Here is a 72089-nt window from a genome sequence, read left to right on the forward strand (position 1 = left end):
TTCATCTCTTCATCGTAAGGAATATACGGCATCATGCTTACAACTCAAGAAAAACCTATACTTGAAAAAAAAAAGCTTGAAAACGAGAAGTGCGAAGTGACTCGCTGAGAAACATGAGTACACGCGCGGGTATGAGATGCCCAAACAATGCTGTTCCTAAAAAACCGTTGCACCTGTCACCTTAGGAATTTCCCGCATTTAAGTATGTGGCCTTGAACTCAGCTACACCAAGTTTCGTCCTTTTATGAAAGAATAAGTGATAAATATACAAAAAGAAAAATGCCCATGGGTATGACATACCCATTGCGTGTGCTCGCGGGTTAAGAAAATAAACCATAGAATATTCTTAATTTTATTATAAACTTTCATTACATCACATGAATCTGTAAACACTGAACTAATCGTTTTCAATTTAAATCACAAATGTATTCTTCATATTGATTTATTGACAGTATGAATAATGACCAAAACTTAATATTATCTGTATATAATAAGAAATCATTGATACATAGGGTAAAAATAAGCATGAAGTTAGACTATATTAGCATGCTAATGGATCAACTAATGGCAAAAGACTTAAAAAACTTTACCTAATCATTTGTACAAGATTATTTAATGAACACAAAATGTATAGGAGTTACTCCAACCCTTTTTTGACCGCAGACACATTCTAACATATATTTTGAGATCTTGTACCCTTATGACTCAACATTCAAGCAGATTTCAGGCATGATAGACTTTTAAGTGCTTCTTTGTCATGAAATTATCTTATGATCATTTCATTCAACTACTACAAATCAAGGAAAGGAGAATTAATTACCAGTGTTTTATACTTTTAGCCACTTGATAACGTTACATAATATGGATTAACTCAAAGCAAATTCTACTGATTATAATCAGATAATTGCATATCTCTTCTGAGAATTTAGATTCTTCCGCATTCATTTCTTTGCAGATCTTGCTCTAAATGGATTTCAATACATATTTACCACTAATAATCGCAAATGATAATAAATAACAAATTAATTTTTATTCTAAACATGATTTGGGGTAGTTGCATAGGCGTTTTCGTGTTTTTCCTCATGTGTAATGTGTATATGAGCCAGTTTCCCTTAGAAAGTTCTCCAGGAAGCCATCCTTCCTTGTAGGCAGTTAGCTCTCGAGTGTTTTAATCAAATAAAAACATATTTTTAAACTACAATATCAAATTTTGTATTTTGTCCTTATTTATTTCACTAAATAATTAAAGTCCTCTTTAGTACATACACATATCAGGCGCTATTTTATCTTCATTTACAAAATAAAACAGTTGAAGCAGTTTTAGGACTTTTCTCTCATGGGGAAAAAATATCTGCATTTAATCCATTTGCTTTATGAAAACTGAAGTTTTCATACCAAACGAACTTCTTACAATATAACCTTCCTTACGAACTCTCTTATTTACCATATAAACCATTTCGGATCTTTGCTTTGGTAAATGGTCTAAGGCCTTTTACCAGTATATGGCTGTCATAATCCCTAAGGAAGCATATTAGAAAAACAAAACGGTCAGCTATACGCAGGGTTTAATTTCAAAAATTAGAAGTACCAGAGCCGTATAGAAGACCTTCAGGAAAGAGGAACAAGAATAAATAAGAGAATAAGATGACTAATCAAATCATTAACAATTAAAAAATTAAATAATTCATTATTAAAAAAATTAATGGGTAAAGTAATTAAATAATTAAAATTTAATAGTATGCAAAGTGATAAATTAGAATTTAATAAGCAATTTTTAATATAATTTTATTATTAAAAATAAAGTTTCCAAGACCAGATTTCTACTGAAATTATTGTTCAGTTACATAAAAGAAGTGCTAAAGCCTTCTTATTTAGGGCTCCGGCTAAAATTATGAATTTTTCCTAAAACTAAGAAGTATCGGAGCCAGCCTCCGGTGGGCTCCGACGCAATTTAAGCCCTGGCTATACGGATATCTTGGTAAAGCAAGAGAAGAACCCATCTTTGGTCATGACCAAACATGGCGCATGATGTGTTTTGATTGTAAACCACATGAGAGGCGGAGTTTAAATACGTCAAAATGACGTCACCAAAGCCAACCAATCAAAATTTCCTGCCAAGTTGAAATTTAGTCTCACCCATGAGAATCAGTTTACATTAGAAGAGACAACTCAACGCAACTTATATCATTCATTATAGTGATGATGATTAATCGGGGCAGCAATGGTGGATGATGTTGTGCATTTAGTAGAGAAATTATGTTTATGTTGTAATTAATGTTTAATTCTTAGTAAGTTTTCTTTCACGCTTGTAAGTCGGCCTAAGATTAAATACGTCTTTATTTTGTATTAGAATGGCCTAGTTTGTTCTCTTTATGTTATTGCGAAACGGGCCCTTTGAATATAGTGAATACAAATTGTTAATATGTTTATACATATATTTTTGCTTTAATGTTTGGAAGCGGATTTTATTTAAATGCAGATCAGCATGTTTTTGATGTAGCAGAATCCATTTTATGTATCATCAAATTTTGGTGATGTAATTAATTCAAATGTAAGTCATAGAGTAACATTTCCATGACGCGGAAACTTAATGTTATGTCTGAGAGAGGAGTATTGTTGATTGATAGTAATTTACACTCGGAAGTCTTAGTAACGTTTCTGTGCGTATAACTTTAATTTAAAGATATGGATACGTAATCTTATATTTAATTTTTTGTTTATATATATTTATGTATATATTCATTGAACCTGGTGGTTTAAAAATATTGAAATTTGCTAGCGTTAATGCCGGACATGTTCTCAAATGTTTCGTAAGTGTCTGAGCATTACTGGCATGTGCACTTTAAAAAGCAAAACTGCTGGAAAAAGGAATGTTAGACAAATTTTAGCTTTCTATAATCATTTGCTAATTTACTTGTGGTTGTGGGAAATTAATTGTATTGGTAGTTGCTTTTCCGTTAACGATGTGTACTTTTGAATAAAAATAGAAAAATTTGTATTTACGTTGGAATGAAAAATGTAAGATGCTAAAAGGAAATAAATTTTAATGAAAATATGTGAACTGTCATCAATATAAGCAATAATCTGTTAAAATTGTTGAAATTAAAATGAAGCAAATAAGGGAAGCGAACAACGTGGTACTTTCAAAAATATGTGGTGGAACATGTGTATTTCGAAATTGCCTTTAAGGTGATGTAAAAGTCAGGTCAGGTATTGATTGTTTTGATGTCATTTAACCAAACTAAGATCTGTTGATATTTCTTTTAGCTATGATGGTTTTTCCATTCATTCAAAAATAACTCATAAAAGAATAAATTAATACTTGAACATCTTTTTTTTAACAAAACAAGCTTCGATCAAGTAAAATACCCATGTGCAAATAATGATTTGTTTCGTAAACTTGTACACAGTCAATAGGGAATTTGGGCTGTTATTTTAGATTGTTTGTTAATTTCATTTTCTATTATCTGTGTGCACAATCTTTTAATTGCACGCAGTTGAATAGATCTAGGTGTTTTGAATAAATGTTTTTTATGTGATTTATGTAAGCATATTCTGAAATTTTTAAAATTATTTATTAAGGCTGTTTCTGTTTAAGAGAAATTATGATTTAAGTTATGGTGAAAAAAACTAAACAACTTAATTATTAAATTATTTTGTGAATAAATCAGTGTAGTTTTAGTATCTAAATGAATCAATTTGAATCTATATCAGCAAAGTGCTGATGAAGCAAATTACTTGTTATTTATTGTCCAATAGTGTGAGTGTTCTAGAATCTAAAACATTAAAATATATATGTGTGTGTGTGTGTAAGTAAAGGTAATGTGGGTAAAAGTTTACAATTGGTTGCCCCGTGTTTATTGGCGATTCTTTTTTGATGCCAAGATCGGTGCCAGGAAGGCACAATTTCAAGATGGCCGCTACACAAAATCAAAATAAGAAGTCAAGGAATTGCACAAGATCTGTGTCCGTGTACACATCGATCTGTTTTTACTTAAAAAAGAAATCCTAGAATTGCACAACCTAGGCATTGCGCACTGCTTTAAATATGTCCATGTACACATCAATCTATTTTCATTTAAATAAAATCGGGAAGCTAAAACAAAGTTAAAACTATCGTGGGAACCAGAAGTGAGGTTTCATCACCAAAATTTTTTTTAAAATGTCACCAATCGAAGGGGCATCCAATTCTACACTAGAGCATAAATGTGTGCTCATTGTCAGAAAAATCAGTCTAATTAATAACTAAAGGGATGTTGGGAAAACACATTGACTATTGTGTGCAGAGACAAAAGCCTATCTTATATTATAGATCTATTACATCACATTCTTAAACTTTCAAAAATTCTTTTCAATAATAAATTACTCAAGCTATTTTTATAAATGCTCAGTGATAAAATATGTAATTTGGTTAATCAAATATAATTTGCCTTAGTGTTAACTATCTTATACATGTACTGAATAGTATATTTTATCTGTTGCATGAGGTAGTAAACAGAAAGAACACCCATATTAAAAAATTGTAATCTTGAATTTATTAATAGTTAATATGTCAGTACTCCCATACTGATGTTTTGAAATCAACAGTAAAATTATTCCAAATTCTACTGAAACAGTGGCCTTAAGCATAATGCCATGAATGCGCAATTGTGGTTACTGTTTAATTTTACTTCAAAGACAGCCTCTCGATCATGATTTAATTTCTGCTTAATATAGTTAAAAAGGAGTAAAATACAAAATGATAAAAAGAAATATATCATTAAAACAACATGTATTACAACAGTACATGATCATTGTAGGGAAAAAGTATGGCAAAAAATATAGTTAAATCCATACCAAAAAGATGAAATGGGGAAGTGCAGAATTATCCACTGCTTCGCAAGTTTTGCAAAATCACCAACTTGAAAATAACAAGTCAAAGAATTGCACAAGCTCAGTATCTATGTACACATCGACCTATTTTCACTTAAAAAAAACATCAGAGAATTGCACAAACTTGGCATTTCACACTCCCTTGACTTTGTCCATGTACACATCAATATGTGCCATATAAGTGGGCAATTCTGCATCAACTTGAAATAACAAGTCAAAGAATTGCACAAATTCAGTATCCATGCACACATCGACCTAGTTTCCAGAGAATTGCACAGACTTGGCATTGGGCATTCCCTTTGTTCATGTACACATTGATAAGTGGGCAATTCTACACTTTAGCCGATAAAATTATATTTTAAAGATTATAGCCATTTAACAAACTATTATAAAATTTTAAACCTATGTTTGTTTTTATTTATATGATAGAATAAACAAAAATGTACACTACTTTAGCAGCATTATTCTGATCTGTGATGAGTAGTTTGCTAAATAATAATTAGTATAACGATACAGTCTTATTTTTTATCAAATAAAATTAAGTGCCAACAGCAGTCTTTTATACTGTAATCATTTAATTTGGTTACCGTTTTGAAATTCATTAGTGTCTGATCACATTTTTGAGACACATTAGAGATTAGGATGCAGTTTTTAAAAGTTTTTTTATTTTTAATTTTTTGTAAGTTTTATGGTAAGCTCTGTGTAGTTTTAGATGGTAATCTGAAATTTTTCAAATTTATTTATATATTTACTAAGCTGACTTTTATCTGTAAGATAGTTAGTCTTTTCTTCTGCACCCTTGAAAATATTTTTCAGGGAATGGTTTCATGGTACCCTTCTTTATCGGAAACAGATTCAGAAATGTACACAGATTTAGATTATTCAATATTCAGATATGCACACATACATAAATTTCTGATTCTGCTCCTAATAACAGAAGAGTACCATTTTCTTAAATTTATATTCATAGTGTTTTAGCCAAGTAAATTACACATTAAAAAAAAAAAAAAAAAAGGTCAATAATTCTGTTAATTCCTTCTCCATAGGATAAATTTTTGCCACATTTTTTTTTGGGGGGGGGTTCTTTGTGTGTGCAGCAATGCATGCTCTTTTCCTCAAAGTCTGCCCAATTAATATGATGATGCTAGTTGAGGTAGTGACCACATTGATGAAGGTGGGATCGAGTTGAGAGTAAGGCTACTCTGCTGAGTAGGACTACTTAAAATTTGTGAGTTTATAAGCCTTCTCTTGGTTAATAGCAAGAAAAGTATCTAAGCGAATATAGCTGTTTCAGAATTAATTTTTGCACATTTTAAAGCTTTATTTTTTATTTTTTCATATCTGCCAGTTTTGAGAAAATTTTCTGTAATTTTTAGGATTTTTTTGGGGGGTAGAGGTACAAATATTGTGCCAGTTTAGTGGTTTGTCGCCAGGTCTGTATTTTAATTGCATATTTTTGGCAAACATTCAGGTTATTATTTAAATTTATTTACAATAATAGTAATTATTACTTTACAAGTGTTTCCTCTCTTTTTGGAATATGAATTCTTTCATTGTGCTATGCTAAATTTGGTAAATGATAGGCATTTAGTGATTTGAGATTTTTTAACAAATATAGTAAAGATATTAATCAAAATAACAATAACACATCAAAATTATTCAACCAAATACAGTACAAAGTCTGTAATCCGGACGTCCATTATCCGGAATGATCTATAATCTGGACCTCAAAGCCACAAACTTTTTTTTATGCTTTGCACATGCGCATTTAATGTATAACAGATGGCATAAGCTAGGCTAAAATTATCTTTTCTGATTCTAAGACATTTCAGTTAATGCTGCAGATTGCTCTGTTCCTTAATCTTTTAATTGGATCCGGCTTATAAATTTTTTGCAGACTGTTAGAGCAATTTTATAAAAATTAAGCTTGAAATTTTGATTATGTCAAAAAGAGTTTCCAATTCTGGAGCTGCCAAAGGATCTACAAAGCGAAAGCATGTTTCGATGCCCATCAAACAAAAAGTGGAATTGCTGCAAAAAATGGATAATGGCATATCCGTCTCAAAATTATGCGAGGAGTACGGCATTGGAAAGTCAACCGTATATCACATAAGCAAAAAGAAAAAGGAACCTTTTGAATTTTTCTGGATTCTAACACCCCACTCGCAATGAATAACAGAAAAAGTGTTCGTTATGCTAAAAGTGATGATTGAGTGGGTCAGACAGCATCGCAGCGAGGAAGTGCCATTGTTGTGTCCAATGCTAATGGTTCAAGCCAAAATATTTCATGAAGAAATGAACTTAAACACTGAGTGCACATATTCGTCAGGTTGGTTAACCAAATTTAAAAATCGCCATGGTATAAGACAATTAAAAGCTTCAGCTGATACTGAAGCTGCTGAACAATTTGCAGATGAATTCACTGAACTCATTACTAGTGAACAATTATCTCCAGAACAAATTTACAATGCTGATGAAACTGGTCTTTTCTGGCAATATGTACAGCGAAATACCTTGCCAACCTCTACAGAAAAGGCTCCAACTGGTGTCAAAGATTCCAAAGCGAGACTAATAATTTTAGTGTGCACAAATGCTGCAGGAACACACAAGTGCAAACTTCTCATAATTGGAAAACATGCACAACCTGGAGCATCTAAAGGAGTAACAATTTTTCCTCGTTATATATCCCGTAAATAAAAGAGCATGGCTGACACAAGCGTTTATGAATGATTGGTTTGAAAATCATTTTATACCTGAGGCTCAGCGACATTTAAATTTGGTTGGTTTACCTGATGACTCAAAAATAGTCCCGATTGTTGACACCTGTTCGGCACATACTTCACTTAAAGTTTTAGTGAAAGATAATCTATCCGTATTGTTCTTTCCTCCAAATTGTACATCTATCATTCAGCCTATGGATACAGGAATAGTACACGGGGCTGAAATGCAAATATAAAGTAGCATTTTTAAAATGGCAAGACTTTTCGAAATGTTTTAGCATAAAATATGCTGTGTGGAGTATAGCAAGATTGTGGGAGGATGTGTCTCCAGATATGTTAAAAAATGCTTGGTATAATTTATGTCCAGCTACCATATTTCATGGTGAGGACGATGAAGATGATAGCCGTGAATTTGCAAGTTTTCGGACATCGCAAACTTAAAGGTGAAATTTTCCAGTTGTTGGATTTTGTAAAGAAATGTGGAGAAGTAAATCGTGGTAATAATAAATGAAGATAATATATCAGAAGTTTTTCATTGCGATGACAATGCCCCCAATCACCAATCAATTAATGGACGATGAAATCTGTAGTATGGTTCTAGATCCAGAAAATACCGCTTCCGATAGTGAAGAAATTGACAGAGATGTTATTGAAAACGAAAAAATTTCATTTAACAAGTTAGTTGGTACTCTCGACACAGCAATTACAGGACTTGGAACAGTGGAACCTTGTAACTGAACAAGAAATTATGCCTGTTTATAGAATTAAAGAGAAAGTATTAGCACAAAAAACAAAGCAACTTAAACAACTTACATGAAAGAAATGTTTAATAAAGTAAACAGATAAATATTAAGCATTTTTTTTTTTTTTTTTTTTTTTTTTTTTTGTAAATTTTGATACACTTTAGATCATAACTGCTCTTTATTTCATAAATTACGGTTTAATGTTTTTAATTTTATAATTTCTGCATGCCATCTTACCAGATTTAAATTGATGATCTATAATCTGGAAAAACCCCTAATCCGGAATCGAAGTCCTGACGAGTCTGGATTACGGATTTTGTACTGTATATAAAAAATAACATTAAAATAAAAGATTTTCATTTCCCTGTGACTTGTTTAAACATGCCTTAATCTTTTGTTTTGTTTGTTTTTGACTTGATTCTGAAAGTAAAAAAAAAGATGAATGTAACGAAGTGCAGTGTTCAAATTACTTTTAAACAAAAGCAGAAAAGCTGCCGTAATTATGTTAAAGTTAATCTTAATATCAAATTCTCCATTTTTACAGTAATATTTTTTGCCTCATAATTATACTGTGTAATTTCTCTTGTAATTCAGTAATAATCCTGTTTTTTTCATTAAAATTCAGGATACTTATATATTAATGCAACCACTTTGTTTCAGTTTGGAGAGTATTTTGCAGATGAAAGGGTAAAAATTACTTATCTGGTGCAAATTGGTTTCTACACCTTTTTAGAGGAAGATTCTTGAACTATTGTAATTTATTGTAAGTCGCAGACATTATCAACACATTAAAGGGAAACATATTTTAGCAATTTCAAATGCAGATTTTAATTATTAACTATCAGGCAAGCCCGCCACCTCAGGGGATGGATGACTTCGTGGTATTCGAAAGTTGGACCGAACACCAGCGTTCAACGGTTTTCCGATGCCTCCGCCCTTTATTCACATATTCTTCCAGAAGACAATGTCTACATGATACACATGCAGAAAATCACGAAAACACTCATGCAGCCAGCGCGCTTGGCGGAATTCGAATGTTGGACCGAACTACCAGCATTAAACGTTTTTGCGCGAGCTGCGCCCGCTTTATTCACGGATGCATCCAGAAGATACTGCATACACTATACACATGCATAAAATCAAGAAAACACTCATTCAGCCAGGCCGTTAGCCGGGATTTTAATGTTCGACCGAATTACCAGTGTTCAGCGGTTCAACGTGGGCTGCGCCCGCTTTATTCACGTATGCATCCACAATATACTTCATAAACATTACACATGCGCAAAATCACAAAAAAACCCATGGAGCCAGAAGGTACGCATGAATTCGAAATTTGGGCCGAACTACCAACGTTATCCGCCAGCTTTTTTCCCGTATGCATCCACAATATACTTCATAAAAGTTACACATGCGGAAAATCACGAAAAACCCCATCCTGCCAGCTCGCTCGCTCGGATTCGAAAGTTGGACCAAACTCCAGTGTTCAGCGGTTTTGCGCAGTCTGCGCCCGCTTTATTCACGTCTGCATGCAGAAGATACTGCATACGCATTACACATGCAGAAAATAAAGAAAACACCCATGCAGCCAGTCCGTTCGCCAAGATTTGAAAGTTCGACCAAAGTACCAGTGTTATGCGGCTTTGCGCAGGCTGCGCTGGCTTTATTCACACATGCATCCAGAAGATACTCCATACACTATACACATGCGTAAAATCACGAAAACACTCATGGAGCCTGCCTGTTCGCCAGTATTCGAAAGTTGGACTGAACTACCAGTGTTCAGGGGTTTTGTGCGGGCTGCGCCTGCTTTATTCACGTATGCATGCAGAAGATACTAAGGATTACATAATGCATTAAAAATGAAGCATATTTTCAAATTCCATTATTCTTCTCAATTACACAGCAGTCTGTTTTAGTTTGAAAAAAAAATTTTTTTGCTGTATTGCAAAGACTCTGCTGCACTGACTATGTACCGAATGGATCTCCTCATTGTTGCATTAAAAGATTTTGTGCTAAAATTCTGTATTCCTGCTGAAATTTTACCACAGTTTCTTCATTGCTGGTAAATTCAGCAAGCGTGTATTTTAAAATCAAGTTTAAGGCAAAAAATATCATGATTTGTCTCTAAAATCTTTTGGAACTTTGAATACAAGAAGAAGAATGCATGCTAAAATGGCAATGTTACTTGACTGAAGGATTGTTATCAGCATGGTTACCAGAGTTTGGAACATTCTGAAAATTTAGTGACTTCTGTTAATGTGATTGTATTACTATGTAGCTGAAAAATTCAGTTTACATTTTTTTCTTAATTTTTTTAAAATAAAAAATGGGAATACACTGTTGGCAGTTCAAAATGAGGCATCACGAAGAGCAAGGTATATTAAAGTTCTGTTTGCTGCATAAATAATATAAGCTATAATGTTTAATTGATTAAAATTATACCTTTGTTCGACTGAACACAAAGAACATTTAGACTAGAAGAGAAACACGCTAATGTGACAATCAAAATCGTAAAAAACAACCTTATATTTAGCGTAGGTATAATGAAACACTCAATCGATTTCGAGGGCAGCTAAAGGTCCCTCCTCATCAGGAGAAAGAAATACATAGAAAGAAGAAAATAGGAGAAGGAGTCACAGAAACACATGGTGCTTATCAGCACTGCACGTGGTTATAACTAGATTTTCAATCAGAGTTGCACTGGCCGCCTACTTTTACTGAGCCAGGCTGTCTGATCAAGCATAAAGAAATATTAGCGAAGTTAAAATAGGGAGCGAGGGGCAAATGCACCTTACGCTCAAAATCTGAACTTCAAATAATGAATAATAACTTTATGCTTGATCAGACAGCCTGGCTCAGTAAAAGTAGGCGGCCAGTGCAAGGTTGCAAAGGTTCCTCTGCTCTGCAGACAACATCAAATGACATGCGGCTGACATAGGCTGTTGTGCTACACAGCCTGATTCTTGCATTAGGATCTTGATAATGTCATGAGGACAACTTGCCTGTTTTCTTGTTGATTGGTGTGACAAAGATGGTGCAATTATTCCCTTTGGTTGAGACCTCTCTCTGGCATCCACAGATTACATATTCACATAACTATGGAACGGTTTTGTCCAACACAAGTATTAATTTCTGGGATGTATAATATATAATGCACATTCTCTATTAATCATAATTTTTACTTTGTCAGACTCAGAAACTTGAGACACATTAAAGCTAAGTATAGAAAAGAATGTTGAAGAAAACACATAATTCTTGTATTTGAAGCAGCCTTTTACTGTTCTTTTTATAGTGCTTCTAGCTGGTAATACTGGTGCCAATGATTTACATATCTGATGCAATGTTAGTCCATTGCATGTCCTATTACTACTACTATTCATATTACTACTAAGACAAATGGTATTGATTTGCAACTTGTATGAAAATTTTTTTACATCAATACATTAAATTTAAGTGTTTTTATTCAAAGTTTAAAAGTTTTATTAAACATTACATTAAAATATTCTTTGACCTTAAATTATATAATTTTTTTCTTTATTAGGCTTTTGAATACTGTTTTGATTATAGTCCATTTCGTTTATTTAGATAATTCACAAGATGGGAGCATTTTTGGATAAACCTAAGACAGAAAAGCATAGTGAGCATGGCTGTGGTAATGGACTTTCATATGGTCTCAGCAGCATGCAGGGATGGCGTATTGAAATGGAAGATGCCCACTGTGCATTAGTTGGTCTTCCTCAGGGCTTGAAAGACTGGAGTTTCTTTGCAGTATTTGATGGTCATGCGGGAGCTCGGGTCAGTGCACATTGTGCTGAAAATTTACTGGACACTATCATACAATCTGAAGATTTTCGCAACAACACTAATGCCAATTGCAACAGCCAAGTTACAATTGAAGACGTAGAGAGAGTAAAAAGAGGCATCAGGGACGGTTTTCTTCAGCTAGATGAAAGAATGAGGAAAATTCCTGAGATTGCATCTGGTGAAGATAAAAGTGGCTCAACTGCAGTTTGCACACTCATCTCCTCTACACATTTCTATTTTGCCAATTGTGGAGACTCTCGTGCTGTTCTCTCACGTAATAAACGAGCCTTTTTTATTACAGAGGATCATAAGCCAATCAATCCGGCCGAGAAGGAACGTATACAGAAAGCTGGTGGAAGTGTTATGATACAGAGGGTCAATGGCTCTCTTGCAGTATCTAGAGCTTTAGGTGACTATGAGTACAAACAAGTAGAAGGGAAAGGACCATGTGAACAACTGGTGTCACCAGAACCAGAAGTTGATGTTTTAGAGCGGGACAATGAGCTCGATGAATTTCTGGTTTTAGCATGTGATGGTGTGTGGGATGTTATGACTAATGATGAAATTTGTGATCACATTAGGTATATGATGCAAGTTACTGCTGATTTGGAATATATCTGCAACTGTGTCATAGATGCATGTCTTTGTAAGGTAATAGTTTATTTAATATATATAGAAAGTTAAATTCAAAATATTCAAATCTATGCATATATACTTATGTATTTCTTTATTATAGTGGCCTCCCAAATTTAATCGGCAATTAATCGAGATGTAACATGTAGTGAGGTGCAAGAGCACGTGGCGAGATTTCAGTAAGATATCTTGATTGATTAGCGATTCGATCTTGGGGGGCCATTAAAATAAAGATGTACCATTTTTAAAATGTAGGTAAAATATCTTTTATGTATATCTGTATTAAATATACCAGTAGATAGTTCTATTTAAAAGTACGAGGTACAATTTGTTCTGTTTAAGAACTGGATTAAGGAATATATGTATGGATGTATGTGTTCATGTATGCATGTGTATATATATACACACAAATGTACGTGTGTGTATAAATCTACACGTATACACTCATACATACGTACACACGTGCATACATACATAAATAAATTTCTGAATCTGGTCCCGATAACAAAACAGTATCTATAATTAAATCATAAGTTTACTTTATTAAATTTTATATTAAAAGATATTTGCATTTAATAAATCTGTATTCACTATATTTTGCTTAAAAATAGCTTTGAGATTTCTGAATTTTCTATTGGTTTTGCATTTTATAAATTATTTGTGATTACTCTCTGTAATTCCTTTTTATGATTAATCTTTTGAAGCTAATGTGAAATTTTCTTGAATATTGTGAGGCAAAAACTGCTGATAAAGCAAATATGATAATGAAGGTTGATGAATTTTTCCTGTATTTTCGCTAAAAAGATTTAATTTGACAAATACAGGAAATTTTCATTTCTAGATTTTGCTCCTGCATAAAATTAATTTTTTGAGTTTAAAATTTTATTAAATTTCACTGCAGTCTTTAGTTTAAAAGGAGTTGAGGTAATTAAATTTTAGAATTTTTTATTTTATTCCCTTTATGATTAAATGATATTCCATGCAAGATTCATAAGTCTATTTGTAATTAATTTCTCACTTCTCCTGAAGTATCTTTAATGAAAGAAGTATTGAGTTCATGAACAAAATCAAGTTTTTACTAATTCTTTTTTTTTTTTTTTTTTTTTGAATTAATTTAGTAACCTTACTTGTCGTTTAGCGCAGTTTCATGCGTATATTTATTATTCTTAATACTTTTTCCACATTTTTTAAAGTATTTTCTTTTTAAAGTAAAATGATACTATTAAGTTTTTATAAATTTGTAATTTTTTAAATAAATTTTATATTATAAATAATATATATTATTTTTAAATTAATTTAATAACCCCTTTTTAATGACTTCAGTGTATTTAACAGTATTTAAGATTTTAACATTTGATCTTTCAAAATTCAATCCTATATGTTCAAGGATTGTTTGAGCAGTAATTTAAAATTTAGTTTACAAATTTAATGCATGTTTCTCATATTTTTTTAGCAGTTATTGGCAATGTTTAGCCCACTGCTTAGTGCTGAAAATTTTTCTGGTTGATAAGTAAGGCTCAGAATTTAGACCTGCAGTGAGCGTTTAGTTACTGTAATAACTAAAAAATAAGATTCCCCCCCTTTTTTTTGCTATATTTTTGTTTTTGCTAAAATTTTGCAGCTTCTTGGGTATTTTAATTTTATTAGATGAAATTTTAAAATAAGAGGATGGAATTTAATTATCATATATAGAATTATTACATTGTTTAAATATTAAATAAACCACATAGGTAATTACTATATACTGTCTGCCCAAAAGTATCTGGACATTCAGCAGTACAGATTTGAAGAGTCCCGAGGCATATATTAATATTATATTGGTGCCCCTATTGCATCAATGATAAAAAAAAAAGCCTGCATACTTCTGGAGAGACTTTCCACCAGTTTTTGATAGATGGCTGTAAGAACTGACTATCAGGTGTCCATCACAGCTGGAAGTGAGAGCTGACAGTGAGGATGGTCGATTTAGCTGGCAACATAATATGCATTCTAATTCGTCCCAGTGGTGAATTTAGATTGGGGTGCTGAGAAGATCAATCCAGTTTTTTAACACACATTTCGTCAAACCATGGCTGTACAAGTCTCAATGTGGCAATGAAGCAGTTATCCTGCTGGGAGAGAAATGAGCCTGCGCATCAGTGGTTTGAAGATTCAATGGTAATCCGAGTTTCTAATATATGGTGGTTCAGCAAAACATAATATCACATCTCATAACAATAAAATTGACAATCAATAAAATATAAATTGATTTTATTAAATATCTCAGAATCTCACATCATCACTGCATCACACCTTCCATCAAACTGTCTAAACACACTCAAAGTGCTCTCAGCGCCGTCTAGCGTTATGCGGGTCTTACCAGAGCCTTTCCTGAATATTGCCATAGTTGGGAGAGCAGCATTGTCCAGAATGTCCACATACATCTGTCCACATACATCGTGTTTACATGTATATGAACTAAGGCACCCAGGCCAACCACGAAAAACACCCCACACTGCCAGACTTTGCCGTTGGCACATGTTGTCAGTAAGAAGTGTTTGTCAGGTATCTGCCAAATGTAGACGTGACCTTCAGACTGTCAAATTGTAAAGTGAGATTCATCACTCCAAAAAACATTTTTCCACATGTCCACAGTCCAATGACAGCTTTGCACCATTGCAATCGATGCTTTACATTTTGGGGGGGTGATGTTTAGTTTATGAGCGGCTGTATGACCATGAAATCACAGTTTTTTTTTTTTAAATTCGGGACAAAGAGTCCTGCTGCTAACACTAATGCCAGATGAACTTTGGAACTCTTGAGTGATTGTAACCAATGAGGACTTGCGATTTTGTTTCACTACCAATTTTAGAGTTCTACGACTGCATTCACCAATTTTGTTTGGCCTGCCACTTCGTTTTTCTGCAGTTTCACTATCTCAACATTTCCATTTCACAATTACATCACTCACAGTGGATATGGGCTTCTGTAGAATATCCGGAATTTCACAAACTGATTTCCTTCAAAGGTGGCATTCCACTATACTGTCGTGATTGTATGTACTCATCGTGATCAAAGTCGCTAAGCTCCTTTGATGTACTCATCGTCTCACAGATGCATAAATATCACCTGACAAACTACTACTAACACTTTTATTGATTTTGGTTACCTATCAGATTATTTCACCTGCCAGATCCACTTCTTTAGGGGGTTATGTCTGGATACATTTGGCCAGATGTATATATGTATAAACCACATAACTGCCACTAATTGTAATAATTATGTCTATTTGAGAGCTGCCAGTTTTGATTTACATCTACTAGGTCTCAGGGTTATTGGCCTAAAAATAAATGGGTAATTATATATCATTAATTTTTTCTAATTTCCTCTCTATATTATAGTAAAATATTTCATTTAATTACTTTCTTAGTCTTTCTTTCTAATCCAAACCGTGTTGTCATTAAATAATTATTTACATTTTTATTTTGTAAAATTTATTCTAAAATGCAAGTTGTGTCTTATTTTCAAGTAAGTATGGCCATTTTAATTTATCTCACAATTTGAAATAGGTGCCATAAGGCATTGGCATTTATGACTTAAAAGGTAGTATGAGGCAGTTATCACCATAGATAAAATAGAGGCAAATTTTGTAGCTGTTTGAGCCATTTTGAGGTGACAGTAAGTTTGTAACATGACACCTGAAAAGAAGATCTTCAAAAATTCTTGCAAAGTCCAAGCCTTAAAAGTAAAAATATTAGTGACCTCAGTTCTCATCTGGTTACTTATCTAAGTTCGCTGGCTGGCTGGGAGTTTCTGTCACTTATTGTGTTAGTTCAGTACGTTATTTCATTATTCCTGACCACATTGATGGCCTAATTTCATTTATCTTGTTTTGTGGGATCCTAAGAATTCAGAATTTATCATTCATCCTTCTTTTCATTTCAATGCATCACATTAGTTTCTTCTCTATGGGTAGGAATTACAGTACAAAGTCTTTAATTCAGACTCATTGGAACTTCGGCGATTCCAGATTAGGGATTTTTCTGGATTATAGATCATCAATTTAAATCTGGTAAGATGGCATACAGAAATTATAAAATCAAAAATATGAAACCGTAATTTATGAAATAAAGAGCAATTATGATCTAAAGGGTATCAAAATTTACAAAAAAAAAAAAAGCTTAATATTTATTTTACTTTATTAAACATTTCTTTTCAATGCGAGCATGCGTAAAGCATACATTATGCATAATCGAAATTAGAAAATTGCAACCAGAAAACTATTTGATTTGTATTTGTGATATTTATAATGACGAGGAATTTGATTTAAATCATATCGAAGACAGTACATCGAGATGAAATACTACATTATAAGCCGGATAAAATAAAAACATCTGCCCTGAAGATAAGGATAGTGCTGACAGATCAAGTTCCAGTTTATTGTGCGCCGTAACCTCCCCCCTTCCCTCGCAGAGCAGCGTGAAATTGATAAACAAATTTCGGAATGGTTACAGAAACAAAAGAGCCTTTACTCATTTTTTGCAGCAATTCCACTTTTTGTTTGATGGACATCGAAACATGCTTTCTCTTTGTAGATCCAGCATCGAAAATTCTGTTTGACATAATCGAAAGTTCCAACTTGCTTTTATAAAATTGCTCTTAACAGTCTGTAAAAAATAATAAGCTGGTTCTAATTTAAAGATTAAGGAACAATGCAATCTGCAACATTAACTGAAATAGATAATTAGATAATTTTAGCTTAGCCTATACCGTCCGTTTTACATTAAACGCTCATGCGTAAACGTATTATGTGCATGCACCAACGCAAAGCATGTGCAGAAAGTTTGTAGCTTTAAGGTCCGGATTATGGGTGTCCGAATTAACGACTTTTGACTTTATTGTATGTTTTTTTTTTCAACATTTACCATCTTTCGACTTACTGCAAAATGGATAAATATGTACATTGCAAGATTCAGTTGATGTTCTGGTTAACATTGTGTTTATTAACAGCAAAGTAATATACACTTATTTAATTACATGCTGATTTAAATTTGTGTTAGCTTCAGGTAATACTTCCATATTAGTTGTGTTTATGTGCAGTAGGTGAATTGCAAACATTTTACGTTCACAAAGTGATCAAATTGGATGGAAAAAGGTTTACAGGAGATCAGAAGTATATTAAAAATTGGCATTCTTTCAAATTACATTACAACACATTTTAATCCAGTGATTTTGTTTTTGTCATTTGGCTATTTTCATATACCCTAGAAAGTTCGAAATCTGGACTTGTCAACACTTCGATTCTGGATTTTGGATTTTTCATCTGTCTAAATCAAGTGAGATGACATGTAAATATTATAAACTTAAAATGTGAAATAGTAATTTCTGAAGTAACAAAGCAGATATAATCTTAAAGGAATCAAAAAAAAAATAGTTTGTTTGCTTTATTAAACATGTCTTTCATATAAGTTGTGTAATTTGCTTTTTTTTTGTGTGTGTGTGTGTTAATACTTTCTTTTTAATTCTGCAAGACTCAGTTACAAAGTTACATTCCTCAAGTCCTTACTTGCAGCATTGAGAATTCTCATTAAATTGCCAATCATAATTTTTTTGTTCTTAATAACTTCTCTATCACTTTCTTCAGAATTGGTAGGAATATTTTCTGGGTTTAGAACCTTACTACGGATTTTGCCATCTGTTAGTTGATTAATGATTTGGGTATCGTCATCACAGTGGAAAACTTCTATTATATGATCTTCATTTATTATTCCATTCTCCAATTTCTCTAAAAGTTCCATTAATTGTAAAATTTTGCTCTTTGTTTGCAATATCTGAACACCTTCAAATTTGTGGTTGTCTTCATAAAGCTTTTCTAGCAACCACTATACATTATTGGCAGTGTATCATGAGATTGGCAACTAAAAATGTATTTCGCTAATCTTCCCCTCCCCCAATTTGGTGCAGTCTCCACAGGTTCAAAATTCTGCTGCCACACACCTCTCTGAATTCTAAAAAATTTGTCATTCCTTAATTTAGTTACTTGGTGCTTCACTAAATTCTAAAAATTAGGCCTTCCCTAAATTCTGTCGCCACTGTAGCTTCATCAGCACTGGCACCCATCCTGGGCTTATCTGAGTAACAGATGAGTTATTCTGAATTTAAACAGAACTAAATATAAAATTTCGGCCTATGAATATCATTTACAAATCTATTTTTTGCATATGGAAAGAAATTTCTGTTAAATTTCTCCTGGTCAACACACAGTACTTTGTAGCAGAATTAGAAATGAAATTTGTGATTGTTGTCAAGTATAATGTCAACATGGAAGGTTACCATGTGCTTTGATATTTAATTACTAATACTAAAACAATAATAAAAGTTTATGCAAAGCTGTGTGAATTGTTTCTGAAGTTACAATATGTTTATAGTCATATGATGATGAAAGCAAAATAATAATACAGTCAAAAGTCGTTAATTCAGACACCCATAATTCGGAATGATCTATAATCCGGACCTCAAAGCTACAAACTTTCTGCGTATGCGTCGCATTGACGCATGCGTGTAAGACCTTTACAGCTGCGAATATGCGTGTGCGCAAAATACGTTTACGAATGCACGTTTAATGTATAACGAACCACATAAGCTAAGCTAAAATTATCTAATTTAGTTAATGTTGCAGATTGCGTTGTTCCTTAATCTTCGAATTGGATTCGGCTTATTATTTTTTGCAGACTGTTAGAGCAATTTTATAAAAGTAAGCTTGAACTTTCGATTATGTCAAATAGTATTTCTGATATAGATTTACTAATATGTAAAGGATCTACAAAGCGAAAGTATGTTTAGAAGTCCACAAAAAGTGGAATTGCTGCAAAAAATAGATAAAGGCATATCCTTTGTTTATCTAAACTTTGTTTATCTTTAACGCTGCAGCGCGCAATTAATTGGAAGTTGATCTGTCAGCACTATCCTTATCTTCAGGGCAGATGTTTTTATTTTATTTGGCTTATAATTCCTTACTAAATATAGCATTTCATCTCGATGTCTTTGATATGATTTAAATGAAATTCCTCTTCATTATAATTCGCTTCCGATAGCGAAGAAAGTGACAGAGGTTATTGAAAACGAAAAAGTTTCGATTGACAAATTAGTCGGTATTCTCGACACAGCAATTATAGGACTTGAACAGTGGAACTTTGTAACTGAACAAGAAATTATGTCTGTTTATAGAATTAAAGAGAATGTATTGTCTTATAAAAAACGAAGCAACTTAAACAACTTTCATTGAAAGAAATGTTTAATAAAGTAAACAAATAAATATTAAGCCTTTTTTTTTTTTTTTTTTTTTTTTTTTGTAAATTTTGATACCCTTTAGATCATAATTGTTCTTTATTTCATAAATTATGGTTTCATATTTTTAATTTTATAATTTCTGCATGCCATCTTACCAGATTTAAACTGATGATCTATAATCCGGAATCGCCGAAGTCCCGACGAGTCTGGATTAACGACTTTTGACTGTAATAATAATGATTGACTAGTTTGGCTTCAGTGCTGAATTGAAATTAAGAATCAGGACTCTTCACATTTTATTGTTAAAAAAAAATCAAATTGCAAGCATAAGGCATTTAAAAAAAAAAAAGATGTTGATGTTTTAGAGGTCTGGATATTAGACTGTGCTGTGTTTGTCAGATTTTTTTCCTTTGTGAGCAAAATACTTGTAAGAATTCAGTGAACTTTAGAAATTTTTCTGCCTTCAACATTGCTGATATTTAATAAAAGTGTGAAAATCCACATTGCATGGTAATTGGACAGAGTTTTAGAGATTATTAAACTTAAATTTTTAAAAATTTATTATTGGATTCATATAAAAAAAATTGGTGCTTTTCTTGCACTTTTAGCTTGGAAATAATGCAGTGGGAGTTAAAAATTGTTTTTAAAAGTGTTTTCATTAAAACTTGCATATTATCCCATGAAATTTGACCACCGTCAAACTATGCAAGTTGTTGGAGATTGCACCCTAGTTGCACAAATTATTCTGCATAATTCTGAAGGAAATGAAGCCTTTTGAAGTAGTAAACAACCAGCTTTGTGAAAAGCTTTCTGTCAGTTTTTACTGTTTTGTTAGGCCTTCTGGTTTTGCAAGACACTGTTTAGAATGCTATGAATACAGACTTCCTGTAGATAATTGTTTCAGTTTGTAACTGTTTTATTAGCCATATGCAACTGAGTGTATTGTCTCTGGTAATTGTTTGCAGAGAGGGGGTAGATGGCAAGATCTCCTAACTCTGAAAATAATTCAGTGCTTGTTGTTCTGTAGAAAGAAGATTCCTAATTTTAGTCCCCCCCTTTTTTTTTTTCAAAATGCAAGAAAAATAAACAACAAAAGCAGTTAATTTCTTCACACAAACAAAACATAGCTTATCAAGAATAAATTAAGGTTACATCAAACTAAAGTGTACATGTTGAGTATGTTTTTACATCATCAATTAAAGAGAATGTATTGTCTTATAAAAAACGAAGCAACTTAAACAACTTTCATTGAAAGAAATGTTTAATAAAGTAAACAAATAAATATTAAGCTTTTTTTTTTTTTTTTTTGTAAATTTTGATACCCTTTAGATCATTAGACATAGAGACATCAGGCTTATCTGTAACTGGTGCTAAATTGAACTGCTTGACGATTGTTTCTTTGTTGCTGGAATAGTATGTGAGTAATAAACAAAATCCCCCACCTTTGTTTGGCCATGTTAGGCATTTTTACTAAACTGTCTTTTTTTTAAATCAGACACTTCTTATATCAGCAGATGGTACTACTATGTTGATTTTCTTGCAATTGCATATATAAATATGTAAAAAAAGGGATGATAATATAATACAGCAAGGATGGCAAATTTTTTACATTTACATGCCAATTTTTTGAAAGAAATATTTAATGTGGCCATGGTGTGCCAACATGCTCTGCTCGACATTAAAAATGCAACACTAAGAAGGAGTGGTCAGAAATTTATGCAAACTTTAGAGTAGATGCACGTCACTGAGTTATGCGAATGATGTGTAATGCGCAGCTCTCCGACGAACATGAAGTACGATATAAGGGAAGGAATGTGCAGAATGTATTCGTATCATTATTTCTGCCAGATGAATTATCGAAGAATGTTGGTTTTTGTCCCGGAGAATACGTGTAAAAGGAGTAAATGCCAGGCCGCCATCAACTAAGGCACTTCTAGCAGGTAGACGATTTTACGAGGGGTATGGTTATTGGACTGAAAAGGGCGGGTTGGTCCTTACGTCAAATCGCAGCTGATACCCACATGGATGCAAGCACGGTGCATCGGCTATGGTGAACATGGTTGGAACAAGGAAATGTGGGAAGAAGGAGAGGTGCAGGTGCAGTCAGAGTGATGTCAGCACATGTAGATCGACACATCTGCCGACAAGCTGTGGTGGTTCCGCAAGTCACTTGTACCGTGATTCTGTAGCATGTGCAAGATACCCTGAATGTTCCTGTGTCGACCAGAAATATTTCTCGTCGATTACGGTGTCCGTTAGGAAGACTGCCATTGATCCCACAGCATAAACGCCAACGTTTAGAATGGTGCCGGACTGGAGCGAAGTGGATGACAGAATGGTGAAACGTCGTGTTCTCAGATGAGTCACGCTTCTGTTCATCCAGTGACAGTCGCCGCATACGTTTGTGGCATCGACGTAGAGACATCTAATTCTGCAGTAACTGTGGAACGCCCCACCATGCGACAATGGGGCATAATGGTTCAGGGCACTATTGCCTACGATTCCAAGTACCTTTACTGAAAACTTACACAGGTCGTAGCGGTCCTTACAAGTGCTTATAAGTCCTTATATTTGAAAAAATATAAAGGCCCTTGTAGGTGCTTACTTTTCTTTAAAGCCCTTATTTTTTGTTTTTAGTGCTTATATTTTGCTTTTAGTGCTTTTTTTAATCCTTTTTATAAATGAACGCACATTTTTTCCCCATACCGAAGCCGAAACTAAATAAACAACTTTTCTTCCTTATATGCAATGTCAGATGGTGAATCATACTCCCGGAAAATGCTTTTCCCCTTTCTCTGGATTAACGTAACCTATGGTGCGTGCGAGAGTACAGACAGGTGCACGTCGTTCTATTGGTCAAAGAATTGCGAAAACGGTAGAAAATTCCGATACATTCGGTATTCTTTTCCTCCGAGCGCCGCCTGAGATAACCACTGACCTAACTTTGTTGTAAAAGTCTTACAGTGTTAGTAGTCATCCTGGCAGAAGGGAAAATTTCCTCCGTGTAAGAATATACATATAAATATTACATGGGCATACAAGGCCTGTGAATAAGCATAGATATGTTGATTACAATCATTGTCTTGTACAAGTTACATATGACAGATACATAAAATCATGACAGCTATGTGTACATTTAGACATTATATGAATTCATATTTACAATACTTTTACTGAGATAATCAAAATTAAACTTGTAATTCATTTACACATTGACTGGATTTTCAATATCATTTAAACTGCTTTACAATATTATTTTTATCAAGTACATATAAACTGGATAGTAATATGCTTACATTACAATAGTTTTGCTCTTACAGTCCTGTTATTATTCTACGGGGTGAGCTATTTTCCTAGTGTTGATGTTCAGTTGTTGTAGTATTTTGAATTGCTATTAAAATTATGCTGCGAAGAAACAATTCTCAAGAGAGGGGGAGAATTTCTTAGAATCTTGCTGAGCAAAGCCTGATAACCTCCTCTATTTTAGTTTTCGTCTGCTTGTTGCCGCGGGTATTCTCTGCCCATTGCGGCCAGTATTCACTGCTTGGCATTTTTAAATACAGTTTATTGGTTTGTGGGCAGTTGAAGAGGAAGTGATCTGCATCACCTACCGCACCACATTCACACAAATCTGATGCTCGTATGCCGAATCTCTTAAGGTAATGTGGGAAGGGACCATGGCCAGTGTAGAATTGAGTTTGTGCTCCGCTGTATGTATTAACTGAGCACGTGACTTTTGGAAAGAACTTGTAGGTTCTCCTCCCTGTGCTTTCCCTTTCCCATCTTTTCTGCCATTCTTGAAAAAGGCTATTGAGCGTGGTTTTTTTTAAATAGGACTGCGGAACACTTACTGCGCTTTCCATTCTACTGGAGTCATTGGCAGCCGATTTCGCAAGCAGGTCTGCCGCTTCATTGCCAGTAATACCCACATGAGCTGGAACCCAGATCAGGATAGGTCTGTCATCTGGTGGGATACTTAGAAGAATTTTCTGAATATCTTGCACCAAAGGACTCCTTGTCTTGTGTCCTCGGATGGACTCCAAACTTGAGGCAGAGTCGCTATATATGCTGACCTTTAATCCTAATTGATATTTTGCCAAATTGATGGCTGCTTTTAATGCAAGAAGCTCTGCCTGAAAGACGGTATTTTTGTCTGCCAGTCGTCTTTCCCAAGTTTTAACTATTTCTCCTTCTTGGAGTACACAGTAGGCGCAGCCTGTGCCTTTTTCCGTCTTTGAGCCATCTGTATAAATGGCAAATGCCTTCTCATTTGGCGGCGTGTATTGCATGTATATTGTGTGCGATAAATCAGTATCTGCAGGGTGTCCAAGCATGATCGGCTTGCGCTTCTCATAGTCTGTATGGTAGAATGTCTTTTGCCACAGAGAGACGTTATTTTCTAGGCGCAATGTCCTTACTAATAGTGATTCTCTCTCCACTAGAAGGTCCAGTGGAGGGATACCCGCCAGCACTTGCAGTGCCGCAGTTGGGGATGTTCTATAACCTTTGCATATGATCAAAAGTTGCATTCTTTGTATGGTGAGAAGCTGTCTTCTCATGTGGGCAGTAAGCTTCCTTCCCCATATGGCAGCCCCATATAATATGATCTTTTCTGAGATTGTTCTGTACCAGCTTTTGAGCATAGTGATTGGAGTGCCCCAATGAGGTCCTGATGTTCTAACCATGGAATTACTAATTTGATTTATTTTCTGCTTAAGCTCTTTAATATGCGGTACTCAGGAAAGCCTATTGTTAAACATAATACCTAGATATTTAAGGTCAGTGACCTTTTTTATAGAGACTCCATTTAGCTTAATGTTGGGAATCCTATTTCGCGCTCCATGCTTACATATAAACAGTTGTTTAGTTTTATCTGCTGAGATATTTAATTTGTGCTGATTTGCCCAGCTTGCAAAAGTATTGATTGCGTTTTGTGCCTTTAACCTAATGTCCGTGCTACCAGAAATGACCAATAAAAAGTCGTCTGCGTACGCCTGGATACTCACTCCTTGCTGTTGGTCATAAAGCGCAAAGGCTGTGTTCGCTACAAGATTCCAAAGTGTAGGTCCCAAGCAGGAACCCTGGGGACAGCCTCTTTCCAACTTGACTTTGAGTACATCATTGTCCGTTGTAACCTGTATCCAACGATCCTGCAAGTAGCTGCGTATAAGATTCAGGATTTCCTTTGGGCATTTGATGATGTCTAGGCATTCGACTACATCTGGCCACCACAACGAGTCAAATGCCCCTTTGATGTCCAACGAAATAACCAGTGTGTCCATATTGTTGTCTTTGTTCTGCTCTATGTTGTCTAGCAGTTGTTTTAAGGCATTATCTGTGGACTTTCCTGCGCAGAAGCCATATTGTTTTTCGTTTATAGACTTGTTCCTGCACATGTGGAAATTAAGGCGTTGCAAAATTACTTTTTCTAAAATCTTACTGATTGAAGGCAGTAAGCTTATGGGTTTATAAGATGCCGGGTCTGACGGATCTTTGCCCTGCTTGTGGAAGAGTGCAATTTCGGCTAGTTTCATGCTTCTAGGGAAGTGACCGAGTCGCCAGCAGGCTCTGCATAATTTTGGAAACAAACCTGGGAATTCTTTGTGAATTTCTTTAACAATGATATTATCTATACCATCGGGACCTGGTGCTTTTTTGTCTGTTAAGACTTTGATGATATTATGAACTTCGTGGTCTGTAGGAAGAGTAATATCTCTGTTGCTGCTTTTCCAGCTTTTCCTATTAAACTTCTGCCTTATTTCTCTGTGAGTTACTAAATCAAATTACATCTGGTCTTTAACAAAGATTGTTTCTAGGATAGTGTTTAGAGCTTCTGTTTTGCTTTTTGCATCTTGTTTTACTTTAGCGGTTCTTTTCCTCCCACCCAAATACTACACACGTTTGAATTTCTATCAAGATTTTAATAATTTGCATTCTCGTTCCGCGTGGTCAGTTCATATTCGTGTTTATTATGATCGTTATGCTTATATTATGAGTATATGCATGAATATTTATAATAATATAGTTGCAGTAACTGCTGAAGTATAGATAATCTTCCAAAAATGGGTGTGTTTTTACACAGATTAGCTTTCTGAGGAATAATATTCAGAATGGCTTAAATAAAAGGAAAGTAATCGAATAGTCAAAATAATTTTTTTTTTTCCTTTTTTTCCCAATACATTATACAGTACGGAGGTTGGGAGGTTCTCCCCTTTCGCCGCAAAATCTCTAATATTGAAGCAGCAGACTTTTTTTTGGTCACTGTAAAATCTGGATTGAATAGGACTAAATGTTTTTGCGGTCCCCAACCCAAGCGAAGATTGATTCTATTCCGGAAATTTAATGCAGTCTGTTGAAAATTATAATCAGAAACACCCCACATTATTAAGTCTCTTTTTCTTTATTTAGTTCTTTATTGTCCGAATACCGGGAGCTGTTGATTCCGATTGCGTAATTTCACATGTGGAAGAATTACGCCACACGTATCGCGCAATAACGTTTGTGGTTTTTTGCAGAGATAATTAATTTTGATGTTCAGTCTGAGATTTGTTTATGAACACTTAAAAGAGTTTTACTGTGCTTTCTAAGCAGAATATTTCTGAGTTCTGTTGGTCTGTTTTTATATGATGCACATATTGAAATGTCAAAATCATTTATTTAGCCAAGAAATCTAAAGAACGGCTACAATCTCCCCCACTCCTCTTTTTCCTGTTGCTATCCGGAATATTCGGCAATTTCCGAATATGCAGGTTAGTTAAGCTTTTACTGTTAAAGGATGACTACATGAAGCAATTTCCCATCTTCTGATTTCAGAAATGTGCCTCTTTTTTACTTAAATTACTTTGCTTGGAATATATGTTTAAGGGAAAACTGTTATGCAATGAAAATTTAGAAAATGTCAGAATTTTGATTTAAGTTAAATTATTTAAATATTAATATGAGTGGAAAAATAAATTGTATTTATTATTAGGTGCAATTAATATGGCTTATTATTTTCTATATTTTGAACTGAAATTTCATCATTAAATCTTGTAATATAGTTTAGTTCTGCATAGTTTTTTTTTCTCTCGTTGTAAACTAATTCTGTAAATTGAACTCTCATTTAAAATTAAAAAAAAAAAAAAAAGAGTTAATTGTTTTCCATGGTTGAGGTAATGCTCATTCTCTTAATAAATATTGCATTGCTGATATTTTAAATTACAAGTCTTTTTTTTTTTTTTTTTTTTTGTTATTTGTTTACACTTTATGCCAGTTTTAGGATTCTGTCTTTTACTGTGTTTATAGCTAAAGAAGTACCTTTCATGCACAGAATTATTTTATCTTTATTTTAAAAATAACGAGATGCATGTTAGCTAAACTTTCTTCAAAAATTCTCCCTCGTCAAAAGATTTGCGGTATTCGTATGACAGCACAGCCCTTCCTAATATTTTTTATTTTTATAAATGTAAACCTTTTTTTTCCCTGTCTGTAATCGGATGTGCAATGAATTCATTTTGTTCTGGTGTGCTTTTTTGACAGTGATTTGTGATTTGTTACGTAATGCCATTTTACAGAAAATGTTCTACATGCCTCTGCTCCAGAACATAGAATGCACACCGTTTTATCGCTTTTATTAATCATGCCATATTTCTTAGACCATTAAGTTCGAGATTCTCAATTATATTTACGCTGCTTTTTTTTTAAAATCAAACTAGTCATGTTGAATAATGCTTAAAGCTGTAAATATAACTTGTGCAAACTTAAGCAAGCAGTTGTGTTAAGGAAAGTAGTTTAAACATGATAAAAGTGATGCATAATTACAGCAGATATAAGCACATACCTAACAAAAACAAACAAGTGAATAGCTAGCTTCTCATCCTGCTCGCACGTTCTTATTCTCATTCGGACAAATGGGCAGGGCTAGCTATGATCACTGATTTCAAGGGAAGTAGTTTTGAGGACTGTGCCGATGGTAAGTATTTAAATTCCTCAAATAGTGCAATGTCCAAATGTTTTGTTGGGTGCCACTGATTCGCCATCCCAGCACTACAGTATTTAATGCTGTCATCAACTTGTTGCTCTATTTTAGTATCATGAATTATTGCATATCAGAATTGCCAAAACACTTTTTACATGGGAAGCTTAAGCCAAAATACTTTATTTTGTGGAAAAATTCATTTTGCCATTCTAAAAAGTCTTGATTTTGAAGTGGAGCTGATATTCAAAGATAGCATGATACAACTCCATTTAGGAAACCAGACAGAACCACAGCCAAAATATATGCTCAGATTATTTAAGCACAAATGCCCATGTAATAACAAACTCCATAAATTTAGAACAAAAAATATTTTTCAGTTAACATTTTTAAGTTGCCATTGAAATACTTGTTTAATTTTAATAAAATTCTTAATAACATTGTGGATCTACCACTTTGGGTATTGTCCAAGGATGAAAAATCTGCAATAGAATTTTTAACATTGTGTTGAAAAGTATGCTCAAAGAACCATGAGATGAAATTGTGCTTTATGGATAACTTATCAATGAACTGGCACTGCAGGAAAAAATCACGTTATGAGAAGAAAACATTAAGAATACAAAATTGGTTTGAACAATAAAAAATTCCCTTCCTTACAGCTGTGAGATTTATCTGTTTTGGTGTTGAATTTTGTGAACTCAGCTAAAGATGAAACACAGCACAGTTGTAGACTGTGACATTTACATGTGTGAGATGCGTGCCACAGCTTTGATTACTCAGCCTATGTTGAAAATCAGCAGATATGGTAATTTTATTGAAGTAGACAAAAGCCAAACAATGTGTGCTCTTTTGCTTGGGTGCGTTTTTGATGGATTGTGCAGGGAATTAGTTGTTCTTTTTTAATCACTATTCCAGATCAATTGGCAACATTTTTGCAGAAGAAATAGAGAAAAATATTGCAGAAGGAAATATAATGTTTACTGATTGGTGGAAAACATATAAGTCAGATAAATTGTGAGGTATCAGCTTTGAACATTTTACAGTCAAAGACAAATATAATTTGTGAACTCCAAAAGTAGGTATTTCTCAGGAACAACAGAGCAGCTGTGTGACAATGCTAAATGATATAACAAACACCATTGAGGTGCTGCACGGCAGCACATCAGTTCCTATTTGTCCTAATTTATGTAAAAAAAAAAAAATTCAGTGCGATGCTGAAAGATTAAAAAAATGTTTTCCTCTTATTTAGTTGTAATTATGCAGGGTTCGTACAGTCCTTAAGAGTCCTTAAATGTCCTTAGATTTTTTAAATCAATTAAAAAAAATTATTGGTCATTGGTCCTTAAAAGTCCTTAATTTTGGCCAAAATCAGCAGAAGGTCCTTAATTTTAATCATCTGAAATTTCTGTCTGGTTTTACGACTGCCATTTTGAGTGTGAATTAGCATTTTGGAGGAATATTTTTGGCGATTCACTGACGTATATGGTTATCTTTTGAATGTGTTCATGGGTTATAATTTGTTTCTATTTCTAGTATAAATGATGGGATACTCGAATATCTAAGCAAGAAGTAAAACATAAGCATTTCGAAATTCATTTTATCTAATAAAGAGCTCTTAAACACCTTTTCGCTTTTCGGGATGTGAATTCTTTTATTGAACGGTTCAAAATTTGGCAACTCATCAACAGTTTGGTGATTTTAAGATCAGTTTCTATAGAAAATTTTTAATTCCGAGATCTGAGAATTTTTTGATGATTTTTTTTTTTTTTTTTTTTAAGTTCTGCTTCTAATGCCTGGTCTAAATTCTGCCACATCAGCTCTGTAACCGGCCTTTACCATATATATTTCATATTTCTTCTGAATGTTCATATTACTAAAAAAATAAAATTAGCCATTTTTTCTGTACATTCTAAATGCATTTAATGTTTTTTAGAATAACAGAAATCCTTAATTAAATCCAAAAATTCTGAAATGAAAAGGAAACGTGTTAAAGAAAGAAACTGAATACATAAAGAAAATTATTGTTAAAAGATATGTGCAGTTATTATTATGTAAATTACTCAATTGTTTATGATTACTATAATGTCCCATTTCTCTTTCCTCGTATGATAGAGTTACTGAGCCAGATTAAATTAAAATTAAATTGTATAATCTTTTACCACTAGTCCACATTTTTAGTTTGAATTTGACTGATCTTGTTTAATTATGTCACCGTGAGCTGTAATTGATTTTGTTAGCATCAGAACATGCCTTTATGTTCTAAGTTCTTTTTAAATAAGAAATTTATTTAAACCTTTGTCTGATATTATAGTTTTTTTCAGACATAGTGATAACATGCTTCACGTCTGTCGGAGGTTTTGGACTATTTAACTTTTATCAGGTTAAGTAAGCCCTCATAGATACATTATAAAGAGGTTGACAGGTTAGGAGATAAAGCGCGCAGAAACTAGTGAGAGCTATTGAGACAAATCTCTAATTGTTAGAAAAATGCTTAAAGATAAGGAAATCGATATAAACTAGCCAAAATGTCTGGGAAGGCTTCAAATTAAAATGATTGATAAATATTTTGTTGAGTGTTGTTGTTACAAAACATTTACAAAACATAAATGTTGTGTAGCTTTTAATGTGTAATTATCCTAATATCGTTTAAGAATCAATGCCATAAATCACATGTATTTTAAACTGTGAAATTTCATTAGATTTTGAATTTAATAGGGCTTTTTTAACAAATATTGTTAAAAAAAATAAAATTTAATAGTGGCCATGCAAATCCATAATGACTAAGGTTATCAAACTATTTAATTTAATTATTTATAACTAAACTGCTTACCATTAAAAATTATATCTACATATTAAAGTGAGTGCCTTTCATTAATACTCACTGTGTTTACAAGATAAACTACAAAAATGTAAAAGTTCATGTAAAACTTATTCTTAGCATATACTTAGACTTAAAAGACTTAAAATAATACAAAACAACTTATCACCTCTGGTGCTTTAATGGCTTATTGAAACCTTAAAGTATATTACCTGAGTTAAAACCCCTGGAACTCTTCACGAAGCTATGACACTAACTGCATCAAACAGATCCTGACAAACTTTCAACACTTGCCAACTGTGCCTACATCAGGCATTTCAGGTTTTTCCTAATCAGTAGGTCTCTCTCTAGACAAACAGCAGCGGTGACAACATTTAGTCTTTTGTTATGAATCATGCTGATTATGATCTAACTTCTCATTTTAACCTATCCTGTTTGACATAAAAATCTACCTGTTGTTTACTAAACCTCTAGAGTGTAGACTGACCAAGTATGTGAAAAAATGAGACCCCCCCCCAAAAAAAAAAACCATTAAGCCAACTGTTAGTAAAATGTAAATGTCACTTATCTTCTTTCAAATATGTCCAACTATTATACGTGTAAAATATTTAATGCTACTTGATAAATTGCATGAAGTTAATTTTATTCTCAAACTTATTAATAATTAAGTTAATTCATGTTTAGTAATAATGCATACTACTTAAGGATCTATTTTATTTTTAGGATGGTTTTACAAAAGTGAAATTCAGACATAGATAATATTTTTAATTGATTTTATTCAGTTCCCATTTGCTTATATGTCCTTAATTTTTTTCATTAATGGTCCTTAAGAGTACTTAATTTTCGTGTGCAGAAATGTGTATGAACCCTGTTATGTTTTGCCCTTTTTAATACGTTGTAATAAAAAAAAAACTATATGAAATTAACCCTTTAACTAAAGCAACTTAAAAAAAGCTCTTAAATATTTCAGTGTTATTTTTCTTTTCCTGGCATAATTATTTTTGGCATCCTTAATGTCAAGAATAGCTTGGCAATTTTTGTGGTCCTGATAAAGGAATCATACTGATTGCATTTGTAAGTTCAAATTTTGTTGTCATGCTGGGTGTAATAACATGGATGATATCAGTATGTTAATTATTTCCATTCAATTTTAATGTCTCATATAAAATTTTTAACTAATTCTATTTTAATAGTGCTAAAATGATTGCTGATTTTATTCATTTCAATGATGGTAGGAACTCGTCTCATATAGATATATAATAAACCATTTGTTACAAGATCATTATACTTTTGTAATTGTGAAAAGTTGTAATAGAATTAAATGCAGTTTTAGCTAACCTCCTATATGTCTTGTCTAGGTATGTATATAATAGTTCATTTCATTTTTGAGAGTGTTAATTATGCCATGGGGACAATTCCGTAGCCGCTGAATGTGTGTATATTCTCATCTTCTGGATATTAAAAACAAAGCGGTATACTGCTGTCCTTATAGTTTTGATTCTTTTCAGCAATGTATGTGTGGGCAAGTTTCATTAGGATATATTATTGGACAGTATTATTGTATTGACTTTAGCTCCATACATTTTTAATATTTTATTACCAAATCAATTTTGCTGTTTTAGTTGCACTCTAATTCCAGAATTTGCATACTATAAGCTCGTACATAAATTTTATGATTGCTTTAAATATTCTTATTTCTTCTTTAGATTTATCACCCCCCCCCCCCCCGAAAAAAAAAGAAAAGTCTGGAAAATCCGATCTTTGAAATCTAAAGGTTGTCTAGGTTAAATGCTACGATATAATATTCCTTGTTGTGTTTAATATTTGATGGAATTGTTTAGTGCTGATCTTTCTATTCAAACACTTCTGCCTCTGTATTTTTCAAGCAGCTGTTTCAAAATGCTAGAGACTTCTACATTGGTGATAATCGACTCTAATACATTGCTTAATCTTCATTTTCTTTTTTTAATGTTGTTTATTTTATGCAGAATCATCTATTCCTTGTGTACTGCCTCAGGGAGGTAGTTTTCTCTTATTTTTTATTTCATTAATTTTTATTTTAAGTTTCAAAAAGTAGTTACGTTGATGCACTCTCTTCAGTTTGCTTTAGGATTGCATGATAGTTTCCGATTGAAATCCCATTTCCTTTTGTTATGCATTCAGTTGATTCCAAGGTTGTTACCACAGTTTCTGGCATGTTTTCAAGATTCTATTTTGAAATGATGGCTACTGAATTATGTTCATTATCATCATGTTTGGTCTTTGAATCTCTTAAAACTCTTGAACTTTAAATTGAAGAAGTATATTCTCCTTATAAACCTACCATGTCATTTCTAAGGTGTCATTCTTAAAGATTCATCAAAATGCTGACAAAATTAAATATTGACTCATTTCTGAGATTGCATGTCCCTTCATTTCAATATGTAAATTCAAAGTATATTTTTCTGGCATTTAAATCTCTGTGCATATTATATGATCATATGCTAGATAATTCAATGTTTGTACTAAAGGGAATATAACATTACACATGCAAGAATTCATAGACAGAGTTTCAGTTTCATTTAAATTTAGTCTTATTGAAAATGACGTATCAAAATTATATTGTTTCTAATTTATTCCAGTATGAATTAAATATATTAATACTTTTATTTGCAGCTTTGGCAAGACTCTCTGACATTTATATGCCTGGTGTGATTGAATTAGGCTTGAAAGCTTGTTCTGATTCATGCCACAATTTTTGGGAGGGGGATAATTTGTAGTTTTTAGATCTGTTGCTTATTTAGAGCATTTCATGGATATTTAAGCTATAGTCAAAGCCTTGCCTGTTAATTTTTAGTTAATGTTGTTAATATTTATCAGTGTATTTATTATCAATGAATTCAGTGGGACATTTTACAGATCTTCGATTTCAAGCCAATCATTTAAAATTTTTTATTGAAATCGAAAAATAACTTCATTATTATTGGTATAAACTCAAAATTATCCTAGCATTGTTTTTTAAAATTTTATTCATAAATTTTCGTACAAAGAATTTTAGGAAAAAGTACTTAAAATGTTAAATAAATTATAAATAATATTTTCTAAAGAAAGATAGGGTTCTTATAAGATAAAAAATATTTATTTTTACTGATGTCTTTAAATAATTTTCCCCTGTATTTAAATTATATATTTTTTTGCATTTCAAGTAACTTTGAAATCTGTTTTTAGGGAAGTAAAGATAATATGAGCATTGTACTTGTTGCTCTCCCAGGAGCTCCAAAATTATCTGAAGAGATTATTCAACGAGATAAAGACATTAACAAAATTTTAGAAAAGCGAACGAGAGGTATAAAATGGACTTTGTTTTATTATTGTAGGCTGTTGTGATCAGCCATACTTTTTATTTGAATCACTTTCTGTTGTTTGTTTCTGAATGAAGCCAATAAAGTATAAATTTGTTTTTGTATTACATGTTGAGTAAAATGTTTATATAGATTGACTTAAAATATTATTGATTTATTGTATTTTAAAACAAATTTTACAATTATATTTAATATTTTCTGTAGCTTTCATGACAATAACAGTAATAAATTTACATTTTTATGATATGGCACAAAGGGGGTTATCACATTACCAGTTAACTGAAAATAAACATACAGATAGATAAAAATCAAATTTTTAAAATAATTTCAAACATATTAAGTTTAATGAATGAATTAAGATGAAAAAAATCATAGATTGAAATTGGTAAAATAGTAAAATCTGTGGGATTGGTTGAGTTAAAAATAAGCATTTTTGAAATGAAAATGTTTGTCGAACTTCAAAGATTTTCAGTGATCTTATTCAGTTTATCATCTTTTCGCTGTAGTTTTATTCGCACTTGGTTTTAATTTGTTTCATTTTCCTATGTAAGCAATTTTCTAATTAGTTTTTTTTTCTTGGCTCCTTTTTTGTAGTTCTTTTCAAATATTTCCTGAAAAAAAGTTTTCTGTGCACATGTAAAACCAGCTAGTTTATTTCTTTTTATTCAAGTATTTTTCTCTTTAAAATTTGTTTCTTGTAAACTTTCTTTGTATTAGAATAGAAGAGAAACACGCTAGTGTGACAATCAAAATCGCAATAACAATCTTGTATTTAGCGTACATATATTAAAACAATCAATTTCGAGGACCTTTAGCTGCTCTCGAAATCGATTGTTTTAATATATGTACGCTAAATACAAGGTTTTTGTTGCGATTTTGATTTTCTTTGTATTTCACTTGTGTGCAGTCATGTGCTATTTCAACTTAAAAATTCTGTCTACTGTGTCTTTTGCATCCTGTTTAAATGAACCATAGGTCACAGCTTGTATAATAAAGGCTATTGTAAAGGCCTAATTATTATTTTCATAACAATGTAATAATACAATACCATAACTGTAATACGTATTTGTACTGTGTGAAAGAAGCATTTATCTCAGTTCTAGTATTTGAATATTATGCAGAGAAATTAACTATCATCTGAAAATGAGATCATTATTAAATTGTTGGGAATGATTATGCTTTTGTAGACAGTGAATCAAACGTTTATATGCATTTCAGATCAATGAAAATGAAATAAAAATATTCCAGTTTGATAAAATAAAACTTCTGCTAGACTATGCTTTCTCTGTTTTTTTTCTCGTTTTGTTAATCTGATGAGCATCTAAAAGGACTAGGCTTTAATTTCGTTTGATTTTAGGCGCAAAAAAGATTTTAAAACCTGTATTCTTTCTTGTATATATAGCTCTCCATCTTGTCTTCTCATTAAATAAATTTAATGGTCTTAATAAAAATGTTGATAATTTCATTCACAATAAAGGTCCACAGTATTTTTGAACATCTGGGAACTTTTCTGCAGTGTTTTCAAACAGTCAGACTGAAAGATTAAATGGCATTTTGAGTTTCCCTTCCAACATATTTTTTTTTAACATAAATTGGGTGAGAATAGTTTACCACAGACATCATTTTTTTATTGCCATGATAGGCAAAAGAATAGCATCGTCATGTTTAAAAAATATCGGTCACTTAATTACATATCACTAGTTGATATTTTCACCAATATTCAGACTTGTTAGTAATGCATAATATTGGCCCAAATGTTTTCTTCCATGATATAAGTTGGCTAAATTTGGAAAGATATTTTTTGCAATAGTTTTAAAATATGTATGTTACAATTGTTTAGTTTAAAAAGAAAACTACCAAAAGAACACAGAGAACTGTATTGTATAGAAAACAAAGAACCATAAAATCGTATTCATTTGAGAAATTAATTCTTTCTAAGGCATATAGTTTCTTTTTCACTAGGTTGTTTTCTAAGTGGGTGTAAATCAGAATATAATGACACATTTGACTATGTAAACTTTGTTAACTAAAGCAACTTCATCATTTTTTGTAACTGTAAGATAAATTTTACTCAGATTTTGGTACAGTTAATTAAGGCTCAAAGCTTAATATAAGTTTTTGAAATAAATTTGAAAACTCGATTTTTTTTTTTTTTTTTTTATGTAAAACTTTTCTCTTTCTTTAATATATTTTAGCGCATTATTTAGATTTTATCATTTACTGTTTACCAAATATCACTATTTTTGAATAAATTAAAAAAATTCTCACCTCTTATTTGTGGGGGATATAAGTAACTAATATGCTGTGATTCTGAATTAAGCAAATAATTTTATTAATCTGTTAATTAAAATTACTGTATATTTTAATTATTGTAATTTAAATTTATTAGTTATCACAGAGCTTGTGATATATTTATAATAATTCTTTTTATTCTCTATATTTTTAATATTACGTTGTTACATGTGACTTTATTGGAAAGATCAATCCAAACATAAAACAGCTCAAGTATCACACAAGAACAATGATAAATAATAAAAAAAGGACAAACATTTATAAAGTAAGATTTAGAATAAATGAACATGGGAACAAAAGTAAAAAGTTAAAAATTTAAACAACGAGGAAAAGAACTTAAGAGATGCAATCTTTACAAGGAGTTCATGAAAGCTCTGACATTCCAATATAGTTTACTTATCTCAACACGTTTCTGAGACTTTACCTAGTTCTGGGCATATAAGAAGATGCTCTGCATTCATGATGCCCGAATTGCAAATTTGGCATATACTAGATGGAATGATGCCAATTTTATTAAGATATGCCATGCAATCGGGACCTGTTTATAGGCTGAAGTTTGCCACAGTCTCTTTACAGGATTTTCGACAAAACTTTTTCCATGGGCCTTGAATGTTAGCCCAGGATTTGCCTGTTGATTCTGCTGCCTGGTCAGATTTAAGAATATGCATTAATTTCTCAAAAATATGCTTTTTAAGTGACTGGGGAAGGGGTTTGCTGTCTTGTGGCGCAAGTGTTCCTTACTTGGCTAGTGAGTCTGCTTTTTCATTACCGTTGATACTTACATGTTAAGGGATCCATTGAAAAACAATTGTTTTATTGTGTTCATAAAGAAAGTTCAAGGTGGGTATCTGTGTCATGATTTATGAGTACAGTCTAGATGGCTGCTTTGGAATCGACTAGAATAACTGCTTTAGAGAAACAATCGAGCTTTATCTTGTTTTGCATGGAATATTGAGAGAAACAAGCAAATTTAATGGTCCCCCTCCCCAAGAAAAAGGTATCACTCACCAAAAGATGCCAAACAATATTATTTAATGCATAAAAGCACAAAAACCTTCTACATCTGACTGAGTAAAAATAATACCATTAATGTCATACTTTTTACCATATTTTTTTCTCCCTCTCTCTACTAATTTTACTGATAGAAAATTAGGAAGGGGTAAAGTACGCAATGTATAATATTTCTGGGAGACAGCTTAGATGATGAACATTGCACATTAAAAAGTGCATATATAGACACACTAATTTTATTTATATTATGTGTTTCAAAAGTCTATTTCAATAATATTCTTTTAGTGCTTGCGTAAAATTCTGTCAAGTGATTTTACATGCAAAATTGCAGATGTTTCTGCTCTGCAAAATGTATCATATTCTGACATAAGCCTTTTTGAATAGATTAACAGTTTTACTTTATTTAATTTTGAAAGACCACAGTGACTGTTTTTACTAATCTGGTATGATTATCCAAGGCAGGTTGGTATCATATTGGCTTAAAAGTTATATAATATTGCCCCCCCCCAATAAAAAAGAGAGAGAGAGCTAATGTTCATAAAAAAGTGCATGGATCATTAAAATAAAGTTTGATGTAAAACTCTTTCAAGGCGTTGTATAAGCAACTTTTTAAGTTTTATGCTTATTCTTAAATGAAGTAGATTGTGTGTTAAATCATTACCAAAAGATAATTGTATATTGAGAAGATATGAAATTCAAATTTGTTAATACCTGTAAATCTGTTTCTACATTTAGAATTAGAAGTGTTAATAGTGAAAGAATGTGTTTCTGTCATGTCTGTATGTTATGTCTGTGAAGATTCATTATTGCAAAATTATAATTTTATGTGAAACAATCAACTTTTTAATACTAAATCAAAGAGCAATAATCAATATTAAATTAAGGGTCATTTATGTAGTTTTAAAATGAAAATTATTTTAGCGATCTGTTTGTTATGTGTATGTAATTTAACTTCATATTATTTTTCTTTTCTTCTAGAGATAATCTCTAGTTCTGGAGATGTAGAAATGGGTGAAATAATTCGAATTTTAGCAGATGATGAAAATATCCGTAATACTCTTGCGTTTTTACCTATAGGAGCTCTATTTTTTAAGTAAGATGGTTTAATATTTATAGTGACATTTTTCACATTCTTCTTTATATGTTACGAAAATCTTATGCTAGATTGTTTAATTAATCAGGAATTTTCTTCAAGCAAATTTATTTTACGCATTTACTATACATTATAATTTAGAAGCAGGGTTAAGATTTAAAAACAAGCTTTTTAACAAATTTAAGAACTGTTAAACACACAGGGCCTTTTGTTTAATTTTGCAGACTTTATTTACTTAAACTCGCTGTGTAATACATAATCTGAATTTTTTTTTTTTTTCTTTTTCTTGTATTTAGCAATTCATTTAATTATGCAATTACAGTATCATTTTGCAAATGGAGTTTCAGGAATGCTGCTGTGAGGTAAAATTAAGTATGCGGTTAAAGAAAAGAAAAATACAGTTAAAGGTTACTATTTTAGATATGTATATATTTAGTGCATTGGTCTCAGACTCAAATTGCATGTAGCCCAAATTCATGATCTAAAAGCACTTGATGGGCCTTATTTTTTTAAATAGAATAATTTTTTAAACTAAATTTCAAATTTTACTTGCTAAATATTTATCAAAAATTGCATAATGCGATATTACTAAATAATGCAAAAGAAAAAATACAAATTTATATTTATTTTCTATTTAAAATATAAGGATTTATACCTGAAAGAAATGTTTGTTCAGAAACAGCATTCAAAAGCTATGTGCAAGTCCAAATGTAAGTATTGATATAAGGTAGATCTAATAAAAAGCACAAATAAATAGGCCATGCATTGATTTGGTTTTGTCTATATAGCAACATGACTCCAGAAATTGTATATATAATAATTTATTAATATAAGAAAAGTATACATTAGAAGTAGGAACTCTATTTAAAAAAAGGGGGAATACCAGAATACTGAACCGTTATCAGCTGTTAGCTGGCCATCTAAATTTATTGATTGTGCAAGGAGTTCTTTCACTATACCTGTCACACTGCCTGGTGGCAAAATACAGTGACAGAAATAAAGTCCAAACTTATTCATTTTATTTCTTCCATTCAACAGCAGTCAAATATAAATTATTCAGTGTCCATATCTCAGTACCTCTAACACTATAAGCAACAAATACATGATTGAAAGGGATTCATGAGCCATGTAAAATTGCTTTGGTGGCCAATTGCAGCTCTCAGGCCACCATTTTGAGACCACTTATCTTGTGGACAATATGATATTTACATCAGTTAGCGTATACTGTGCTGTATGTATGTTAAGCTGCCTCTGTAATTGCAATGCCTGTTATATTAACTTTAAACTACTATACTTATCCTCTGTAAATGCACATATCAGTGCATCAAGAGCTGTAATTGATTTGGATTTTACTAGGTAAGGTAAACTTTTGGAATTGGCACCATACTAGCTGCAGTTTTTCTTGAAAAAAAGAGAAGTTGTTTGTAATGCTTTCAACAGGATCAGTTCAAAGAACTATGTACATACAAGTCCGTAATCCGAACGTCCATTATCCAGAATGATCTAAAATCTGGACCTGAAAACCACCAATAAGGTGTTCTCGTAGGCTTTACGCATTTGTTCCCACCCCTCTGCGCATAATAAAACATCTGGAGAGTCCTGACTCTTAATTTCACTTCGACACTAAATAAAATACCTTGTTATTGAAGAAACAATCATTTTAGCATAAATTTGTATGATCTGTAATTTGGCTCTGTTGCTATGTATCTGTTTGGCCCACATCTCAAACAAAAACTTTCCACATAGATACATCATTGATTTGACGCCAGCATGGTGAATTATTATTTATTATACTTTCCTTTCATCGCCGCATGTTTATCAACACATGACAACTTGAGTAATGACTAATGTAGCGATGCCTAAACAATTTTTTTAATGTTAGTAATTTAATAACAAAGGAGTATGGTAACTTTTATGTTGACATTACGCTTGGCGATGATTACAGATTTAAGTTGATGTGCTAAAAAATGTTGACGAGGAACAGTTTAACAAAATTTTCTTTCCATATGCTAAAAATAGATTTTCTTGATGATACTAATAGACCCAGAGATTACATTTAGGGCTATTGGAATTAAGAATAACCGATTTGTTATTCACATAAAACCAGGGCTTGTAAGACTGCAATGCTCGCAGAATTTAGGACCCACAGAGATAAGCGGTAAGATATCTAGCGCCGGCCCTCGATAAGGCTTAAGTATATGTGAGAATTTATCTATTCAGAACTCTGATAAGCCTTAAGCATGTGCAAGAAATAGACATAAGTATAATAAATAACTAAACTAATACAATTCAAGCTTAATTGTCACAGTGTGCAATAGAAGCAAGATAAAATTTAATGGAACAACTTGTCGTTAGTGACCAAGCTCATGATGCATAGCCAAATATGTATAGTGAAGGATAGCTAAATTTGATGATGATAGCCGCTAATTTTAAAGGTTTTCGGATATCGCAAAACAAAGGTGAAATTTTCCAATTAATGGATTTTGTAAAGAAATTAAGATGATATAAAAGAAGTTTTTCATTGTGATGACAATGCTTCTCAATATCAATCAATCAATGAATGGCGAAATCTGTAGTATGGTTCTAGATCCAGAAAATACCGCTATCAATAGTGAAGAAGTGACAGAGAAGTTACTGAAAACGAGAAAACTTCTCTTGACAAATTAGTCAGAATTCTCAACACGGCAGTTACAGGACTTCAACAGAGATTATGTCTGTCTACAGAATTAAAGAGAAAATATTATCATAAAAAACGAAGTAACTTAAACAACTTACATTGAAAGAAATGTTTAATAAGATAAACAAAAAATATTATGCCTCCTCCTTTTTTTTTTTTTTTTTTTTTTTTTTTAATTTTGATACCCTTTAGATCATAAGTACTTCATTATTTCATAAATCACGATTTCATATTTTTAATTTTATAATTTCTACATTCCATTTTATTAGATTTAAACTGTCGGTCTAATATCCGGGAAAATCCCAAATCCGGAGTCGCCAACGTTTTGATGAGTCCGGATTTCGAACTTTGTACCGTGCAGCATATTATTTGATCCAGAATGTTGCTTAGTGCTGTTATTACTGTTAATTTAGTAAGTTTGATTGAATTGTGCTAAATTATTAATTTAGTGCGAGTTTTGATTTATGAGCCAAGTTGCTAATTAATCAACCAGTCAAAAGAATATAGAGTATTCAGATTAAAATAAGGCAACTTGAAGTTAGCTAAAAACATTTCCTAGAAATAGCTTTATGCAGAACCAATTGAAAAGATTGAATCTTATGTGCAACATTTTACTTGCGGAACCAATGTGATGCTTCTAGCAGTATGCTGTACTAATTCAATCTATTAGAAGGTGGAACCCCTCTTAAGCAAGTGGGAGCATTAACAGATTTTTCTTGACATTTTACTTGCTTCATATGAAAGTAGTCAAAACATGTGCACCAGAAAATTTAATTTTCAGCATCTACTTTTTGACCTTGAATCAAGAAAAATATTCTCCCTCCCCCCCAGTTAGTGTTATTATTTGCACTGTAAAGGCAATTAAAAGATTCTGTGACTAAATTTAAGTGGAAAAATTCTGTATTCGAACTGTAGAGTCACAAATTGGGGGAGGGGAAAGTAAGAGTTCTTGTCTTCGAATGCGCCAGGAGTAAGCATTAATGCTGTCATATTAGTATGATTTTAATATGAGGAGAATCAAAGTTTTCTTCTAATCATACTTCTTTTTCTGCAAGGAAAGCTGTTGTGAAAGGCAGCATGAGTAAATGTGCCATCTACTATTGGCTCAGTTTTAAGGTCTATAGCAGGTGATAGAACTTGTAAAAATTTAATTTCAGTTTTACTCTCTTCATGTGCAAAGTATTCAATGCTGTCATCGAATGACATTGTTTCTCTTGAATATTCACCTTTGTTTAGTATAAAAAGTAATCTTTACTGTCCTTAGACTTATTATCTTAAAAAAAAATGTGAAAAAAAATTACATAGTTTAGTAATGGCGATTTTTCATTTGGATCATATGTTCATATTTAGGTAATTTAGTTATGAAAGGGTAAATGCTATAGAACATGGTCAATTGCTAAGTAAGAATTATTTAAAGCTGATGATCTGTTCTGGATATCCTACTTTGTTGCAGGATGTATTGAATTGTGATCGAGCATTTAATTTTATGTGCTTAAGTTTATTTTATTTTATAAATTATTTTTTCATTAAAGGTAAAGCAGGGGTTCTCAATCGATAAGAGGGAATTTCCTTGGTTCTGGGAGGGAATGCAGTAAGCATTTTATTTGCCTGTTAAGTATTTAGTTTATGAACATAAAAAAAAAAAAAAAAAAAAAAAAAAAAAAATCCAATTTTGGTATTTATCAACTTTTTTAATATTTTTTGTTTAATAACCTAAATTTAAATAAATGTATTTTTCATGTTTTGGAATGGAGGGGGAATGATTGTTTAGCAATGATGGAAAGGGTGCATGAAGTTAAAAAAAGAAAAAAAAAAAAAAAAAACTTCTGGATTAGAGCTTGAGTAGCAGCTTTGAGTAATATTATACTCCAAAAATCATAAACATAGATAACTCTACAATAAATAAATGCTTAATCTTTTCTGGCAATTGACAGTGATGAAAAGAAATTAGCTATATCTCTACATATAATGAAACAAAGAGTCAGTGTGTGTGTGTCTTTCGTTCGCGCTGTGTGTGTGTGTCTTTCGTAAACTAATAGACCCATGGCTACGAAATTTGGTACATAGGTGCATCTAGACAAGAGCTAGTGCACCTCGAAGTGATTTTTTTCGAAATTCAAATTAGAATTTTTTTTATTTTATGTTTTGTGACGAAATAGCGTCATTTTGAGACATAATGGGCTATAGGAAAGCGAGATTTTACTCTACACACTACATTTTCACATCATCATGAAATGTAGGCACTTAGCTATTTTACTAACTTAAAATAAATTTCGTGTTTCAATAAATCAATTAAATACGAATTTATTTTACAAAGTGAGCTTAACACGTTTTCAACGGGATTTTTTCTAAAAAGTTTATGTTTAAAAATGTACAGTTTATTTTTCTTTGATTTTTGGACACATTAAACTTTCATCCTTGCAACTGCTTATACAAAAAGAATTTTTGAAAAAGGATAATATTTTGCATTTTTAAAAATTTTTTTAAATGAAGCTTCCGAGTACACTTCTCACATATTTACAAATGTGATTTTGGCAACAATTTTCCTTTCTTATTGTTGTTGATAGATTTTTGATGAAATCGCATCATTTTTAATAGTTTCATTCTTTTAGAAATATGGGTTTGGCATTTCATCGTATTTCTTATGTCACTGTTTTTAAGAAATTGGCATATTTCATTGCCATTTTTTATATATATAATACATTTTTATTGATGTTTTTTATAAAGTTGTTCTGCAGAGTAAAATTCTGCGCAGAATTTTTTTGTTTTTTGAGTTTCTTTCATGTTATTTTTTTGCTTATTTCACTGTTTGTAAGATATTGAAAAGTTTTGCATGATTTTTTTTTCTTCAATGGAAAGATGGTTAATTTTTTTTATTAGGATAATTAATATTTGTATTAAGGGATATAGCTTATTTCATTGTAATTTTTGGTGTTACTTTGGTAGACTGTTGCACGGATTTTGGCAATTTTTTTTTTCTTCGACTAATACGACTTATGGTAAACTCATTGCTGGATAAGTTATTTATGGTAACCGATACTTTGTTGTCATTTTATTTAAGAAATAATGCGTTTTATTATGCATAAATTCCGTGTTTGAAATATTATTTATGGCTTCTAAATATTAAAAATCAATTAAATTTTGCATTTTTATTTGAAATAAAAATTTTGTTGTTTATAATATTTTATGTAATTTTATGTTGTAGATGATGTAATCAATGGCGTCACCTTACTTAAAACATAATTGATTTTATTAATATATATAAATTTAATCTAATGTTTTAAACATTATTTATGGCTGTTAAATATTAAAAATACAATTTAATTTTGCATTTGTTTTAAAAATGATTTTATTATGAATGATTATTTAAATAATTTTAATTCTCTGCGTAATGTAATCAGCTCCTTTATTGGTTACTGAATATTTGTGCATTACCGCATCATTTTAAAATTTTATTATTCATCTCTTCGAATTCCTCAGATTTCAAATAGAATGGATATGTCCGTTTCGAAGATGAATGTTGTTATTGGTAATTACCAAGAATTATTGGTATCAGAATAAAAAAAATTGCCCTTTGAGACCTTATTTTGGCCAACCTGGCTTTCCTAATAAAATATTTATTTAAATTGTTAATAGCGTCAGCGGAAATTTATTTTAAATTTTTCGAGAAAACCTCGCTAATTGCTTCTCCAATGAAGTGCGAGAGATGTGGATCACAAATGAAGATCTTTTTTTTTTTTTTTTTTTTTTTTTCCTTCTGGTATTTATCAATATACGACAGGTAAAATACTTTAAAAAAATGTAAGTACATAATTTTATTTTACTATATAATTGTATACTTCAACTTTTATTAAAAAATTAATATAATGTTTTCAAAAATTCCTGAGATATTTATTGCCACATATGTTTTAATGTTAAATAATTAAATCCTATAAAACTTATTTTAAAGTATTTAAGCAATATTTTAATTCTTTTAAATGTTGGTATGATGTTTTTAATTCGATATTCAATTTAAGCAATATTTTAATCCAATTAAATGTTGGCGCAATGTTTTTATAGCAGTGTTTTTATTCTATTATATGAAAGTAATAATTTAACCTTACTTTAGCATTTTATAATCTTAGTAAATGTATTTATTTACATTTGCCAGCCACCTTAAAAAACAATGTTTTCGACAAAAAATTAATTCATTATTTTTAACGATATTTATTTTTTTAAAGTTTCTAATACTTTACTGTATGTGTAAAATAGGTAAAAACGGCATTTTTCAAGATGGCTGATGACTATAAAAACCGCGCCAAAATTGCGCCAATGTAAATCGCCAAAAATCCGTGCAACCGTTTACCAAAGTAGCACCTAATTTTTTTCTCTTGAAAATATAACATAAAATATCATTAATTATACTTTGCTTTTCGGAATTTTTTTTTAATTATTCTTTTATGTTATTTATTGCTCATTTAACTGTTTTTAAGATAATGAAAAGTTTGGAGTGATTTGTTTTAGGAAACAAAGTTCTTAACCTCCTTTATACCATTTGAGTTCTTAAGATTTTGCAAAGGGAATTTGGTTAATTTATTTATTAGGATAATTAATTTTTGTATTAAGGGATATTGCTTATTTCATTGTAATTTTTTTATACGTAATAACCTTTTTTTACGAAGTTGTTCTGCAGAGTAAAATTTTATGCAGTTTTTAAATTTAACGTTTGCCTTCAGCCATTTTTCCGGTACATTTAAAAGCCAGACGAAGGCTGGCAGCTAAGCTGCTAGTATATAATAATAAAAAAAAAAGTTTGCTGAAGGTATTTCATCAGTTATTTACCTACTCAAAAGAAAATCAACTGTATATTTATTGTGCATTATGCTAGAACTTTCTGTTTAAGTAGTGACTGGAAAAGTAAGGTGTATATGTAAGTAAGTAATTAATATATTTTAGAAATTCAAAAAATATGATGTTGTTAAGTCAAATAGCCTTAAGAGATAAGACTGTTTTGCATATATTTGTTTCAGCTTGCTCTTGTTTTCTATCAGGTACTTTTTACAAGATGTTTTAAAACCAAAGACTCAGGTTTAATTTAATTTGTAAGCAGTATAATTACTTGTTATAAAGCACTAACATTATAAAACACTAATTTATTTATTTTAAATAAGCTCATGAGGATATTTTTCCAGGTAAATAACAAAATTTTTAAGAAATTTCTCCCCCCTTTTAAATTTATTTGTTTTGTAATGAATTCTGCTTTTGTTTTAATTTTTGTATAATTTGCATAATTTTTCTGTAGAAGTTGTTTGTTACGAATATAACAATACATTTTGTGTTAATCAGTTACGTAGTTTTTACATGTTAGATTTTTCATCAGAAATGTGCTTGAAAATTTTATTTTCCATATGGCATACTACTGATAAAACTAATATATTTATGATAACTATTGGTAAAGGGTGTTATATTTGTAATCTTGAAATATTTTTCTTTTAGGCATTCATTTTTGGAAGATGTATGTAATAAAATACGAAGCAATTCATCAGTAAAGGTGAGTGTAGCAATTATAATTTTATATTATGTATTTGTATAGTTTCTTGTGTTTCTTATAGCATTCAATAGGGGGGAACTACGCAGATATTTCATTAGATACCCTATTTTAATAGTAATTAGAAAAAGTTGGTGATCAGATAAATTTTTAGAAATGGTGGAAATGTCTAATATGGGAATTTTTTTGACTTCAAATATTTGCAGGAGATCTATACATTTATGTATCAGTACTTTCTCTTAGATTTACAAATGTATGAATTTGCTGTATATTATGATAAAAGGAGAAGGCTTGAAAGGAAGGAAATATCAGATTCTAATTTTCCCCCATTATATCTATTACAAAATTAATTTAAACCAGCTTAGCTGTTTAATAGTTTATTTATCTATAAAAAGTGTGAGTCTGGTTTGTTGAGCAAATAAAACTGCTAAATGTGTGTGAAATGCATGTTGGGTTCAGTTCCTGTATATAGAAATGGTCACGTTTCAACTAAAAAAATATTCTCTTATTTTAAAAAATAAACTTGGTCCTATTATATTCCCTGTCTAATAATGGTAGAATTGCTCAAAAAATTAAAGAAATGACAGCATTAAAAAGTATTATCTGGGTATTTTACTAATAGTGGGGCAGCCAGCACAGTGTACACAAACACAGCAGCAATAGCAACCTTGTATCAAAACATGTGCCATGCATTATGATTTATCATTTTCCAATCCAGACATGTTCCATGTGTGAGATTTTAACTCATTGCTGATTTTTTAATGAAGAAACCAAGGTAGATGTTACTATTTTTGTAGTTCCCAAATGGAGTCTGCCATTCATGAAAAAAATATTCATAGTAAAAAATATATTTTGTTGAAGATGAAGTTGCACTATCTGCTGCTACCTAGAGATTTATTTGGCAAAATTTGAGTGGCCACATTTACCTCCTTCCCTAAAACAAGTATTTTCTAGTACATTAAGAGATCAGCAGTTTTATGCCTTTTGTTCAAATTTAATTTTTTTCTAATATTTTTCTTAAATGTTCATGTATGGTTATATTTTTGAGCACGTAGAATGTATGATTAAATTTCCCATTATTATTTAAGGCTGTTTGCACCAGCATTTATATCTGGTAACAGCTTGTGCCCTTATTAATGGAAAAGTACTATTAGCTAAGTACTTATTAGTGCTGTTAGCTAAAACACATTATGTTAAGTGTGACTGCTGTGTTTCAAAGTGTTGTTATCCAGATTTTTAAAATATTTATATAATATAAATGGCAAAAGCCTCTTTCTATTTATAAGGAGCAATCTGCTATGAGATTTTGCTCTGTGCAGTTAGTCTCTCATATGACACATCAGTCACAGTAAATGAGAAATAGGTGTAGCATTTTCTCTTAATTAAATTCAAATTTATGTATATTTTCTGTGTGTCTATCAGTTAATCTTCATACCCAATTTTTTTAATTGTATTGGGAACATACCTGAAATTCAGGGTAGACTGTAATGGTCTGTGTTTTAATTCAGCCTATTCTTTATCTGCAGGTAAAATTTTGAGTCAGCCATTTAATTAACTGTTTAGCAAACTTCTGTGTAGCATTTCATTTATATATGTTATAAAGAATAAAAAGAATTTAGCAAGAAATTTAAATTTGTATTCTTAAAATTTACCTTCCAGTAATCTGAGAGGTAATGTTTTCAGTCCAAAAATCAGGGTTGCCACGCTACCTGGAAAACCGGGAAAAGTCAGGGAATTCGAAAATTGACCAAAATATTCAGGGAAAAGTCAGGGAATTTAAGTATTTTTGTCAAAATCTGGAAAAGTCAGGGAAGTTCATACAACGATCCCGCCAAAAAAAGCGATTTTTGCGCCGACGTCGGAAGAGGTAACTTTTTTGGCGAATTATGTATCACGTGAGTGTCATTCGGGTAGCTGGCACAGAGCCAATTTTCGCAGCTCCAATTTGATTGTCTTTTAGAAAGGCAAAGCAACTTTCCCGCAACTTTTGGTTTCCAGTATTCTCGAGAATCGCATGTGCAGTGCATGAACTAAAGAAAGTACCTGTTCTCGTATAAAACAAAATGGGTTTAATCCTAGTATACGGTACCATGGAGGTTAGAATCAAAGAATATGTATTGTAAAGAAGGAAAACCTCTCTGCAACAGACGTGGCTGTGGCTCCGTTCCATCATAGAGGGAAAACAGTTGTGCATGTCTGATATATCTGTCGCCAAAGCTCGAAACCGGTGTCGAAGTTCGAAGGTCACGTTATCAAGAGTTCATAAAATGAATATCGTTTAAAATTTCTTTAACCACTTGCGCTAAAAAGACGTGCCACGCACGTCAAGATGCTTTTGTCTCAAACCGCGAGCGACGTGAACACCACGTCGATAAGCATTTATCGCAAAAATGAAAATAACGTGGTGCACACGTCGCCTAACAACGAGATTGTTTATTTCTCGAGTTACAGCTCTGGATTGCACTCGCAGATGCGGAGCGGCGTAAATGAGACACTTTATCGCTTGTTATATTGTAGCGCACGGCACCGCAAACCGTGAAGTTTAGTCTTAGCGCAAGTGGTTAAACTCTAAAGGGAAAGAAAATATTTTTTGGCGCAAGTAAATTAATTCATGGATTAGTTATTTTCAGGGGAAAAAAAAAAAAAAAATACGAAAATCCGTTTTTAAAATTATTGCGAAAAATCCAAGAAGAAACGTCCTTTGATAAAACGTTTCTTCTTGGATTTTTAGCAATAATTTAAAAACGGATTTTCGTAGTTTTCTTTTTGTCAATATGCGTTTCTTCTTAACACGTGTTTCTCAATTTCCTGTATACATCGCGGAGAGGGAAATTCTGGCCGCCAGGTTCCGTCGCCAAATCCCTTGGCAAATTTTCCCTCCGCATTCTAGCGGCGTAATAGCATTTTACTTGTATGGAACCTTTTCTTCTTTACATAGACGTTGTTTGGTTAGAATAATAATGGGATTTGGCGACATCTTGATGCGCAGTAAACGGGTCATTTTGGTCTTGGCGACAATTTTCAAAATCGTGCCAAAGCCTTACCGTATACTAGAATTTTACCGCAAAATCTTTTTAAACCTTTTTTTTTTTTTTTTTTAATAAATACCTTGCCATTTTGCAGTAAAATAAAAAAATAGTAATCAGTCATCTAGGCTAGCCATGTAATATAACTATATTCGCTAAAATATCGTTGATTATTCTAATTCAATTTTTAAGTAATTATTTTTATGTTATTCATATAATTTAATGTTGCTTCTTCCCTCTAAATTTATTTATTATTAGTAAATAATATTTCCAAATTTCAGGAAATTTTCTCTGGCATAATCCTGAAATTAATTATAGCAGTATGATGACATACATCATGAAATTTAATGCACATATTTTTTCCGTTTGTATGCTGCGAAATAAATATAAAAATACTTCAATTTATTAAAATAGATTTCTTTCTTTCGTTTAGCTGCAGAATGTCTGCGAAAAAAAGCCTTATTTTATTCCAGATTGGAAAGATTCTAATTTCAATCTTCAGTGGAGAAAACAACAACTATTATAATTATATTTGTGTTTTCAAGTGTGCCTTTTAAGAACATACCTCACGCAAATTAAATTTACCTAAAATCTAACCTAACTATTTAGCATTGTATTGTGATTTATAAGGACCGGATTAGCCTCGTGTTGAACTGGTGATGATCATGAGTAATAATTAAATAAAACATACATTTGTTATCCAATATATATATCTTAAATTTTATTAAGTTTCTTAAGTGGAAAACTAAACAAAATTATCAAACAAAGTATACCAAGAATAATTAAGAATAAATGTCCTCTGGGATTTATTAAATAATTAAGTGAATTTGCTACACAATACAAGTAATACCATAATTAATTTACCTCTTAGCACAGCCAACGTACATTACGCGGATAGACTGGAATTTTCTTGAAACACACCTGGAAAACCTGGAAAAGTCAGGAAATTTCATTCTCCTGTTTGAGTGGCAACCCTGAAAAATTCAATATTGAGTTTTTTATGAATAAGCATGAATTAGGGTCCCCATAACTCATTTTTGCTATTTTTATGATGATGTCTGTCAGTATGTTTGTGATGATTTTTTTCATCTACAATAACTCTTATATGAAACTTCTAAAAGTTTCTATTTTCCATTGCATTTATATAGAGAGTTTATCAGATTTTGGATAAAATTGGACATCCAGAAGTGGTAGTTTACTTGAAGTCCATAACAGTTTTTTTTAATTAAAGACTATATTAAAATATAATCCCAAACTTTTCAATTGTAATATTTAAGACTTTTATAAGTAGGAACAACATTTTAGATTTTGGCTAAAGTTGATAGACCACAAGTGATACTTTATCGAGCTCTGAACGAACTTTCATAAAAAAGTATAGTGCGAGAAAATCCAAAACTTCTCAAATTTCGTATTTAAAACAGGTATGTGATTGAGAATGCATATTACATGTATAAGCATCAAATGTATTTTTGGAATTATGTTAGATTCAACGGAAATAAACTTATCATGAAGACGAGCTTTCAAGTTCAGTCATATCAATTTTCAAATAAAAGGAGTTATACCTGAAATGTATTACTTTTAAAGAAATAATATAAATAATATAGCACTTGTTAAAAAACATGGCAATAATTAACTGTCTGTTGAGATTCTAAAGAAAATGCTGATTTTTAAGATTTTGTAGTTGAATTGTATGTGGTGTAAGTGCAAAGAAAGTGATGTTTAATAAATAAAGCTAAAATGACAAGAAAAGGCTCAAAAAGAAATTATGGCAACACTTAACACTCTTTCAGGAATTCTGAAGATATGCTGCTTTTAAAAATTCTGTGATTGTTAAGAATCTGAAAACAGTGTATGACCACTGCATATGCAGTACAAAATATGAGACTGGGACTTCAGCAATTCCAGATTTTGGGAATTTTACTGATTTTAGATGATTAATTTAAATTTAGTAAGATTACATGTAGAAATTGTAAAATTAAAAATCTGAAATAATGAAGCATTTGTGACTGTAAGGGAATTGGAAAAAGGTGAGCGTTTATTTGTTTGCATCATTAAGAGCTTCTTTCACTGTAAGTTGTTTAAGTTGCTTCATTTTTTGTGCTAATACTTTCCCTTTAATGTTACTGGTAGACATAATTTCTTGTTCAGTTACAAAATGTTGTTGTTCAAGTCCTGTAATTACCGTGTTGAGAAAATTCCCACTAAATTGTTAGGTAATTTAAATATAACAAACAAATATAACAGGTATTTTGCAGAATGCTGTTATTTCTTTTAGGAATATTTTACAAAATAGGTTAGAAATATCATCTATGTTCTTTTATATGCAACTGTTTGTAGTTTTTATGGAAATTCCTTAAAAAGTGCAAGCTATGGAAAATTCCAAAAACAGGGAATTTTACTGAAAGCAGAGCAAGGGAAGTTGTTTGCAAAACATAACCAACTTATTCATCTGATGATTGGTGAAATGCTTGTAATGTCATGTCAACATGTTTACTTCATCTTGTTGATTTTGAAGAGTAGTCAGCTGTAGATCATCAGCAAATTCTGACCTATATTTGCAATCAAGCGTCCTGTAGTGAAGGATTTGATTATCCTGCATCCTGTTCGGCTATATTATAGCAAGAAAGTGTAGCACATTATCACTCACTGCTTTTTGTGTTAAAATTTATATTCATTATTATACATGTATAGAGAGGTGGATTTTAGAAAAAACAAGCAAAAAGTGTTTTTGTATAAAATATCACATTGTATAAATGTCATTATAAATCAACTATGATCAGGGAAGATTCCACTTAAATGAGGCAAAATCCTGTTGTTTAGCAAAAGAATACTTCCATTAAAAAATATATTGCCACCAGTTTCAGTGATCTTATTTTTTAAAGTAAACAATGAAATATGCACTGTTTACATAAAATTCATATATTATGGGAGGATTAGGATTTTTGGTTTTGGGGTTTGCAAGTTTTAGTTTCTGTGAATACGTAATAAAGGTGTGATGACAGAATTATCTGATGACATGGGAACTTTTTCCTCTTTTGATAGTAAAATCTATCTTTTCGGCAGAGAGCAAACTCTCAGGTGACTCTCCTCACTCCGCAGCACGTAATTAACACCTCTTTTGGGTGATTCTAAGTGTTTTGGCAGAGTGCCAGCTAAGATTGTGTTGCACGTGTAAACGATAGCAGCAAAGATTTTTCTGTTGTGCATAGTATAAGAGGTAACTCTAATTGTTATGTACTTTCTCAAAGGCATGAAGAAATTAGTGTTATAAAAATGAAAGAAATATCAGATATCTTTATGGTCAATGAAATGGATGTTATAAAGCTAAATGCTGTTTTGTTCCATTATTAATTGAATACAGCCTTCCTGTTTCAGTTTCTGACCATTGAAAACAGCTTTTAAATGCAATCTGCCAAATTTTAACTTTGCAAAAAAAATACCTCATTCAAATGCAACCTGCGAAATAATTTTTTCTCAGACTGCGTTTTAGCAAAATTTGGTGCAAAATTTCTTGAAGGCATTCTCATTGAAAAAGCAAATCTATAGGCATGAAGAACTATGTTATAGAAAAAAATTATCTAAGTGGGAAGTTAGCATTTTTGCTGCCAGCTATGTCAGGTTGTGTTTATGGTTAATCCCCTGATATAGAAGTAGATTGCACCCAAATACCAACTTACATATTATAAGAGGTAATAAATAGCCTGAATTTATAGCCTGAAGGCTGTGTTGCTGATTGTTTCAGCCTGCTTGTCGTAGTCTTTCGACAATGGTAATGTGACTTTGAAGCTATCCTGAGTAATACTGGCTAAATAAATTTGTGTCTCATTCTTCATAAAGGGTTGTTGTTAATCACTCCAAATCCACGTACCCATACAGAAACACAGCAATAGTATGACAAATTACTACTATTATTTCAGAATGTTATTTGTGTATCTTTGCACAATGCTAAATTTTCTTTTAATTTGAAACTAATTTTTAACGTTTACTCTGTGCCAATACCAGCAATCATACTCAAAACGTAATGGCACTTCAACTGGAGAATAAACAATGAGGTGTTGCTTTTCCCGCACCAGCTCGTGGCTTACAATTGAGGCGTTGCTCCGCAACCAGCATGTGATCGACAGCAAATATGTTAAGCTTGAGAAGCATGCTGCTTATAAATCATTACATTTGTAATTTATAAATGAAATTTAAATACTTTCATTGTTAATTGTATGTTTTTTTTTTTTTTTTTTTTTTTTTTAATTTTCGTTTAGATATTAGAATCCAAAAACTCCATAAAGATATTTCTTCTACAGTTATCTGCAACTTAAAATATTTACTTCAGTAATACATTAACAGATTTTCTAATATTGCTACTTGACTAATAAGATGAAAATTAAATATGCATTTAAAGCATACATTCATTACATGCACAGTTTCAAAGTTGTAAAAATGTTTTCATGTTGATTGCTGACACGTTTTGCTGTAGATTGTATTCATAATATACTTTGTAGTAATTTAAGGGCAAATCAAATTTGATGTAGATTTTTCTGCCTGTTATATTGTACATGTTTTTTTATATTTATTTATTATTAATCTATGAATACTATTTTTTTTATATCCGTTTAATGTTTCTTAACTGAAATTTAAATTAAGCTGAAGTTATGATTTAGTATATACTTTTCATTAACTTTTTATTTAATTAATTATAAATTTGAAAAGTGCTGAATAAAAATTGGATTTTTTTTTTTCAAAGGGTGAAACTATTTAAGATTGATGTGCTTTGCATTGCCTGTAAACAGAATTTGTAAGGTATGCAATATATTTTTTTTTTATTTCGCAGAATGTTCTGCATTTGGCTTTTATCCATTTAGTAATTATTTTAACATTGTTGAAGTTTGTAATGTCATTAGTCAGAGTAAATAAAAATGCATATATTTTAGAGATTAATAAATTTTCTTAACACATGTAGATATAACTTTTATTGTCTGAAATGGAACAAATACTTTTTTCATTTAATAAATTCTTCATATGCAGTCAAATACCGAAAATCCGCATTGCCTCTCAAAATATAAACATTCGGTGTATAGGTTCTGGAAACCGCAACATTGAGTACGAAATATTGAAGAAAAAATACTTACCAAATATTTACGGTAACACAAAAAGTGCAAATTCTGCAAAAGATGGCGGCAGGTGCTACTCCTCAATTTGTAGCAGAATGGTATGGAATTGCAACATGATTGTGTATTATATACAGAAAAATAAAGAAAAGCTGTTGAAATTTTACAGCAACAGTGATTCTAACACCAGAATCCGAAACCGGAAATCTTTGCATGAGGCGAAATTGGCAAACCTCGGTACTGTGTACATATAACACAATGAATAATATAATCAATTTATATATATAATAATAATTTAATGCATATAATTATGTAATGAAATGTATCTAATACGCCTTATTTATTTTGCACTTTTAGTCCGAATATTATGCTTTATCTTTTCTGTCCTGAAATCCACACAATCCTAAAATCTGCACAACCTCTGGTCCCTAGTTTTGCAGATTTCTGTACTTTTACTGTACTTGTTTTTTTAAAAAAGAAAGGATATAGTTTGTATGGAAAGTTGCTTTCCTTTGATGATATATACTTAAGAGGATTATTTTTTTAAATGTTAGATATTTTATTCAGGTTCTGTTACAGTATATCTCTTCATTTTCCTTATTATAATCAATTAATAAGCAGAATATGTTCTAGAATTGTATGTAATTTACTAGCTCATGAGTTTGTAGCATCTAATATGTGAAGAATTGTTTTTCAGTTATGCGAAAAAAAGAAAGGACATTTTAGAAAATTGAAATGAAATAGCAAACAACCTAATATTAACGTGTAAAACAAGGGAAAAGAAATATTTTTAAATGTATAATTAATATATATATACATATAGAAAGGCTGTTTTGTTAAATTCAGTATATTGAATGATGCTGCAATACCAGTATTTAACATTTATAGTAATTCACATTCATTATCAGGATTTTTTTTGGGGGGAGACAGCATTTAGTTGGTTGTTGATGATTTAACTACCACTTATTAAAGAAAAATTTTTAATGTTGCCTCTTGATTGCATCTCAAATACTTATTATATAATCAGGTATTATACAAAACTATTATTTTCTACTGAAGTATGTAACATAGGATGTCAGAAATATCTTTTATAATTGTAATAATGTGAAGAGTTGTTTTTCACTTATGCGAAAAAAAAGAAGAGGCATTTTAGAAAACTGAAATGAAATAACAAACAACCTAATATTAATGTGTAAAACAAGGAAAAAGAAATATTTTAAATGTATAATTAATATATATATATACACACAGAAAGGCTGTCTTGTTAAATTCAGTATATTGAATGATGCTGCAATACCAGTATTTAACAGTTATAGTAATTCACATTCATTATCAGGATTTTTTTTGGGGGGGGGGGAGACAGCATTTAGTTGGTTGTTGATGATTTAACTGCCACTTATTAAAGAAAAATTTTTAATGTTGCCTCTTGATTGCATCTCAAACACTTTTAGGTATTATACAAAACTATTATTTTCTACTGAAGTATGTAACATAGGATGTCAGAAATATCTTTTATAATTGTAATAATGGTGCACATGTATATATATATATATATATATATATATATATATATATAATAAAAACAGTTACGGATAAATTATGTATATTATGAATTAAAGGTATCATGAAAAATTCAAAAATTGCTTTCAAACTCTTCGGCATGTTTAAGTGGCAGCATCTGTGAAAACTCGATGGTGGTTTCTATACTGCTTGATGGTTCAGTCATATCTTCATGGATGTTCAGGAATCAGGTCTTTATGGTCTCCTTATTCCTGGATATTCTTGTATTTAATTTTCAAACCTTTATTATTATGCATTGTGATATTTTTGTACGTTAAAGAGGAAAGTTATTTGTAAACAATAAAAATCTCTCTTTGATTATGCTAATTTCATCAGGCTTTATCATAAAAATTAAGGGAAAAGAGGGATTACTACGGAAATAAAATATATATTGATTATTATTATTCACAGGCTAATTTTGTAGAATTACAGAATTTCTTAAACTGTCGATTTAAAATTGGCATTACTTTTTTTAAATGCATATTTTGAGAGACAGTATGGTGTATGGTTTTTAAACTGAATGTAATATTCTTTGTATGCTTTTCATAGCATGCAGTTGCATATGCAGTGTGACCTATAGAAAAAGTTCAGAAAAGGGGAACAAATATATTAGCATGTTAGAAATGAGGTTTTTAAGCCTTCTTCAAAAGTGAGAATTGGAGTTAAAAATTAATGAGTATAATTGATAATTGATTAGTGACTCAGTATCTTAGTGAAAAGAGGAATTTAATTTCCCATCCTTCTTTCTTTAATGCTCTTTACCTTTTTAATATGCCTCGCAGAAAGAAATCAGGGAGTGAAAATCAAAAGACCTTGGTGGTCAAATTCTTTTTTCAAGATGTTATGTTTTATCAGGGAAATTGCTTAAATTTTTTATGGAAAGTCAGGGAAATTAAAAAATTGAATTTACTTGGGAATTGTGTTTTATCCGTAAGCCATGTTTTCTGCAGAATATTAGGATTTCTTGCGATGAAATCTTGAAACTACCTTTTTGTTTCATTACTGAGTTTCAGCCTTAATGAAAGAAGTTTGTCAATATGGTCAGCCTTTTGGCATCTGCTTTTAGATTTTCCCAGTTCATGTGCCAGTTTCTGCCAGAATCTCTTCAGAAGGACCAATAGTCACTTTGTTGCATCTTTACTAGTTCCTGGTTCACCTTCAAATGACCACTGTTGTGCACATTCATCAATGTATAATTGTTTCTATTTGCCTTAGAAGATACTGAATTTAGAACTTTTCTGCCTTTCTGACAGCACCAAGCCAAAAATTGGTTCTGGCATACCTTAATAGACATATGCATTATAGAACATGAAAATACAGCATCCTATTTGTACTGTGTGGCCTAAATTACCTAATGTCAGATTGACCTTGGCCACTTGCTAATCGCCTCATGTCTGCTAGCAGATAGTTAATCTTTTTATTCTGCAAAGGCACTTATGACCGATATGAACAATAATCTTGCTGCTTTTATGGCCTTGTTTCCTCTCTTCCATTCATTTCCAAAGCTGTGTGGAAAGCTTTTAAGTGCCAGTTGTGAGTTAGGTGTACTGTACTTTGCAGTAGTATAGACGATTGTTAATTTCTTGTTCCCATGCAGATGAGTACAGCATTATGAAACCACGATTATCATTAATAATGAAAAGTTATTGCAGAAGTCAGAAATTTGCCTTTCAATTTTTTTTAATGATTTTAAACTGTTGTTTTTAATTTATAACTTTTCTTTCACCAGGAAGAAGATCAAACATCTGTGCGAGGTATAGCAGCTGTATCACAAAATTAGAACTCAATATAACTGCATGGTGTGAAAGGCAATATTTCATTTTGTAGCCCGTGGAATGAACAACTAATTGCTACCTGATGTAATTGCAGTAATAAGTTTTCTAATACCTAATACATTATGCAATTATTTAAATTTTTGATGCAGTCAGTAAAAGTTTTCTCCTTTATTAAATGTGAAGTATATATTTGTTTTTGGAAGTTGCATCTCTTTGTCCATGAAATGGAAAATTGTTCTCATTCTTTTTATTTTTTACAACAATAAATAATTTTGAAAAAAAAATGTGATAGTCAAAATAATGTGAAATGTTTTTATGATAGATATTGCAAATAAAATTTTTAAATTGGTTATTTATACTAAAAATATTGTCTACTTAATTTGTATTAGAATTTTTGTATCAGGTATTAGATGGAAGATTGAGAATTATTAAAGGATTTTTATACTTGTGAATTCAAACAAAGCATTTTTTTGTCAGTGAAATTGACAACATTATTGTACACATAAACAATTCATGTGTGCTGCACTTAAAAAAAAATTCACAAATATCTCTTTTGTGATAATAAATAAAACAAGTCTTTTAATTGCTTTGTATTCATCTTTTTTAAAACATGAAATGATTTTAAGTTATGAGAATTTGAATTTTATTGCAAGGTTTAAAATTTTATTCTTTTATTTAGTGAAATAAATTTTACTGTTTATTACTATTGAGCAGTCTGACATCATGCATTTTTATATAGTTTGCTGTGAAAATAAATGTGTTCATGGAGCATTAGTTATAAAAGAAATCTGTGCCACAAAGCTCCTTATATTTTATGTTTCTGTTGGAACTTTGTTTTCTCTTTTTGCTCTATTTACTGTATTCTGTTTTCTTTTTGTGCACTTTAAAATGTTCAGTGTTTTATTCGAAATTCAAAAGCCGGTTATTCGAAGAAAATATTTACGTTTCTGTGACAAATGATTTTCTTCTATATATTTTGGTTTATTACCCTTTAATCATTCTGCACTCCCCCCCCAAGGCTTTTTATGAGCCTCATAGAAGTCTAGCTGAATAAATGTACTTTAAAAGATTTGATTTGTAATCTCTCTGGATATGTGTGAACTTGTATAGAAATTTACTTATCATATTTTTCTCTGATCGTTGGTTTTGAAATTTTGCATTACAGTCATGTGAATCAAGGCTATAAAATCTGAATGACAATGACGTAGAAGAAAAGTAAATATTTTCGTGTTGTAATATTTTTAGAAAAATGTATATGCTTGATTATGAAGCAAAAAATAAAAACCTTGTGACAATTCTAGTTTTCTTTTTCTGATTAAATCATTTTTTTAATCTTAATAGTTTATTTATTTTTTTAACTTCTGTGATGGTTATAATCTTTTTTTTTTTTTTTTTTTTTTAAATAGAGCAGTAGAGCCTTTTTTCCCTCACCCATTTCGATGAATTTTTTGTTTCTTGTTGTAGCCATATCGATAGATATGTGATGATAATTTGTTTGATTCTAATTAGTTAAAAATATCCATTGTCATTTAAATGAATGTGAAATGTGTGTTTTTGTATTCTCTAAAGAATGATGTTGAAAATTCTTAATTTTAAGAAGAAAAAAACCAAGAATCAAAACAGAAAATAATAAGCTATTTAAAAATTTATTTGAGTATAATTTGTATGATATTTTATGTAAGATTTTGAAGATATATTGATGCTGTTAACTATAAAATATGAAGTATAAAATTTACATTTTCATTCGATATTTGACTAATAATTTGAGCTTGTCATGATATTAACTGTTTTAATTTATTTACTCTGCTAAATTACGTAGCATTTTTTAAAACTTGGTATTTGTCCCTTAGTCGTACCAATATTTTTATTATTTTACTCTTTTAAAAGAGTTCGCTTAGAATTTCAAACAGCCTTTTCAATATTTTCTCTTAGTTGAGACCAGTCTTTACTATTATTTCCTGTATTATATTAGACGGTTCTCAGACAAAAGCCTACTGGACAAAAGCCCACTATGATAATTGCCCATGCGACAAATACCCACAGCGATGAAAGCCCACACTGATAAAAGCCCACGTTAATAAAAGCGCACATAGATATAAGCCCACGCTGATAAAAGCACACATAATCAAAAGGGACTTATGCTTTTTTAATTATTTTTATGTATTTATAATTTTAATTATAATAAATGGAGTATTCAGATCTGAATTTTAATGTCTCAAATATGTCTGTTTGTATATTCTATTACTACTTTATTTGTTTAATTTATTAGGTTGAAAGCAAACTTTCTACTCTCTGATTAAGTGATTAGCTATAATGTTTCGATGATAAATCTGAAATTGCATTTTATTATTTATTTACTTATTTAACTTTGGTATGTGTATGTGAAAATGAAAAATATTTTGGAGTTTCTCACATGCTATGTTTTAAGGTAATATGGCTGAGATTAAATATAATTATGTTTCATTATTAAAACTATTAACTTTTTAATTAAAAACACTTGAATTTTTTTTATTTCTTTTTAGTTTTTCCTTTAGTTCCTTTTTAGTTTAGGAATATTAAAACAGTTAAGCACAATGAAACTTGACTAAGGGATATTTTATTCTTTACTTTAGACTGAGCTTATTATCAAAGTTTAAACATATTTCTCATTGAAAGCTCTTTTGAATGTAACAATTATTCAGTTCACGGTTTTAAAGGATTTTGGTTGTAGATATGGTGGTCTTAGAAATGTGATATTCGCTGTCAATTTTTGTTTATGTTCACAAAAAATGCACGTCTCTTCAAAAGGCAACCTCTTAGAAATGTCGTCAATAGATATAATTCACTAGAATTATTTTCTAATGGATAATGGAATTAATTTAAAATGTAATGTCAATTAGAAAACAGCTTTTTACAATAGGGAGATTTAAAAGCACTGTAATTTTTCTTTCACAATCAGCTGTTATATAAGATTAGCTGCTTTCTGTATAATTTCCATGTTATATAACTGATATCCATGTGTCTTGAACAAATATACAGCAAATGCCAGACAAATTATTAAAAAATTTCAATTTGAAACATTAATACTAATTTTCTATTACTATATATAATGCTATGAATGAATGATGAATTTATATAATATGGATACATAGAATCTAAAAACGATGAACTTTGGATATGATGACTATAAATATAAATTTATGCAGTGACAAAATTTTATTAGATGTTATTATATGCATTGTTCTCTGCCCTCTTCACAATCTCTAATAAAATGCTATGTATTTATTACTATAGTTTGAGGTGATTAAACTTAAATTTGTACCCATGTTGACTTATAAGAGTTGTTCCATCCCCCCAAAAAATAAATAAATAAAATGAAAATTTAAAAAAAAACTATTCCAAATTGCAAAAATTAGTTGAAAGATTAAAAGGTTACATTTGGAATTCATTTTCTGACATGGTGTCCCCTGACAGTTTTAATTTATTCAGAAATCTAAAAGAAAATATCTCTAGAAAATCGCCAAATTATAATTGTTACATTCAAAACAGCTTTCAATGAGAAATATGTTTAAACTTTGTGTGTAAAGTAAAGAATAAAATATCTCTTAGCCAAGTTTTCATTGTGCTTAACTGTTTTAATATTCCTAAACTAAAAAGGAACTAAAGGAAAAAGCTAAAAAGAAATAAAATAAAATTCAAGTGTTTTTAATTAAAAAGTTAATAGTTTTAATAATAAAGCATAATTATATTTAATCTCGGCCATATTACCTTGAAAATAGCATGTGAGAAACTCCACAATGATATTTTTCATTTTCACATACACATACCAAAGTTGAATAAGTAAATAAATAATAAAATGCAATTTCAGATTTATCAGTGAAATGCTATAGCTAATCACTTAATCAGAGAGTAGAAAGTTTGCTTTCAACCTAATAAATTAAACAAAGTAGTGATAAAATATACAAACAGACATATTTGAGACATTAGAATTCAGATCTGAATACACCATTTATTATAATTAAAATTATAAATACAGTCAAAAGTCGTTAATCCGGACTCGTCGGGACTTCGGCGATTCCGGATTATCGATTTTTCCGGATTATAGATCATCAGTTTAAATCGCGTAAGATGGCATGCAGAAATTCTAAAATTAAAAATATGAAACCGTAATTTATGAAATAAAGAACAATTATGATCTAAAGGGTATCAAAATTTACAAAAAAAGCTTAATATTTATTTGTTTACTTTATTAAACATTTCTTTCGATGTAAGTTGTTTAAGTTGCGTTGCTTCGTTTTATGTGATAATACTTTCTCTATAATTCTATAAACAGATATAATTTTTTGTTCACTTACAAAGTTCCGCTGTTCAAGTCCCGTTAATTGCTGTGCCGAGAATACCGACTAACTTGACAATCGAAATTTTTTCGTTTTCACTAACCTCTCTGTCACATTCTTCATGTCTTTATCCATTTTTTGCAGCAATTCCACTTTTTGTTTGATGGACATCGAAACATACTTTCGTTTTGTACGATCCTTTGGGAGCTCCAGAATCAAAAATTCTATTTGACATAATCGAAAGTTCAAGTTTACTTTTATAGTATTGCTCTTACAGTCTGCAAAAAATAATAAGCCGGATCCAATTCGAAAATTAAGGAACAACGCAATCATCAACATTAACTGAAATAGATAATTTTAGCTTACACCGTCCATTATACATAAAACGCGCATGTGAAAACGTATTCTGCACTTGCGCACACGCAAATGCGCAGTTGTAAGAGGTCTTATGCGCACGCGTAAATGCCTGTGCGCATGTGTCAACGCGGCGCATGCGCAGAAAGTTTTTAGCTTTGAGGTCCGGATTATAGATCATTCCGAATTATGGGTGTCCGAATTAACGACTTTTGACTGTATATAAAAATAATTTTAAAAAGCATAAGTCCCTTTTGATTATGTGCGCTTTTATCAGCGTGGGTTTTTATCAATGTGCACTTTCATCGGTGTGGGTATTAGTCGCGTGGACAATTATCCCAGTGGGCTTTTGTCTGGTCACCATATTAGACATATGTAAAAATAGGCTATATATGCTTTTTGTGTATATCATGTCATGCTTGAACTAGTAACAGGCTTGGTGTCATGTTTGAACCGTGACCTTTCTTCCACTTCTTTACAAGGAAAGGAAAATAGGTAAATTTTTGAATTTCTCTGTAAATTTTGCGCCAAATTTTACAAAATTTTATATTTATGCATAATTTGAGTCGTAGAATCGAAATTTAGAAAAAAATTGCATGTCATTTCAGAAAAAGTCCTGTCAAAATACCTATATTAGAACAATTTCTAATGTAAGTATTTTGACACAATCGGACCCAAGTGTTGCTTTCGAGAAACGAAAAACGCAATTTGAATTTCGTCAATCAGCCAAGTAGAACGGGAGATACAGAACTTTCACTTTTTTTTGCACAGTGTACATATTAATTATATATCATCATATTTATAGTTTTCATTTCTTGCCTGAACTAATCATGTTCAGTATACCAAATTCAGTTTCTTGGAAGTTTTTATAATGCTGATTGTTTCAGAAATGTTCCAGCAAATTTTTAGACAGTTTGAATCTCATAAGTCATCATCCTTTTTTTTTAGGCTCTGCAGATTTTATTGATGTCATTAGCAAAGTAGTATTTTTCATAAAATACAAAAACATTTTTATCTTGGTGATTATTAACATCTGTTGGATTGTTTGGATTTTTTTAACCATGAAATGGATTAACTCTTCTGGTTTTACTGGGAGACTGCCAGTCTCCTGCTGCTGCTAGAAAGATGACAAAATTATTAATATATCATTCAATAATTAATATATATATATATATATATATATATATATATATATATACAGAACAATGTCTTTAATCGGGACTTCGGCAATTAGGGGTTTTTCCGAATTATAGATCATCAATTTAAATCTGGTAAGATAGTATGCAGAAATTATAAAATTAAAAATGTGAAACTGTAATTTATGAAATAAAGAGCAATTATTATCTAAAGGGTATCAAAATTTACAAAAAAAAAAAAAAAAAAAAGCTTAATATTTATTTGTTTACTTTATTAAGCATTTCTTTCAAGGTGCGCATGCATAAAGCATACTTTACGCGTAGTTGAAATTAGAAAATTGCAACCAGAAAACTATTTGATGTGTATTCGTGATATTTATAATGACGAGGAATTTGATTAAATCAAATCAAAGACTGAGTACTTCAGTACATCGAGATGAAATACTACGTTAGTAAGCCGAATAAAATAAAAACATCTGCCCTGAAGATGAGGATAGTGCTGACAGATCAACTTCCAGTTCATTGCATGCTGCGACGTCCCTCCCTTCCAGAGCAGTGTGAAATTGATAAACAGATTTCGGAATGGTTAGAGAAATAAAGGATATGCCTTTATCCATTTTTTGCAGCAATTCCACTTTTTGTTTGATGAACATCAAAACATGCTTTTGCTCTGTAGATTGTTTGGCAGCTCCAGAATCGGAAACTTTTTTTTTACATAATCGAAAGTTTAAGCTTACTTTTTATAAAATTGCTCTAACAGTCTGCAAAAAATAATAAGCCGGATCCAAGTAGAAGATTAATTAACAACACAATCTGCAACATTAACTGAAATAGATAATTTTAGCCTAGCTTATACCGTCCGTTAGACATTAAACGTGCATGCGTAAACTCATATGCGCATGCGTAAACGTATTATGCGTATGTGTTTACGTGTTATGCATTATGAGTTTGCGCATGCGCAGAAAATTTTTAACTTTGAGGTCTGGGTTGTGGACGTCCAGATTAAAGACTTTGTACTGTATATATATTATAAAAAAATGAGTTGCATGAAAGAAAAACTAAAATATTTATATATTCTACGAAAAAAATTCCATGAAAAAGTTACTTTATTTCGAACAACCTACTATTATGTAGGTAGAATTTATTAATAATGTTATATATCTTCAGTTCAGTATAAACTGTGAAACTGTAGAAAAGCCATCATTCTCATGAAATGAGTTAACCCTTTCGAGATGGTATGCTTTTGTTTAACCCATTCAGGGCAGCAGCCCGCAGAAGATAGAATTAATTAAGAATCGGGACTCTCCAGCTATTTTATTATGCTTGCCGGGGGCAATCAAATACGCATGCGTAAAGCCTAAGAGAAAAACTTTGTTGGTGGTTTTGAGGTCCAGATTTTACATCGTTCCGGATAATAGATGTCTGGATTTTGAACTTTGTCCTGTAATAGAGATTTTGGAAAAGGGGAGGAACTCCACTGAGGCAACTTTCAGAGATTTCCGTAAACTAAATTTGAACTATAAAGTTTGATACTGTGGTGATTATTAAGGTAAAAAATTTGATGTGGACACCATGTGACTTCATGGTACAGAATATTAAATTATATGCAGTTTTTGCTGCATTTCGTTTAAATTGATTTCCTCTAATTTCATTAGACATTCAATTAATTCAGTTCTCACTTCGAAGCAAGACAAAAATACATAAAACCTTAAAAAAATTAATTAAAATTGAAAAATATAAAACACCAAATACAGTAAAAATATTTTATAAAAACATTTATACAATTAAAATTAGAGTTTCTATGCAAAAACAAGCAATTTGGCCAGCAGGCAATAAGACAGATTTTTCGGTGCACAAAACTGAAAGTTTACATTTGGTCCCACTCAACAAAAAGACACTGAAGGTAAAGGAAGAATTAATTCACTATTTCAAAGAACGTCTATGTACAGAAGGAAAGGTTCCATAGACATAAAATACACTGGAAGGAGGAGGGAAAATTCGCCAAGGAATTTGGCGACGGAACCTAATGGCGAGAATTTTCCACTTACGGATTTTGAGAAACGTGTTAAGAAGAAACGTTCTTTGATTTTTCGTATTAACTTGAACTCGGATTTTCATACTTTTTTTTCCCCTCAAAATAACTAATCCATTAATTAATTTACTTGCGTAAAAAAATATTTTCTTTTCCTTTAAAGTTTAAAGAAATTTAAAACCATATTCGTTTTATGAACTCTTGATAAACGTGAACTTCAAACTTTGACGCTGTCTTTGAGCTTTGACAAAAGATATTTCATGCATGTGCAGCTGTTTACCTGTACATTGGGACGGAGCCACACCTGTTGCAGAGAAGTTCTCCTTCTTAACAATACATATTCTTTGATTAGTCTGCTATGTTTCGAACGTAAACAAATATGGCTGCTATGGTAAAAAAAAAATTAAGCTTAGCTTCACTTTTAAATTGTTGCTAATTCTACAATTATTGCATGCAGATTAACTAAAAGTATAAAAACCTTAACTGGAAGATAACAACATAATTCAATCATTTTTAAAGCAAAAAATGCACAACCAACTGCATTACCAACATCAGAATTAAAAAAAAAAAAAAAAAAGCTCACAAAGCCAAGTAACAGAGAGGATATATGTGCATATATATATTTATTTATATACTTTTGGTGCAGTCGATTGCGATCAAAATGGGAGGTACACAACTACATATTACAGCAGCCTTATATACAAAATTTTTCAACATTCTGAGGCTACTCGTTTTGAGTTATGCGAGATACATTATGTACACATGTCATGAAAAAATCTCTTTTGAATCCATTTTAAATCCTTTCTGAAACCCATTTTGGGAAAAGGAGTCTTTTATTTTGTTCTTACATACAGATATCATGCAAAAACATCCTTAAATTGCATTCAATAGCGATCAAACTGGATATTTTCATTGAAATACAATACACGAAAATTTTTTCGATTACAATACTTCCTTTACTTTGTACAAAAAAGTAAAAACAATGCATTTCATCATCTGTGAAAGTAAAAAACAACCAGAAGTGAACATGTTCTAGTATAGAGTTTTATTATATGAGAAGAAATATTGCAAATTCCTAAGTATTTAGGTTAAGAGGATTTTATCATCATCAATGGTTGGGTTCATAGATTTCAACAGAAGTATATTTTACTGTTAAGAAATGAAGAAGCTGGAAATGCCATATTGCAACACTAAGAAATATCCATTCTGTGAGATGCTCCTAAGCAATTTAAGTGATCCATTATATTCAGGAGGAGTGAATGTGGTCTATTTTACATTGTTCTTTTAGGCAAGGGGCAATTTTTTTCCAGAAACGAGCGATGTGTATGCAGGAAGAGTAAAGAATGGTTAAGAGTTACATCAGTAATGTTTGCAAACAGTTTTCAGAAGATTATTCATTTGTTGACTAGAAAATTCAGGTAGCCATGCTAAAAGTGTCGTGCTGCCTTCCTGTGTGAAACCAACTAAAAGCTTGACAGCAAAAATCCAAGAAAAAAACAACCAAGCATTTTGATAACCATTCCTTCAAATGTTAATGGAAGAGGTGTGTTTATTGCAGATAATTGTCTGGTACACCATGATGTAGCAAATTTAAAACAGTTGTATTTACAACATTACTTCCATGTAATGAGTGTTACGAAATAGATGGGATAAAGACATGATTGAAAATTAAAAAGCCAGGTATTGAAAGTTGTTTCTAGAAGACTTAACTGCAGCATCTAGTAACAAAAAGGAATATCACATTTCTATCTGAATGCAATATTCTACATTTATAAAAGCTGAAATTCAGTATTTATTTCATCCATTTTTAATTTATTGTAGATGTGGTTTGTTAATAAATAATTGACTCTTCAGAAAAGTAGTGATATTTCCATTTCTTAATTATCTTCAAAAAGGAAGCTATGGTGTTCCAGCTGAATTAAAATATTCTGATGCAGATAATACACTGGTGTGCAAAACTTAAGCAATAGCAGGGTTTCTTACCGTAACTCCATGAGAAATCAACTGAGAGACATGAAATGAAGGAGAGTATTATGTACATAAAGGATGACAAAAGCATCGGAGCTGAAAAAGGAATACAATGCATACTGTATGGAATCAAACAAAAACAAGCTTTATTGAACGCATAGTCTCGTGACTCATGATTGTCTATCCAAGAGAAAGAACAACAAGCAGATGTTCCTTACTATGGGAAATGCCCTCCCCTCACTGCAATGGTTGCTTTGCATTGTCTCCGCATACTCAGAACCAGCTGGTGCAACATTTCTCGCGGTAGGAGTGCCTATTCCTCAATCAGCATCTGTTTGAGCTGTTGGGTGTTCCCCGGAGGATGTAAGCGTGCTGCAGTGCGTCTCCCCAAAGCATCCCACACATGTTCGATGGGATATAAATCTGGGAAGTACGCTGGCCAATCCATTTGAGTGATATCTTCACTTTCCAGTAGCTCCTCAACAGCAAGAGTCCGATGTGGCCATGCATTGTCATCCATAAAAATTAAGTCTGGGCCAATAGCACCTTGGAACAGACGCACGTGGGGAAGGAGTACCTCCTCACAATAGCGATCCCCGGTTACAGACCCTTTGTCGAAAACGTGGAGCTTTGTTCGCCCGTTCAGCATAAAGCCTCCCCAGACAAGAACTCCAGGATCACCGTTACGGTGTCTTTCCTCGCTGTTACTGGGATAAAACCGAGTCCCGACATCTCCAAATCAAAACGCGTTGAGAATCACTTCTGGTACTGAACCGACTCTCATCCGTAAAGAGGACACGACTCCATTGATCAGTTGTCCAGTTTTTGTGCTCTGTGCACCAATGGCGGTGGGCAACTTTCAACGGGAGGCATTGTTCAGGACGGCGGGCGAATAGGCTCCCTTTGTGAAGGCGTCTGGCCACAGTAAACCGTGACACTTGTCGCCCCGTTGCTGTACACAGTTGCTTAGCAATGGCGCTTGCTGACTGCTGTCGGCCTCTTTTCACCTGCAAGACGATATATCGGTCATCCCCTGCAATTGTCGTGCTCGGGAGGCCACCACCAACCTTTCTAACAGCTGTACCTGTGGTTTGGAACGCTTTCCAAGCGTGCGAAACGACAGTTTTTTTATTCTGAACTCTGCAGCTACACTGGTGACAGTACGCCCCTCCTCCCGCTTTCCGATCATTCTTTCACTTGTGAAGTCGTCCAGGTGATTTCTTCTAGCCATGTTTCACGAACTGACTCACTGGCACTTGCAGCAAAAATATGTTGAATTGCATCTCCGTCTTTCCTTTTATTCTACTGTTCAGCTGCTCGCGCCGACATCACGCCTTTTGTGTACGCTCATGTCGTCTCTGACGTTTCGTGCTTGATATTTGCATACGCATGACATTTCTACTGACTTACGTGTTCATTGTACTGATCTCCAGACCTCCTTTTCTGCAATTTCATGGCTATCTGCTAAATTTTTACATTGTTGCTTAAGTTTTGCACACCAGTTTATTTTAATGTGCTAATTTTGTTGTTCTTGTTGTATTTCAAAAGTAGTTTCAAGGCAATAAATGTTAATTTTTTTATATTGAGGATAAAGATAATGAAAAAGATACAATAGTTAAAGTTTTATACATATTAGATACTATGAGAAGATTAATAACAACCAGTGATCCAGAAGAAAATTTTTAAAATATTCATAATTTAAAGAAACTTAATACTAAAATAGTTATGCATTTTAACTTCAGTGATCTCAAATATTTTTTACTCATGAAAGATCTCAGTTATATAAATTATATTAATATAAGTATTGAATATTTAAGATATCAATATTTATTTCAAATATATTTTTCTTTTTAATATCATATATATATTCTACTTCTTCCTTATATATAATAGGTCATATCAGGCACCTCTGGTCTAAAAATTTTTTCATGAGCACTGATTGTTATTCCCTGTATATTAGAGCATTACAATGGAATTTCATTGCATTTAAACAAATATAAACCTGCATTTTATAAGGGAACATTTCTTAAAGCATAGCTGGCAGTGTTAAAATATGAAAAACTAGGAGGTTTTCACAATGTGTGATGGCATCATTTTCAGAACTTTATACTTCCTTAAACAGGTTATTAAACTATGTATAATATCGTTCTGATATAAAATATATTAATACTTAATTAGATATTCTAAATGTTATGTTCCTTGACTAATTTCATTTTGTTATTTTCTTATACTTTTATGTTAAGAAAATGTAATTTATCAAAGAACTTTCAAATGTGATGAAATTAAATAATTAAGGTATGTGCAATTATATGAATAAACTTAGTAATGTACCATGTATGGACGCAAAACAGAATTAAGTATAAACATTTACTGATTAAGCATTGGTCAAATGTTCATACAAAATCCTACAAATTTATACAACAAATTAACACCATTCAAATATTTTTAAAAAAGTAATGAGAAAAATTATGTTGAAAATCATTGGGGGGGGCTGAAAAAATTAAATTTGTGCACTTAAAGTTTCATTATTTCTGTAAATTTCTTTTAATATTTTTAAAAAACTAGCAAATTCAGTGATCGATTAAGATGCGTCGAAAAATGCCAGCCATGTAAAAAGTGGTTTGGCCAAATGATCTTTCAGTTCTGAAAAATAACTCTTCATAACAGAACTGAAAGAAATTGCTGACATTGGCTTCTTTTGGATATGGTTTGAATCTTTAAATTAGATGACAGATTTTTTAGAGTGTACTTTTAGCAATTACATGATTTTTCATAATGGCTGTATGTTTTTCATGAAAAAATCATTAATTATATGCTGTGTGCTTCTCATATGAAAATTCGGAGTAAGAATGTTTTCCAAGAAAATATAATAGACAAATAAATCTTAAAGCTAATTTTAGCAAATAAATAAATCTTAAAGCAATGTTAATAATTAAATTATTAACATTGGTTATTTACAAAAAATTTACTTTTTCCTCCAATAAGATTCATGTTCCTTTAATTTGGACAATATACAGTAAATGTTCAGGACTTTAGCCATATCACTGGACTGTGTATTTTGGTGTAAAATGATTTTTGATGCATTATTGAACATAGGATGAAAAAAATTCTATACAACTCTTCAAATATATCTAATGAGAAAAACTTAATAGTAAATAAATTTATTCATAGTTTAATTAAATTTAATCAATTTCTGCTTTGAAGTCATGATTATTGTCAATGTATGAAGTCTCTTCAAATGCCCACATCTTTTATAAATTTCACTTAAAAAATTGCTGTGTAGAATGTAAATCTTCATTATTTCTCCAGTATTAAATCTCACTGTTGGTAGCAAATTTCACAACTGTATTTTAATGCTTCATCAGCCTCACAGAGTGTTCTCGGCTGAATTTTAAATAAAGGAATTGCTATTTTAAATGAAAGAAAACTTTGAAAAAAATCTGATGTGGACACCACACGACTTTCGTGTATGTATGCATTTCTTGCTGCATTTCATTTATACTTATTTCCTCAAATTTTATCAAAGATCTTGTTACATTTTTTTCTGACACCAGTTGTTATGTTATTTTATTCCTTCACGTTCGTGATTTGGAGTGAATAACGACGACACTTGATGAAGTATCAAAACACACGTTATTTACCAATTTTAATCAGGACGGCCCCAAAATCACTTTTACAGTCGTCGAACTGTTATAAACACGTCCAGCGACCCAGCCTTCACACTGTCAGACAGCTTCACTTCACCAGAGTACAGCTCCCGACTCTGCTCGGTCGTTCTCAGATTCGTTCCAGAAGGTTCTCCATCCGTCCATGGTATATCACCAAATGGGCGATTTCTCGCCAAATGTGCGAACCCTGCCTTCCTTTGCCATTTTATGGCAACCCTATAACTGCTTTGCAGGGAAGCCATCTTACTGCACTGTACATTTTGTAACAATATGTTTCTCACTAAATTAATTCAGTTCTCACTTCGCAGCAAGGAAAAAATACATTAAAACTCAGAACATCTTCATTAAAAATTTTAAGATACAGAAAAACATAAAACATCAAATACATGTAAAACTGT

The 72089-nt window shown here is 31.4% G+C and overlaps 1 protein-coding gene across 3 annotated transcripts; it reads left to right on the top strand.

The window, feature by feature from the left end:
• The first annotated feature begins 2144 nt into the window (after positions 1–2144).
• LOC118184261 (protein phosphatase 1B-like) lies at positions 2145–59512 on the top strand. 3 transcript variants are annotated; one of them, XM_035353911.2, is made up of 7 exons: positions 2145–2288; positions 11921–12790; positions 34021–34138; positions 38436–38550; positions 46703–46757; positions 54519–54574; positions 58172–59512. In XM_035353911.2, the coding sequence occupies exons 2-6, from the start codon at positions 11933–11935 to the stop codon at positions 54531–54533; spliced, it is 1161 nt and encodes a 386-aa protein (XP_035209802.1). In that variant the 5' UTR covers positions 2145–2288; positions 11921–11932; the 3' UTR covers positions 54534–54574; positions 58172–59512. The 3 variants fall into 3 exon arrangements, with proteins under 3 accessions (XP_035209802.1, XP_085679476.1, XP_085679477.1); XM_085823350.1 differs by lacking the exon at positions 54519–54574; XM_085823351.1 differs by lacking the exon at positions 54519–54574 and having other exon boundaries at positions 2160–2308.
• Positions 59513–72089: the final 12577 nt, after the last annotated feature.

This window comes from Stegodyphus dumicola, chromosome 9 (genome assembly GCF_044657685.1).
Source record: "Stegodyphus dumicola isolate Sdum_Otavi_A_Nest chromosome 9, ASM4465768v1".
Classification (NCBI taxonomy): Eukaryota; Metazoa; Arthropoda; class Arachnida; order Araneae; family Eresidae; genus Stegodyphus; species Stegodyphus dumicola.

Coding starts and splice junctions, on each gene's coding strand:
- LOC118184261 (XM_085823350.1), top strand. CDS start 11,933: ATGGGAGCATTTTTGGATAAACCTAAGACAGAAAAGCATAGTGAGCAT. Junction 38,551..46,702: donor ATAGGAGCTCTATTTTTTAA/GTAAGATGGTTT, acceptor TTTTTCTTTTAG/GCATTCATTTTTGGAAGATG. Junction 46,758..58,171: donor GAAGCAATTCATCAGTAAAG/GTGAGTGTAGCA, acceptor TTCTTTCACCAG/GAAGAAGATCAAACATCTGT.